This window comes from Trichosurus vulpecula, chromosome 2 (genome assembly GCF_011100635.1).
Source record: "Trichosurus vulpecula isolate mTriVul1 chromosome 2, mTriVul1.pri, whole genome shotgun sequence".
Lineage (NCBI taxonomy): Eukaryota > Metazoa > Chordata > Mammalia > Diprotodontia > Phalangeridae > Trichosurus > Trichosurus vulpecula.
The window spans coordinates 87,247,364-87,319,452 of record NC_050574.1 but is presented as its reverse complement, the minus strand read 5'-3'; the positions used below and the strand labels follow the sequence as shown (position 1 = coordinate 87,319,452).

General features: G+C 38.9%; 3 protein-coding genes across 3 annotated transcripts in view; 2 read left to right on the top strand and 1 right to left on the bottom strand.

Moving 5' to 3' along the window:
* LOC118836633 (olfactory receptor 52I2-like) overlaps positions 1 to 111 on the top strand; it is a 978-nt gene extending 867 nt beyond the window's left edge. The window contains exon 1 of the mRNA XM_036743872.1: positions 1 to 111. This exon is cut by the window's left edge and continues 867 nt beyond it. Within this exon, the coding sequence (XP_036599767.1) occupies positions 1 to 111 (111 nt within the window).
* Positions 112 to 15,271: 15,160 nt separating this feature from the next.
* Positions 15,272 to 16,321, top strand: LOC118836632 (olfactory receptor 52I1-like). The gene has a single exon (XM_036743871.1). It carries the CDS (start codon positions 15,272 to 15,274, stop codon positions 16,319 to 16,321), a length of 1,050 nt encoding a protein of 349 aa, XP_036599766.1.
* An 8,747-nt stretch (positions 16,322 to 25,068) lies between these two features.
* Positions 25,069 to 56,326, bottom strand: LOC118839440 (NACHT, LRR and PYD domains-containing protein 3-like). Its single transcript, XM_036746909.1, has 11 exons — positions 56,047 to 56,326; positions 54,472 to 54,609; positions 47,920 to 49,561; positions 43,838 to 44,032; positions 42,507 to 42,677; positions 40,420 to 40,590; positions 33,348 to 33,515; positions 31,145 to 31,315; positions 30,292 to 30,462; positions 28,373 to 28,543; positions 25,069 to 25,223 (listed from the first exon to the last, which is right to left on the bottom strand). Exons 1-11 carry the CDS (start codon positions 56,324 to 56,326, stop codon positions 25,124 to 25,126), a joined length of 3,378 nt encoding a protein of 1,125 aa, XP_036602804.1. The 3' UTR covers positions 25,069 to 25,123.
* Between the last annotated feature and the right edge of the window lie 15,763 nt (positions 56,327 to 72,089).

Sequence of the window (72,089 nt, the reverse complement as noted above, 5' to 3'; positions counted from 1 at the left end):
TACCTAGTCATCCCTCCTATGCTGAACCCTCTTATCTATGGTCTGAAGACAAAGCGTATCAGGGAGCGAGTGTGGATTGCATTGACTACTAGCCTCCCTGGCCATGTCTGACAACACTTAACAAAAGAGAAAAGAGCTGCTAAAGTGCATATAATGGACCACAGTAAACCCAGATGGGAGGCATAGGCTCAAGAGTAAATGGGGATATTGAAATGTTGTCTTTATGTCTATCATTCATTCCTGCCAGGGCAGGTCTCACATTGGGGATTTTGTAGAAATCCTACCACTTGTCTTGGGTCTTGAATCAAAAAGTATTCATTGATTTTGATGATCACTCAGCAAGTCAACAAGTAATTATTGAAATTTCTATGTGCCAGGATGGTTGGTTGGTTGTTGTCCTGCATTCTCAAAGAGGAACAAAATGATATCATTATGTTAGAGTCAAGTTACAGTGCATCTGACTGTGGCTGATTAGACCAGTATAAGCTCAGAAAGCTCTACCAGAAGGTTGGGCACAAATAGTCCATGTGAACATTTGGGGTGAATTCTCTAAATTTGTACTCCCATTTCTTTCTGGCTACATCAATTCTCCTTTACTCACAGAGCACAGCACCTTCCTGTGTCACCATCTCTCATGTCACACAATCCATTTCAAATTTCTTAAGAGAGATCTTGAGAGTGTCCATGTAATGCTTCTCCTGACCACCATGTGAGTGGTGTGAATTCTCCATAAAATTGTCTTGTTGGTAAGCATCTGTTTTTCACTCAAACAATGTGACCAACCCATCAGAGTTGCACTGTCTGAAGCAGAATTTGAATGCTTGGCAGTTTAGTTTGAGAAAGGACCTCAGTGTTTGGTACCTTACCCTGCCAGGTTGTCTTCAGAATCTACCTTAGACAACTCAAGTGGAAGTGATTCAATTTTCTATCATAGCACTGATATATACTGTCCAGGTTTCCGAGGCATAAAGCAACGAGGTCAGCACAGCAGATCTTCAGTTTGGTAGTTGGTCTAATAGCTCTCTCTCCCAAACTTTCCTTTGGAGCCTTCCAAACACCCAGCTACCTCTGGCAGTGTATATATCAACCTCGTTATCAATCTGCATTCCCAGAAAGTATACTGGCAAGGCAAGTGAACTTATCTACAGTGTGGAAAACTTCTCCATTTGCTGTAACTAATGGTTTCATATACGGATGATGTGGTGCTGGCTGATGGAGCACCTGTGTTTTCTTGGTGTTAATTGTTGGGCCAAAATTAGCACAAGCAACAGAGACTCAATCTAGGCTTTTTTTTGAATCTGAGCTTCAGAGGCTACAATGAATGCACAATCATCTGTAAACAAAAAAATAATGCACCAACAATCCCACCACTTTAGTCTTGGCTTGTAGTCTTTTCAAGTTGAAGAAGTTACCATCAATGTGATCAGTGTCCTTGACACCATGTTTGCCCTCATTGAAGGTGTTTGACAACATGGCTGAAAACATCATGCTAAAAAGCATGGGAGTGGGGCAGCTGGGTGGTTCAGTGAGTAGAGCACCGGCCCTGGAGTCAGGAGGACCTGAGTTCAAATCTGGCCTCAGACACTTGATGCATGTACTAGCTAGTAGCATGTACTAGCTGTGTGACCTTGGGCAAGTCACTTAACCCCAATTGCCCTGCCAAAAAAAAGCAAAAAAAAAAAAGCATGGGAGCAAGCCCACTGCCTTGTTTCACTCCATTGGTGCCTGGGAACGCACAAGAACATTGTCCACTATGCAGAAGCTGGGCAAGCATGCTCTCATGAAATTGACCAACAATACTGATGAATGTCTCCAGGCAACCAAATTTTGACAGAATGTTCCATAAGCCCTCATGACTGACAGTATCCAAGGCCTTGATCAGATCTACAAATGTTCTGCTCTTGTAATTTTTCATGGAGCTGTCTGGCAGCAAACACCATATTTATTGTTCCTAGGCACTTTCTAGAGCCACACTAGCTCTCATATACATGGCCATCTTCTAGAAGAAGGATCAGCCGATTAAGGAATATCCTGGCAAGAATCTTGACAGCAATAAATGACTAAGAGTGAGAGACCTCCTCCCCCATGATCATCACAGAACAATCTATTTCCTTTACCTTTATAGAGATGGACAATGGTGGCATCCTTGAAATCCTGGGGGATAACCTCCTCTTGCCATATAACCCAGAAAATTCCAGTCATTTTTTCATATGGAACACTTACATTGTTAGTGGAGTTATGAACTGATTCACCCATCCTGGAGAGCAACTTGGAACTATGCCCAAAGGGTATAAAAATGTACATACCCATTGACCCAGCAATACCCCTTCTAGGGCTGTATCTCTAAGAGATCACACAAGTGGAAAAGGGACCCTGTATGTACAAAAGCATTTATAGCAGCTCTTTTTGTGGTAGCAAAGAATTGGAAATCAAGGGGATGCCCATCAATTGGGGAATGGCTGAACAAGTTGTGGTATGTGAATGTAATGGAATACTATTGTGCTGTAAGAAATGGGGAAGATATGGACTTCATGGTGGCCTGGGAAGACCTACATGATCTGATGCTAAGTGAGAGGAGCAGAACCAGGAGAACATTATACACAATCACAGACATATTGATTCTGTGATGACTAACTTTGATAGACTTGGCTCTCCTCAGCAATTCAGGGCTCACAGACAGCTCCAAAGGACTCATGATGGAAAAAAGCTAGCTACATCCAAAGACAGAACTGTGGAATCTGAATGCAGATTGAGGAAAACTATTTGCTCTCGCTCTCTTTTTTTTGGTTTTGTTTCTTCTCTTTCATGATTCATTCCATTGGTCATAAATCTTCTTTGCAACTTGACTATCGTGTAAACAAGTTTAATGCGAAGGTTTATGTAGAATCTATATCGGACTGCGTGCCGAGTTGGGGGGTTGGAGGGAGGGGAGGCAAGGGAAGAAAATTTGAAACTCAAGAACATATAAAACTAAGTGTTGTAAACTAAAAACAAAATCTAATTTTAAAAAAGAAATGTGTATGTATATGTATATACGTACATATACATATGTATGTATATTTAAAATCATTCTATACATACTTCTATTCACCAGTTCTTTCACCTTCCTTCATATATCCTTTGCAGTTAATTTGAGTGTTTATAATAGAATAACCTATTCACTCAAAGTTGTTCTTAAAACAATATTGTTGTTACTGTATACAATGTTCCCTTGGTTCTACTCATTTTACTCTTCATTATTTTGTGCAAGTCAATACATGTTTATCTAAGATCATCATTTCTTATAGTACAGTAGTATTTCATCATAATCATATACCACAATTTGTTCAGCCATTTGCCAATTGATGGGCACCCTTGCAATTTTAGTTCTTTGCCACCACAAAGAGAGCTGCTACAAGTATTTTGGAACATATATGTTCTTTCACTTTTCCCCTACTCATCTTTGGAAATAGACCTTATAGTGATATTGTTAGGTCAAAAGAGTGTAGAAAGTTTAATAACTCTTTGGGCACAACTCTAGATTGCTATCCAAAATGGTCAGATCGGTTTGCGATTCCACCAACAATCAATTAGTGTCTCAATTTTTCCACATCCTCTGTAACAGTTTTCAATTTCTCTTTCTACAAAGACAGCAAGGGTTTTTTAATCTCCCCCCAACTCCAATCTGTTGTTTGTTGATGAAAGTTTGTGAAGTAAAAGTTCACAAGATGAAAGTTCCTGACCCTGTGAGGTGAAAGTTTGTGAAGCAAATTTTCTTGAAGCAGTGAGTTTGTGAGATGGAGTTTCTGGAGACTGTAGCTCCAGAAGTAGCAGCCCCCAGGGTCTGCTGTTTGTTGATTCAGTGAAGGCCTAGAGGTGTTTACCCTCCACTCAGGTCAAACCTCAGCTTGTGGACATCACGACTTTTCTGAGCTCCTCTCAAGTTGTCTTGGGAGGACAGCTGCTTTACCCGTTCATTTTGGCCGTGGAAGAAATATGGAAAGCTTGGAAATTTCTGTCCTACTTAGCCATCTTCTCAGAATGTAAGTTCCTTCTAATTTCCATTTTTTCTTTCTGGTTCTAAGGGATCTAGGCAGTTCCTTTTATTTTTTTAAATACGATGCCTAGATTCAGTTTTAAATAAATCATGGCTTTTAGATAATTAAGTTGACTGGGAGAGATATAAGCAACCTCAGATATGCAGATGATACCACTTTGATGGCAGAAAGTGAAGAGGAACTAAGAAGTTTCTTGATGAGGATGGAGGAAGAGAGTGTAAAAGCAGGCTTGAAGATTAAAAGTAAGATCTTGGCAACTGTCTCCATTGCTCACTGGAAAATAGAGGGAGAAGAAATAGAAGCAATGTCAAATTTTGTCTTCAGGCTCGGAGATCACTGCAGATAGTGCAGCCATGAAATCAAAATATTTGCTCCTTGGAAGGAAAGTTATGGCAAATCTGGACAGCTAACTAAAAATCAGAGACATCACCTTGCCAGCAAAAGTCCATATAGTCCAAACTATGTTTTCTTTCTAGTAGCAATGTTTGCAATGAGAATTGGACTATGAGGAAATCTGAGTGCTGCAGAATTGGCCTTTTTAAATTTTGGTGCTGAGGAAGATTTGAGAGTCTTTTGGACAGCAAGGAGACCAAAACATTCAATACTTAAAGAAATTAATTCAAGCTATTTACTGGAAGGTCAAATACTGAAGCTGAAACTTGAGTACTTTGGCCACATAATGAGAAAACAGAACTCATTGGAAAAGACTCTGATGTTGGGAAAGATTGAAGACAAAAAGAAAAGAGTATGGCAGAGGATGTGATGGATAGATTGCATCATAGAAACAACAAACATAAACTTGGACAGACTTAGAAAGATAATGGAGAATAAAAGAGCCTGGCATGCTACATGGGGTCATAAAGAGTTGGACCTGACTAAATGACTGAACAACACAACAAAATGACTCTTTTTTTTCTATTCAATTTATTTCCAGGTCAAATATTTTTGCTCTGAGTTACCTTATATTTTCTTTTTTTCGGTCTTTTATCTTTAAAAAAAAGTCTTGTTGTTTTATGAAATCATTGACTTCTATTTGATGCATTCTGATTTTTAGAGTTTAGTGCTTGGGCAAGACTTTCTTGCTTTAAACTCTTAATTTCCTTTCAAATTCTTATATGACACTCATTTCTTTTCCATTTTTTCCTCTAGTACTTTCATTACATTATAAAATTATTTGTAACTTTTAAAAAAAAATCTTGCTTCTTCTCTTCCAGAAATACTAGTTGAATTTCTGTAACACAGCTCCAGCTGTATTTTTCTTTGAGGCTTTTGTAGATATTTCGGACTCATTTCACTGTTTGAAGTTGCGGTATTTTCTTTTTGAACATCTCTGTGACCATGATGCCTTTCTATTGTGGGATTCTTTCATTCTTTTGTTTGTTTGCTCATTTTCCCAGGCTACTTTTATGACTTCACATTTTATGTTAGGGCCGGACTCTGTGTATTTCTTGAGGGAAGGTCAAAGTAGGCCTTATTGCTACTTTCTTAGGGCACTGAGTATTTTATTATTGCAGGCTCTCCAGAACAGTTCACACCATGGATCTGTAAGCTTTCAGTGCTCCCAGAGTGACCTGATTCAGGGCAAAGTCTGATTACTGTCCCTCTGGTCTTGCTTGAGAAACTCCTAACTTGTATTTGGGTCTGAACCACAGTACAATGCTATTTGACTCAGCCCCATTTTGCAAGATAGGAAGCTCTTCCCTTTGTTGAGGATTCCTGGTCTGATTATTCACCATACACCTTTCAGTTTGGGCTAGAAACTAGAATTAAAGCCCTGTTCAGCTCCTCGGGGTCTGATCTACATTGGTTCTATTTGCTTCCTAACTTCTCATTTTTAGGTAGGCTAGAGGTCATAACCCCTACCCCTAGGTACATGTCTCTTCCTCATTGTTTCCTGGATATGCTACCTGAAACTGACTAAAAAGTCAGAAAACTGAGAGTTGACATCTGTTCCTATACCTTGTATGAGGTCAAGATTTTTTTGAATCTATTGATTTAACCATGTGGTTTTAAATCATTTTAATATGACTATATTAATTGTTTTCCTACTTGGGGGATATATTGCAATATGTTTTGTCAATAATTTTATTTAAATTTTTGGGATATTCATTAATGGTATTAGTCTATATTTCAAATTCTTTGCTTTAGTCTTCTCAGATTTAAGTATTAAGACTATCCATCCATCTATAATTTCATTTTAAACTTGTTCCTTGTAAAAAGCCATATTTGAAATTTGGGTTTTAATAAGTCAACTAATACTGAAATACTTGAGCATTTGTCATTTCTGTAAATGGAATTCATTTTTGGTCAGCTTCTTAAGGATTTTTTATATTGATAAACCAACAAAGTTATCATCATTTTAATATATCTCATGCCATGCTATTTTGCTAACAGCACTATCATCTGTAAGAAGATGCATGTCATCTTCTTATAGAGTACTATCTTTCAAGTCAGGAAGCTGTAAGTTCAAGTCACCTCTCTGACATATTTTAGCTGAGTAACCATGAGTAAATCACTTAACTTTTCTGAGCTTCAGGTAGATGATCTTCTAATAATTTATGGATGGCTTTTGATTTTCTTTAAAGGAATTTCCCACATTATTTTATCCGCCAAAATTGTATTTAGCTGCCTAGTTGTAGCATAGGGGGATGGCCCTGAATTCTCAAAGGCTATTTCACTGGAGCTCAAATGCTGGCTAGTTGTCCCCAGATGGGAAGGTTTCTGCCCAACATCAAAGGACCAGCCTAGCTACATTCAGAGAGAGTCATCAATCTCACAGTAGATTGTGGGATTATGATTTTTTTTTACCCATAGCAACAATTCCCACTAATTCAAAAGTGACGGTGCAACCTGAATTGGTGGAGGGAGAATTCACACCTATAAAATTATAGATCCTTAAAGTATTGAACTAATAACATCTCAATTAATTTTTTGTTTAGTCTATAGGATTTTCTTTAAACAATTATTAAATAGGGCTTTTTAGATCTTTTTGCCTGTTACAAAACTCACAACTACAATTTTAAAGTCATTAAAATCGAACAAAACTATTTCTGATTGTCAAGGCTAACAAGTAAGAAATGACATTTTTCAGTTGTGTCATTTTATATCTAGCAAGAAGAAATTCACAGCCTCTATGTCTTTCTTTTCTGAGTGTCCTGAGAGAAACAATGGGAAGGATTTAGAAAGCTTAAATGAAGGTACCACCTCCTGTTATTCATGGCCATGGCCACAAGGATCCATTAGTCTACTCAGCTACAGTGGAGCACTCAAATTCCAGTGAGACCATGAGAATAGAAAAGGTGATGACACCTAACATCAGAATCACTTCATTGGCCACTAGGGAGAGTATGGGGGCCAAAGAGATAAAACTTCATAAGTGCTGATATTCCATATTTTCCACTGTAGCCTTCCTAGCACCCCTTTACTCTCCTTGAAATGCTCAGGGCTCCCTTTTTTCTGCTTAATCAGTCCCAAGGAGTTTGGCTATAGTTCAGAATATCATAGTAACTTGGAAGAGGAAAGGACCTTAGAGAGAACCTAGTCCAAGGCCTGTTGTTTACAGATGATGAAACTAGTCCCAGGGAGGTGAAGATACTTACAAAATATCATTCACTGAGTAATTAAAAGAGCTGGAATAAGAAATCAGGTGAGGTTTTCCCCTCCTTCACATTGCCATTCTTCATGTTTGTTTTTTTTTTGTCATTAAGGAGAAAAGGGTAACCAGACCTCCAAGGGACTATTGTATTTGGAAGTGAGGGCGATATTGGGGCTTAATTGGGGATGGGTTGGTGTTCTGGATACCTCAGAGGGAGAAGGAGGATGGAATACAAAGTGGATCCAATCTTGAAGCGGCTTTTTCCATAGAAAGGTCCAGTTCCATCTCTCATCCATTTACTGCTCCTTCTGTCACCACACATTTTACCTCTAAGGCACTTCATTGAAGTTCTCATTCCCTTGGATCAGAGTAAGCATGGACTGGTAGTGAGGGCCACTTCTGAGGAAACTGGCAAAGGTCAGCCAAGGAGGGAGGTGGGTCACTGAGTTGGTAGACGGGCTAAAGGAGACATGGGGTTGGAGTCTCCTCAGAGGGGAGCATTGGGTTTCACATTAATTCCTCCAGAGCAAGGCTAAGGGTCAAGGTGAAGAAAGAGCCAATGGGTATATTGTGGAAAGAAAGAGTTTGCATCTGGAATAAAGGGACCTGACTTCAAGTCCCATTTTTGCTTATTGACCCATTACCTGTGTGACCATGTGCAAGTCCCTTTACCTGTCTAGAGCTCAGGTTAGAAGCCCTCCAAGGGTCTTTCCAGGTGTAACTTCACTTCAGTGGCACCACGCCATGATGGAGGGAGAGAAGGGGCAAAAGGGATTTTGAACATTAAATCATAGAATCTCTGAGAACATTTTCAGAAGTGATCTCATCCAACTGTTACAATGTAAAGAAGAGATGGGTAAAGCATGACATATTCACAGTAGTAAAGAATTACAGGATTTTAGCTTTGGAAGAGACTTTTGTGGTTTTGTGGAGAAGACTGACATCCTGATTAAGAGAATGATGACATTAACTCACATTTATGTAGTATTTTAAGGTGCCCAAAATTATATACATTTATTCTGTCATTTGATCCTCACAACTTCCCTGTGAGGTAGGATCTATTATCTCTTTTACAAATGAAGAAACTGAGACTAAGAGAAGTTAAATGACTTTCCAGGGCTACAGACTAATAATAATGTAATAGGTAGAAATGTGAGACTGGCAAACCTTAAGACTGGTGAAGTACTTCATATATTTCATCTCATTTGAGCCTCACAACAACTTTGTAAAGTAGGTGCCATTATGACTCCCATTTTACAGATGAGAAAACTTAGGCTTAGAGAAGTTAAGTGATTTTCCCAGAATCACAGAATTGTTAAGTTTTGGAGGCAGGAGTTTAACTTTTCTCATTCCCAGTCTGCTGCTCCAGACTAGGTGACACCTGACAGGTATTCTGAATTCATCAAATATTACCAGGGATTGGGAGCTCACTCTTGCAAATATTATTCAGTTTTATTGTTGCAAAATGCAACCATTTTAAAATTATTTCTATTATTGAATTTGAATTGGCTTTCAAATAAGTTCAAACCATTGATGATCTACTCCTTGTCTCTGGAGCTACATGGAGCAGGGGGCAAAACAGCTGGTTATCTTATCAGCTAATCTCTTCCCCATGATGCCATAGCATGGAGAGATTAGATTGACACCCCTGGATCTGTTAATGACCACTATGTTAGTATATAGGTTTTGGATATAAAACTTTATAGACCTTGGAACATGTTATATAGATTGAGGAGTTGTCTTTGAGGGGATAATTACTGTCCTTATAAACCTGAATTTCCTTTAAGAAGGAGGGACTCAGTTCATATTCCATTCCTTCATGCCTCAGGTCTGCCTTCACAGCTCTAACATAATGATGCCATTATAATGGCAGCTAGATTGTGCAATGAATAGAGCACCAGGCCTGAAGTCAGGAAGACCCAGGTTCCAATGCAGCCTCAGAAACTTACTAGCTTGTCACCCCGATCAAATTATTTAACCTCTGTTTACCTCAGTTTGCTCAATTGTAAAGTGGGTATAATAATAACACCGATTTCATAGTGCTATTGTGAGGATTAATGAGGTAATAGTTATAAAGCACTTACTGTATAGTGCCTGGTACACAGTAGGTGCTTAATAAATGTTTCTTCCTTCCTTCTTTCTTCTTTCCCTGTCTTCCTTCCTCTCTTCTTTCCCTTTCTCCTTTCCCCCTTCCCAGCCTCTCTCCCTCTCTTCCTTCCTTCTTTCTATACATTAGCTACTGTACTCACCTAAATGGACTTTTTTTTCAAATTAATACTTCCAAGAAGAGAGAAGATAAGTTTGGGATGGAGTGAGTGAAATTTATTGAAACAACTGCTACTGAACTCATCCATGGTGCAATAAGGGCTCAGACAAGTGACTGAGGTGAAAATTGTATCATAAAATGTTGGACTGAGTGATATCAAAAAGTTACTCCAGCTCTAATTTCTTCATGCTGCATATGAAGAAACAGAAAACCTAGACAAGTGAAGTGGCTTGCCCAGAGGCACTCAGTTTCTCTGTAAATAGCAGAGCTAAGATTAAAAGCTTGCTGCCTCCTGCTCTTCTGGCCTCGTGCTTTACCCACTAGCCCATGCTCTGTGCTACCCTCTCCTTCTACCATCCATCCACTCTTTAAGTTTAGCAAGCCCTCCCACAGAAGCATTCTGTCCTGCTATGAGGCTCAGCTATGCGCTGTCTGTCTGCAGCTTGCTAAGCCGGGCACACTTATGGCAGACAGGGGCCTAAGGGGGAGCATTAGGACATAGTTAAGTCAGAAAACCCATCAACTGAAATGTCCCTTCCACCATATACTCTTCTTTAGGGCAGGGGCTTATCTTGTTTGTGTTTTTGTATCCCTACTACCTCACACTTCGCCTGCCTGCCTGCCTGCCTCAGTTAAGATGAATCATTTGCACTTAATTTAATGTTTGGGTATAATAATAACACCGATTTCATAGTGCTATTGTGAGGATTAATGAGGTAATAGTTATAAAGCACTTACTGTATAGTGCCTGGTACACAGTAGGTGCTTAATAAATGTTTCTTCCTTCCTTCTTTCTTCTTTCCCTGTCTTCCTTCCTCTCTTCTTTCCCTTTCTTCTTTCCCCCTTCCCTATATATATACCCTATTTTGGGAGTCAGTACCTTCTCTTAAGACTAGATACTTATGTCTCCAACAGGTTCATGTTTCCATCTGCCCAGATTCTGGTCTTGTGGGTCCTAATAAGATTCTTGTTTCAAGATTCTGTGATGAAATTTAAATTCTTTAGCATGTAATAACTAAAATGATTTACAAAATCATAATAAAAACTCACAATTAAATAGTGTGAGGTTTACAAAGCACTTTTACAAGATAATAGATTTCAAGCTAAAACTAACCTAAAAAGTTACTGAATCCAACCTCCTCATTTTACAGATGAGCAAACTAAGGCACCAGCAGATGAAATGATTTGCCCAAGGTAATTACAAAGGTAATAAATGACAGAACTAGCAATTGAGCCCTAGTCTTCTACGACGCCAAATCTATTGAATTTCTTCTATACCACAATACCTCTATTACATTACTTCTGTATCGCAATACCACAGACCTTTCAGCTGTTATAAAATTAAAACTCTAAAGGACTTCAGAGTTGATCTGTCCAAGTCCATAAGTGAACATTATATTCTCTACAAGATTCTTTGCATGGATCATTCGGCCTGTGCATAAGAGCCTTAAGTTACAGGAAACTGACTCCATCCTGAAGTAGCCTATGTCTTTTTTTGGAGAGGAAAAGGCAGGGCAATTGGCCTTCAGTGTCTTGCCCAAGGTCACACAGCTAGTAAGTGTGTCAAGTGTCTGAGGCTGGATTTGAACTCAGGTCGTCCTGACTCCAGGGCTGGTGCTCTATGCACTACACCATCTAGCTGCCCCTAAAGTATCTTATTTAAATTATATACAGTTTTCATTGTTAGGAATCCTCTCCTCTTCCCAATATTGAAATAAACCTGTCCCATTATAACTTCATTTATTTATCCTAGTTCTTCCCTACAGGCAATTCTGAAAAAAAATGTGTAGAGGAATATTATGGACAAGATGGCCATTGCGTCATTTCTGTGTCTTCCCTCCTTCAGGTTTAAAATCCCTAGTGACTTCTATCTATCATACTATGACACGGTTTCAGTTTCCCTCATTGCCCTGGTCACTCTCCTTCAATAAGCTTTAGCACATTCAGTGTTCCTTCCAAAATTCAATATTGGGCACAGTCTTCAAGTTGTGATATTAAACGTTCAGAGTACAGCAGAAACATTGCCTCCATTCTATTTAGGGCATTATTTAGTGAAGTCAGAGCTAACATCAATCCAAATCTGTGAAACAGTGGTCACTTATTCTAAGAGTAAAAAAGTTTTGTTTTTGTCCAAATGATTATTATTAGCTATGGGATCATGGAATAACAGAGCTGGAAAGAATCATAGAGTCCATTTAGTCCAAAACACTGTGACTAAAATCATATCTATAACTTCCCAATAAATGGTCATCCAGCCTTCACTGGAAGAGCTTAAGGGGGGATGGACATTTCACTTTTAGATAGTTCACATTATTAAGGAGTTTTAAAAAACATCAAAGTTGAATCTTTTTGCTGCTTCCACTGATGGCTCCTAGTCGTCTGGGGTCAATTAGAGGAAGTAGAATCCATTTTCTAATAAATATCTTTTCAAAGATGATGCCTATCATGCCCCATCTTTAATCTTATCTTCTCTAACAGATTCATACTTTCTGGACTCAAGTCCTTTCATCATTTCAGGTGCACTTGAACGTTTTTAGCAACACAGTAGCAATGTTAAAATGTTATCTTATGATTTTCTGTCCAAATTTACAAAATTATGATCAATGAGCTGTAACATGGTCACATATAAGAAAATAGAAAATGTATATAAAGTATGTATATGATAAATAAAAACACTATTTTCAGTGATGGTGTGGGAAGACTAGCAATTAAGGGAGGGAGAATCAGGTGAGAACTCTTGTAGGAGGTGGCAGTGGAGGTAAGCCTTGAAGAAAATTTAAGGATTTTGAAAGATAGAGGTGGAAGTGTAGTATGTATTCTAGCTTTGGTGACAAACTGTGCTCAGTATTGCTGAATCAACACCTGGCACCTTACATTAACTGAGTCATTCAGTAGAACCTGATTTCTATAAATGGACATTAGGAGGTAAGACTGGCCTTAGAGAGGCAGTGGACTAGAAGAGAAACAGTGGTCAAGAGCCTCAAGACCTGGGTTCCAGTGCCAGCTAACTCTTTATTTAACCTTGGACAAATCATATCTTTATTTCACAGACAATGCAAGCATGCATGACCACCTGTTCCACCTACTGACCTCTTGAGGGGAAACGAATAGCTAGTTCAGAATATTCAAATTTATCGATCACACTTTAAGAAGAAGTAATCCTGGGTTCTTAGCCAAGGATGAAGCACATATAAGAAATGGTGGAAAGAAGATATTTACCCGAAGACTTGCAGGTCTGATAAAGAAGTTTTTTCAATTGAAAATGAGGAAGGGGGAGGGGCAAAACTGTCCACATATGTAGAAAGGTCTTTGTACCAGGGGCAGAGATTTGGGTGGCATCTTATCTTGTTCCTTAGGTCACTTTACTTTCAAACATCCTCCTCCTTCCCCTAACCACCAGAACCTCAAAATTCAGACATGTTGCATGAGATAGAGTGGTCTTACACTTTTATATCACATCTTGTTCTATTTCTCTATGGTGTGTGTGTGTGTGTGTGTGTGTGTGTGTGTGTGTGTGTGTAGATGTGTGCATGTAGTTGGGAGGAATACCAGGAACTAGGCAACAATCCTAATCCCACATAGTCTCTTTCTTGCTCTCTTTCTTGACCAATCCCAGTAGCCAGTAGTCTCAAATTTGGTGCTCACCCTGAATCATTCACTTTCCCACATATAATAAGCATTGAAACCATTCTCCTATGAAGAGTCTCCAATTTCACTTTCCAACAGTCTCTCTCCAATATTATCATGACCAGCAAGCTTTCACTCACAGCCTTTGCTATTTTCCTTCTATAATCTTTTTCCTTCTATAGTCTTTTCATCCTTGTTCTTGGATAAATCCCTTAATCCCTTCATCCACCAAACCCCTCAGACTATTTTATGCTTCTTCTAGACAATTCCAAAGAACTGAGATAAGCACAATCCTTGTGAAGCATATGGGTATTTACTGTGGAATCACAAAGACTTGAGTTCAAATCTTGCTTCAGACACAATAGTTGTGTAACCATAGACAAGTCACTCAACCTCTATGAAACTCACTTGTTAGGTCGTTTTGTTGGGTTTTTTTGTAAAATGGTATCTACCTTATGAGGATGTTATTAATCTTGTATACATCATGTAAAAGGACTTTGTAAATGATGCACTTATGTAAGGGTTAGTTACTGTTTATTCCTATTACTATTAATAGCTAGCATTTATATAGCACCTAAAAATGTCAGTCTTTTACATAGATTTGATCTTCCCAATAACGCTGAGACAGGTGCTATTATCCCCATTTTACAGAGGTGGAAGGTGAGGTTAAAAAAGATTAAGTGACTACCCCCAGTCCCAAAGGAAATAAGTGTCTGAGAGAGAATTTGACTTCAGGTCTTCCTGTCCTCAGGTCCAGAACTCTATCCATTATGTGCACTGGAATCTGCCTGTTAGTATTATTTCCACTAACAAGGAATTCCAGTTCTGGCTAATTATTTGTAAGGTATATGTCTTTGGATAAATTCTTTAACCCTATTTTAGATGAAAATCTGTAGAAAGTCACCTTTTGTTCTCATTACCCTCTTGGAAAAAGTGAATAGCTTGTTAAAATGATGGTGTCAGGTAATGGAATTTGACTGGAAGAGGGGAATGCAGTAAATGGAGAAAGATTAGAGGATAAATTACTAAAGACATTGTCCTCTATCCTCACTCCCTCTTCACACACCCCCTGTCCCAAATTCAATCACACACTTAGCACTTTTTCTGAGGGGTTGACTCTGATCATGAAGCATGACCCCGTTGGAGAGAATGATGGAGGCATGCAGGTCAGGGAAAGGAGGAATGGTAGCCAGGAACCATAATCATTCTTGAAAATTGTTTTAATGCCAATATTGCTAATTGTGGGGAGAGAGAGGAAGAAGAAATAGAGAAAAGAAGGAATGGGGGAGAGAGATGGATAAATAGAAACAGAGAGAGACATAGAAACAGAAAAATACATAGACATGCAGAGAAAAAGAAATAGAGACAGAGAGGCAGGGAGACACAGAGAAAGAAAGAGACAGAAAGATGGAGAGACACAGAGAAACAGAGACAGACAGAGACACAAAGACAGTGACAGAGAACACAACTAAACAAACCCTGATCAAATACATAGGTCCAATTTATACTGCTCAGGCCCTCCATGTAGGGGATGATGTTTCTATATTGCCTCTATGAGTTAATGGTCATCTATTTGCCCTACTTGAAGATGAGAGACCAGGAAAACAAAAGAAATATGTCACTGTCACCTGAATACATAGGAAAGACATGTTTGGTTACCTATAAAAATAAAAAATCTAGGCCCTCTGGACTCTCATCTCTGATCACTTTTTTGGCTTTGTCTACAGGGAAGAAGTCTCCCCTGTGATGTTGGGCTCTCCTTCCAACCGCACATTACTGAACACAGCTACTTTCATCCTTCTGGGTGTCCCAGGGCTGGAGGCAGCTCACCTTTGGCTGGCAGCCCCACTGAGTGCCATGTACTCTGTAGCTCTATTAGGAAATATTATTATCGTGACTGTGATATGGAGAGACAGTGCCCTGCATGAACCCATGTATCATTTCCTATGTGTCCTGGCTGCTGTGGACATTGTCATGTCAACCTCTGTGACCCCCAAGATGTTGAACATCTTCTGGTCAGGCAATGGTGTCATTGGCTTTGCTGCCTGTTTCACCCAGATGTACATTGTCCATGCCACCACAGCGATAGAAACAGGGTTACTCCTGGCCATGGCCTTTGACCGCTATATAGCCATCTGTAAACCTCTGCACTATCAAACCATCCTCACACCACGGACCATGGTAGGGATGGGCCTGGCCATCATAGCAAGAGCTATCACAGCTATGACTCCAATGACCTGGATGGTTGTCCATCTGCCATACTGTGCCTCCCATGTGGTCCCCCATTCCTACTGTGAACACATGGCTGTGGCCAAATTGGCATGTGCTGATCACATGCCCAGCAGTCTTTATAGCTTGATTGTTTCCTTCATCATTGTGGGGATTGATGTAACCTTCATTGCTACCTCCTACAGTCTGATCCTCCAGGCTGTGTTCAGGCTCCCCTCTCTAGATGCACGGGTTAAAGCACTTAGCACATGTGGTTCCCATGTGAGTGTCATGGTCCTCTACTACTTGCCAGCCATGGTGTCCATCTATATGGCATGGTTGGGGCAGGAGATGGTTCCCTTGCATGCCCAGGTGTTGCTTGCTGATTTCTACTTAGTCATCCCTCCTATGTTGAACCCTCTTATTTATGGCCTGAAGACAAAGCTTATCCGGGAGCGAGTGTGGAATGCAGTGACCACCAGCCTTCCTGACCATGTCTGCCAAAACTCAGCAAAAGAGAAAAAACTTGCTCAAATGTTTGTAATGGAACACAGTGAATCCAGATGGAGGTCCCAGACTCAGAAGTAAGTGGGCAGATCGAAATGTTGTCTTTACGACTCTCATTCATTCTTCACAAGGTTGATCTTATGTGCTGGGGAGTTTGTAGCACTTCTCAAATACTACTAGTGGTTATCTTAGTCAAATGGCTTCCATATTAATGATGACATCTCAGATGCCATGCTATTTATGTTTCTTCTCTTGAGACTTTAATAATCAAAAATATTTATTATATCTGGTGATGAGTGAGTCAAGAAACATTATTGCAATTCTCATATGCCAGGCACTGTGCTATGCCTTTAAGGATACAAAAAAGACAAAAACTTGAACCTTTGACCTTAGGAAGCTTACGTTCCAATAGCTGAGCCAATATGTAAATATATAGGCACAAAATATTATATAGAGTAGATCAGAACCAGTCTCATAGAGGAAGATACTAGTAACTCAGGGTATTTGAAGAAGCCTCCTGCAGATGGCAGAATTTGAGCTTAGATTTAAAGGAAGTCAGATCTTGAAGGCTTTTTATTCTTCCCATATCCACTGACATAAAACATTAAAATACCAGTCCCCCTGGGAGGGAGTTTCATTTAGCTAATCATTGTCCACTTTCTCAATTGTATTGGGCTTTACATCCTATATCTGTTACACCGCAGATACTTGGGGTCCCTCAAAAGGAGATCATAGGTGAAAATGGAAGTGAAGCATTTTGCAGTTTGCCAAGGAACAAAACTGTTCTCCAGGATTAAGACATTTTCCTCAGAGTCATGCATTAAGTTTTATTGAGTACTGATGATACAGTACCTCCATTTGAATACCTTCTTCCACTAACATGTGGGATAGACCTATTACAGAACATTTAGAATACTTTTAAAAATCAGATCTAGATACCCTCAGAATAACAGAATCATCAAAATACACAATATTTGAGCTAGGAGGAACCTTAGTAATTACCAATCCCAATTTATTCCCAACCAATTATAGCTTCTGCAACAAGAATTTTAGGGGTGTGTGTCTGTGTGTGTGTGTGTGTGTGTGTGTATGCACACTGGGAGTGTTTGTGATGGGCCTATTTGGCAGTCTCGTGTAGCCTATAGACCCCCTCAATATTTTTTAAACTCTTTATTGAAGGAATTGCCAAATTTTACTTAGAAGTAAGTAAAATAAAGGTGGAATTTTTCCCCCATCTAAATTTATGGAACCTAGGTTGAAAACCCCTAATCTATGCCATCACCTGTATGTAGTCATCCGACCTTTCATTGAAAACCTCTGGTGAGGGTAGAGGAGCCCTCCAACTCCCAGGACTGACTATTTTAGTTTGAAGCCAACTTTAATTGTTAGGAAGTTTCTTCTTACATCAATGCTAGTGTGTATGTGTGTGTGTGTGCATATCTATATCTATATCTGTATATAAATATATATGCATACATATATATGTATGTGTGTGTATATATATACATACATCATCCTATCATCACTCCTAGTTTGATCCTTTCTTTTTCCACATGGCAGTCCCTTTAGATGACTAAAGATAAATGTGGTCCCTACCTTCTCAACTTCCTTTCTCTTTGATAAACATCATTTGATTTGTGAAACGTTCCTGATTTGGTAAGCTTAAGGCCTTCCAGAAAAGTTGCCCAGAATGGTGAAGGGAGAGTAGGACATAATTTCTTTCCAGGAACTATGGGTAGTTGAAAACAAGTCTCTTGATGGGGTCTGATCAGGGCAGAATACCAAGACTATCACTTCCTTTTAGACACTCTGTCTCTCAGTGTGGCCTTAGGTTGTTTGATTTAATTTTAGCTGCTGTTATGCTGTTGACTCATGTCGAGATATCCCCCCCACCCATATCTATTAAAATTCCTGCCATAGCCTATACTAGTGAAGTTGAGTTTTAGTCTATCCCACCCAATTATATTAATGAATCACATGGCTATAAACAGTGAAGTATTCTGTAAATGAGGAAGGTCATAACCAAGAAGAGAATAATCCTAGTATTGGGGTTGAGACTCAAAGAGAAGATATGAGCAGACTTTGTATTTTTGTTAATTGAAAGTATATTCCAGATCATAAATCTAACTCTCCATTGCACCTAGGTGCCGAATTATTTTCTTCCCAGGCTTAGAAAAGAGCATTTACATGGAAAAGGGGAGTAGGCTCTTCCTTGGTGGTTGTTACACCATCTATAATTGGCTGGCTAATTTGTAACTTCAGAAAGCCTGGGAATGAACCAGGTTTCAGTGGATAAAGCTGTGGCAGTGCCATTATTATATGCACCTCACTATCAAATATAGTTATTTCAAAGACTGTATAAATTAATGTTAATGAAATATTAACAAATTACTCTGTTCTTGAGAAAAATAATGCTTTTCAGATTTGTGTTTGGGGAATGTTATGTGGCCACTGGGTGGATTATGAATTGGAGAGCAGGGAGACTAGAAGTGGCAAAAGCAGCCGGGATTCCACTATGACAGAGCAGATGAGAGGTGATGAAGGCCTAAGGTGCTTACATTGTGCACCATTAAATGTGGGTAGCTTCTAAAGTGCTCTTCTTGGTTCTCTTCTCTCTATATACATTTCCCCTTCATTATCCCATCTAGTTCCATGGCTTCAGTTATCACTTTCATACAGATGGGTCCCATAACCACCCCTTTAATCACAAACACCTCCCTAAGACTCCATTCTCTATTTATAGTAGCATGATACAAAACATAGACAAAACACAAACTTCTGGATTTTTCCAAACTCAAGATATTCTTAACAGGAGCCCTCAATTTCCCCTCAAAATTGCTCCTCCCTCTTACTTCCTCATTCTTTTGAATGCACTAGAATACTTCTATTAACCAATACTCACGAGCTCTTGGACTGTTCTCTGTCAGACTGTTCTCTGTTTCTCATCTAAGACTTCCTCTAAAAGTTTCCTTTTAGAAACATAGATAAGTCGAAATGTATTTTTTGCCATCTTAAAAAGTGCTATTCATACTCAATGGAAAGGGATTAGAGAAAGCTTCATGGAGCAGGTGGTATCTGAGTTAAGATTTGAAGGATGTGCAGGAAATGAAGATGAGAGAATGACATTCTAGGAATAGACAACAGTATGAACAAAGGACATGGATGTAGGACAATGCTGAGCATCCTCTTTGAAATTTTATTGATAAATTTTAACAACTGATGGAACCTAAACACACACATCAGTATCCTTACGCAAACATTTAAGCAAAATGTTAAAAATGTCATTGGGGTTAATTATGGTATATGCAAACATACGCTCTTGTACCTTATTGGCTATTGAAAGGAAGCTGTATGCTTTAACTTTGACAAGGTAATATCGATGATGGTTCTTTTATGTAAATTCAGTTTTATTGCTATTTAATTGTATAATTTGTATATATCTTCTCTGAATCTCTTTGCTTTATTCTGTATTGTTCACGTGTCTTTTTGGTTTTCAATTCCTCCTTTTGGGTCATCTTTACGACACAATGATAACCATTTACATATATATATATATATATATATATATATATATATATATATATATATATATATATATATTTGTATAAAGACAGCTAGGGAGCTAAGAGTGCTGGGCTTTGAACCAGAAAGATCTGAGTTCAAATCCAGCCTTAGGCACTTACTAGTTGTGTAATCCTGGGCAAGTCACTTAACCTCTATTTGTCTCAGTTTCCTTAAGTTAAAATGGAGATAATAATACTACCTACCTCACAGGGTTATTATGAAGGTCAAATAAGATAATATTTGTAAAGCACTTAGCATAGTGCTCAACACAGAGTAGGTGCTTAAATGTTCCCTTGTTCTTCGTACATACTAGCACAAAGCCATACAGCTGGTAGGTGTTTAATATTTGTTGGTGCATAGATCTGCCACAACTTCTTCAGCCATTTCACTGCCATTTGGTTTGCTTCTAACTTTTTCTATTACAAATAATGATACTATAATTTTATTTGTGTACACAGTCTTTCTCCTTCTCCTCAATCAAATGACACCTTTGATGTAGGATTGCTGAGTATGAATAATTTCGTAACATGTATAATTCTACTTTGCTTTTTAGAATGATCAGACAAATTTACAGCCCCAATAATGAATTATCATTCCTTTTCCTTCACAGTCCCATCAATACTGAATTTTTCTATTGGGATAATGAACTCGTCCTTTGTATCAGAAAGCCCTGAATTCAAGTCCTGCTCCTGATCCTTTGCAAATCACTTATCATCTCAGTGCCCAAGGCAACTGTAGAATATGTGAGGAAAAGTTGTTAATGTGCATGGCAATATTCATTGATCCCTTACTGAGAGTTTCTTTCACCATTAAAATCATGGGTCTCAATCTTAGCTTGAAAAAGTGATCACTTAGAGTTATTTTAATATGTGTTTATACTACATATAGTGATCTTGAACATTGTTTCAGAGGGTTGTTGACAATTCACACTTTTTCTAGAAAACTGCCTGTTCATTTATTTTGACAATTTATCTTTAAAAAAAATGTCTCTTAGCATGACAGATGTGTGAATACTCACGCATTTTATATTTATAGCATGAGTCTATTTTTCTAGCTGTACTGTATGTATATAAACACGTTTTTTAAAAAGATATATATATATATATCTGTATGTATGTATGTATGTATGTGTACCAAAATTTTAACCATCTGTAGAGAGAATAGCAATTTCTTTGCAATCAGGAAAGCAAGATAAATATGACAAGCTTCTTCCAATTCCTTTAGTCTTACTGAATTCCTAAAGACGATTTTCATGGCCCCAAGGTATCAACCATATGTATGATGGGAGCTGAATGGAATTTGGTCATCCTAACTCAAACAGTAGGTTGTGTTCAAGGAGTAACAGCTGTCATAGAAGCAAAATGCTTCAATGGATGGACCTAATCAGTATTGCAGTGGATATTTTGCTGGTCTGGAGTCAGGAAGACTCTTCTTCCTGAATTCAAATCTGGCCTCGAACAGTTGCTAGCTGTGTGACCTGGGCAAGTCATGTAACCCTGTTGCCTCAGTTTCCTCATCTGTAAAATGAGCTGGAGAAGGAAATGGAAAAGCATTTAAGAATCCTTGCCAAGAAAACCCAAAATGGGGCCACAAAAAGTCAGACATGACTAAAATATGGCTGAACAGAGAACCTTAAGACTCTTTTCCCTGACTGGATGGCTAACTGGTCAAGTTTGTTTGCGGTTTACCTGAGTGGAGCTGAGATAGCTCCTGAGACTATGTGCTTTTTTTAAAAAAAAAATTTATCCCTTTATGGAAAAATGTTTAACAACTCTCATCCAGCAGATGGCAGTAGTAGGGCAATGGTAGAGACCCAGTAAAGGAGGCTCAGTGGAGATTGGAGCACTTGGCAACACAGCAGAGATAACGTACCTAAGGACATCAGCAGCTTATAATGCAGTAGAGAAGGTAACATATGCTCATTAGACTTCATTAGACTAGCAGACGTATGATTGTTTCTATGCCTGTGATTTTGGGCATGTTGTTCTCTTAGTGAAAAGCCATCCTTCTTTTGCACTTATTCAGAACTCACCAATACTTTAAGATCTATGTCTAGTTCCAGCTCCTTCATAAAGATCTGGTGAACTCCTCTATGTCTCTATCTGTTGAAATGCGTTCTTTGTTTCAAGATTCAGCCCTGAAATGGGAAGGAATGCTAAAATATTAGATCACAAAATCAGGATCCAAATAGATCTCAACAGGCTAGAAGAGGGAACTCTAACTACTAAGGCTATATTTATCTATATGAAATTTCAGGTCGTGTACTTGGGTTAAAAAAATCAGTAAACACATAAGTTAGGAGAAGTATGATTAGATAAGCATTTGTGGGAAAAAAAAGATGTTGAGGTTCTAATGGATTTTTCCTCCATATTAGTGTGATATGGTAGACAAAAGAGTTAACATCATCTTACCCAAAAGTAATAAAAGCATAATGTCAAGAACAAAGGTTGTGATAAATATGACCATCTTTGTTTGACAAGGATAGAGTACAATGGGTATGTGTCTGGTTCTATGTGCTAAAGTTTTAGAATGGGACTTGACAGTCAGTAGCAGGGGAAGACAACTAGGATGGCAAAGAGAGGTTATAAGATGGCACAGGAGGGTCAAGTGAAGAAGCTAAGAATGTTTAGCCTGGACAAGGAAAAAAAATCCTTGGTGGGAGTGGTGGGATGCAGCGGTGTGCCAGGAAATGTTTAATAACAGCTCTTTGAAAATAAGAAGTATATGTAATACAGTTCAGTTCAATCTACATTACTATTATTTTCTCCTTCACTCTCTTAAGTCTACACCATCAACAGAGCAATAAATCAAGCCCAGATTTTTAGTCTGCCAATTTCTGAGCTGCTAAGTGCTCACAATTAAATTTAACACCCAGCCTTCACAAGATCAGAACTGGCTCCAGCAAACCCTTGGAGAAGGAGGAATAACTACTATCTTTAAATATTCTATGTTTATTATGTACATGAGGCATTTGTCTCTTTAGTTTTGGCCCCAGAGGACAAAATGGGAACTAATGTGAAGCAATTTTAAGACAGGAACTATTTCCTAATATAGAGCTTGCATCTAAAAACTAGATCAATCCAAAAAATAGAATAGCTTGATTGGAGGTTGTCCAATAGTATAATTGATTGAGAGCTGGAAGGGACCCACAAACACACAGAATTCATTTAAAGACTATGCTCAAACTTAGAATACAATAGGAGTAAAGAATACATATAGCATACACCGTGCAAAATGCAGTGACTGCAACCCTTTTTCTCTTTAAAGAGTCTTCACGTTGGTTTCCCTGGAGCTTCTCTTCCCCAATTTCTTGAAGAAAAAAGAAGAAAGGAAAATATCTTTTCAAATCTAACTGGGTGATAGATGAGAATAATACGTGGAGGGAAATGAAGCAAATTATAATTATAGCTGGAGTCATAAAGTGACTTGCAAAATCTATGCAATCATGATGGTAATGTGTAGCAAATTAATTCAGCAAATCTCAATTAAGTGTTCAAGTAAACAAGCATTTATTTCTCACTCAGTGTGTGCCAGGCACTGTGCTAAACTCTGTGGGTACAAAGGCAGAAACTATCCTTGCTCTCAAGGACCTGAATTTAAAGGGGAACATAACATGCAAACAACTATGTACATACAAGATACAGAAAAGATAAATTAGAGACAATTTCAGAGGAAAGGTACTAGCATTAAGGGGGAAGACGCTTCTTGCAAAAGATGGGATTTTAGCTGATATTAAATAGGCCAGCAAAACCAGAAGGTAGAGACAAAAATGAGAATTCCAAGCCTGGGGCTTGTGTTGTTGTGTTTGTCCTTGGTTTCAAAGAGGGCAATGACATGAGGGAAATGATGGCATGACTTGAAGCCGACTTTGATTTGAGTGAGGGAGGGCTGTGCAACCTCACCTTCTCCTCCAGAGCCATCTGGGTGTGTTGGTAAGCAAAATGGGCTCCTTAGCACTTAGTTCAACAAGTGCCCTTGAAGAGTTTGGCTTTTGTTTGCTTTGAGTAATTCAGTGTATTTTATTGAGTCTTACTAAGTGCTAAGCTCCAGGCTCTAACCCCTATTAGGTGTTAACCTAACCCATGTGGGTGTGGATTGGTAACTAAGGTGGGGCCCAAGGTGGGGCTAACTCAGGGGAGGGCCTAGTTTTACACATGAGTTTGAGTGATAGGTTTGGGACATCAGAGGCTCTTAGACCACGTGGGTTTAAGTCGCCTCTTTGTGACGATTCTAGGTCACATGGGTGAGTCGCATGTGTGACTCACCCCTGACACTGAAAAAAATAATACACCATACACCAGGGGGGAAAGGGATAAAAGGTATATTAATGAGAGATACTATGAAAGTAAAATTTCCAGGACTTGATAACAGATTCATATAAAAGGTTGAGAGTGAGGAGTTAAGGATTACACTTATGTTTAGGCCTGGATGACTGGAAGGATGGTGGTACCCTCCATAGTAATAGGGAAATTAATAAGTAGAAAAGATTTTTGGAGAGAGATAATGAGTTCAATTTTGTTGAGTTTAATATGTCTGTGGGATATCCAGTTCAAGGTATCCAATAAGCAGCTGGAGATGCAAAACTGGAGGTTAGGAGAAATCTTATGCTGGATAAAACAATCTGAGAATCATCTACATACAGATGATAATTGACTTCATGGGAAATGATGAGATCACTGAGGGAAATAGAAAATGGAAGAGGTCCTAGGACAAGGCCTTTGGAGACAACCATGGTTAGTAGGTGTGACATGAATGAAGATCCAACAAAGCCAACTAAGAAGGAGTGCTCAGACAAAAGGAAGAACCAAGAGAGAGCAGTGTCACAGAAACAGAGAGAAGAGATTTTCAGGGAGAAGAGGATGATTGACAGTGTTAAAGGCTGGTTGTAATTCTATGGGCACTGATCAACAGAATGAGACCACATCGACCAAGATTCCTATCAAATATCAACAGTAGGAAGTATGAGCCTCCTTTCTGGAGGCAGGACTACATCTAGCTTTTGTAGTTTTTGAATCCAGAAGGAAGCTGGATTTCTTGTCCTCAGGGCTCACACAGTCTGATGCCATCCACGGTTTTGCAGATCTACCTTTTGCTCAATTCTTTGAAATCACTTTTAAAAGTGGACCTGGGGCAGAGCCATATGAAGAACTTGTTTCAAACATTGTATTCGTCATACAGGACTTTTAATTATCCAAACTATCTCCAGACTATCATAAAAGAAAATTTTTCAGCTAACAATTCAACAAAATCATTTCTGTGCCACCTTTTTTTTTTACCTCACCATTACTTTAAATCTCCACCAAGTCCCAAAGGAGACAGTTAACATAGACTTGAGTTTTCAATGATTAGATGAGGTTTGCTCTGCCTCAGCTCATCCTGGATTCTCTGAGTGTCTGCACTTAATTTCCACTTATCCAGCCTGTGGAAACACAATATGTATTTATTATTCTTATTTCCATCCCCAATGCTCTACTACTCCTTCTGACCCAGTAGAAAGCAGATTTATATAAACACCCAAAGGGAGGGTTTGGAACTGAGAGTCCTTTTTCCCTTTTGGATCAAGGATCAAATCAGCAACAAGTAGGAAGGAAAAAGGAAATTAAGACATTACAGAAACATCTCAGATTTCTTTCATTTCCTCTATAGTTTGCTTGCAAAAGTGTATATATGTATGTGTTAATACATAAGTGTGTGTGTGTGTGTGTGTGTGTGTGTGTATCTGGTGCAAAGAGGAAGAATAATGATGTCATACTGAACCCTCTGACACTGCTCTCTTGGTTCTCTTCACACATATCTACTTCTCAGTATAGCTTTCTGGATAGTGCCTCTCTTACCATGGATACACCCCAAGCCTCTATACTGCACCTTTTCTCTTATCTCTTTGTCTGCTCTCTCAATGACTCCATCATCTCTCTACAGATGACTCCCAGATTCATATAGCCAGCACTTGTCTCTCTGCTGAGTTACAATCCCACATCCTCTAATGTTTCTTGGATATTTCAAATGAGATAGCCAATAGACATCTTGAACTCAACATTTTCAAAATAGAGCTTATCATGGTTTCCCCTAAACCTTCCCCTCTTCCCAACTTTCCTACATCTTTTGAGAGTACTAGTCATACAGATTTATAGCCTTGCTGTAATATTCAGTGATTACTCACTCTCTCTTGCCCCACAGATCCAAATAAATGACAAATTTTGTGGATTTTATATCCACAAAAATAAATAATAGCTAACATTCATATAGCACTTTAATGTTTGCAAAGCACTTTACATATGTCATCTCATTTGACCCTTGGGGGTAGGCACTATTATCATCCCAGTTTTACAAATGAGGAAACTGAGGCTGAGGAAAGTTAAATGACTTATCCTGGATCACATGGCTAATAAGTGTCTGAGGCCATATTTGAATTCAGCTCTTCTTGATTCCAGGTTCAGGACTCCAGTACCACCTTTCCTCTGCTTCATTATCTCTCACATCCGTCCCCTTCTATCTACTGAAATGGTCACCATACTGGTTCAGGTCCTTGATTTCCTCTCTTCTTATGATATTATTACCTAATGATATAATAGTTTCATAACTATTTGTAGCAAATATTATGTTATAATAATTTATGATTATTTTATAATTATAGTATAATGGTTATTTTATAACTACTATATTAATATAATATAGACCAGGGCTTTCCAAAATGCTGCCCGCAGGCTGCATGCACCCACAGTGCAATTTATGAGGCCTGCCTACAAGCATAGAAATTTACATAAATGCTTTAGTAAATGAAGCTGAGCTACCACAGAGCTCTCACTAAAATGGCAAATCAAAATATATTGTCTATTGTTTCAATAAAAAACTAAGGTTGGACAGCCCTTATGTAGACTATTACAACAGCCTCCTTGGTCTTGCTCGTCATCTCTCCCCTCTCCAATTCATCCTACAAACAGCTGCCAAAGCAACTTTTTTAAAGTATAGGTTTGACCATATCACTGCTTACTAATCAAGCTTTAATGGATTCCTAATACATCAAGGACCAAATGCATATTCCTCTGTTGGACATTTAAAGTCCTTCATAATCTAGCTGTGACCTACCTTTCTAGCCTTATTACACACTATTACCCTTCACGTGCTCTTCATTTAAGTCCACCTGACCTTCTGGGTGTTTTGCACAGGACTCTCCATCTCTTGCCTCTATTTTTGTGAAGAATGTCCATCATGCCTAGAATACTTTCTTTACTTGTGGTATAGTTGAACGAGCAGCTGAGTCAGATGTCAGAGGAACTGGGTTCAAATCCTTTCATTTTGAGGTGACCATGGACAAATCACCTCATCTGTCTAGCTAAGCCTCAGTTTCTTCATCTGGAAAATGAGGGAGTTAGACTAGATGAATTCTGAGATCTCTTAATCTCTTAAACTATGTCTACTGTTTTCCACCTCTCAGAAACCCTAGTTTCCTTCAAAGTTCAACCATAGTGCCTCCAAGTTTTTCTAATTGGCCCAGCTTCTAACATGCCCTCATCACCCTGTGTTTCCTTTGTGTGTATTTTCATACACTTTTACATGTGTCTGTTTTTCCCTCTGATAGAATGTAAGCTTCTTGAGGGCAGGAACATTTTTGATTCTTGTGTTTGTATCTGTAGCACCTAGAAAAGTGCCTGACAAGTGCTTTGTACATGCTTATTGACTGGTTAATTAGTTAATATTTTGTAAACGCTTATTGACTTATTAATTATAATCACCATGTTTGTCCCTGGAAAAGGACTGAAAATAAAGCATTCTTCATCCTCTTTTTGTTTCAGCTCTGGGAATACTATGGGTCTGGAATATTACATGTGTTGTATACGTGTTGGTTGGTTTTAATGATTTTTTTTCCCTTTGTCAGTATCTCTCTTTGTGTCAACAGCATAGATAGGTAACAATATTCAGCAAATTTGACCTTGAAGAAGGGAACTAAGAATATTTCCTCCCTTACATGTAGATAGTGATTAGAGGTTTGCAAAGAGTTTTACAGATATTAGCTCATAAGCTTCTTGAAGTCAAAGACTACTATTTTTTCTATGCTTTGTAATTGTCTTCCCATTTCCTTAAGTATTGAAAATGTCTGTTGCATTAGATCAGATAGGTGCAATGGCATATCTACATAGATTTCTAGACACAACAGAGAGACACAATATGCATTTATTTACATTTCCCATAGTAAGAAGCTGAAAATTGTTCTAGAAGAAGAAAAATCAAATTCTTGGAACATGCATGTTTTGTCATCACAATTATTCAAAAGGAAAAAAAAAAGTAATCCTTAGTCATCTTGCTACACTTCGTAAACAGCAACACTTTCCACCTAGTGGGGACATGCTATACAAGTAATATCATCGAGAGAGGAGTAAGAGTTTCACAGGAAAATGTACTGGCTAGAATCTCCAATCATTTTCCCTTCCTCATCAGGATTCAAACTAATCTCTAATCCTGGTTCAGATGCTTTGTATCAAGTCAACTTTCCCCTATTCATCCTTTTCACCTGGACTCCTCTGTCCTCTCAAACCCACAAACTTTCCATAAATAATGCTTGGGACTCACGTTAGTTTTTGCAGTTTACAATCCTGGCTTCGCAAGGCCTCCAGCAGAAGCTTCACTCCATCATCACCCAGGCCATTGCCTGTAAGTTTTAGGTCTATCAGACTTTGATTGCTCTTGAGTGCAGAGGAGAGATATCGACATCCTGCTACGGAGAGAAGGCACTTACACAACCTATGGAAGAGACAGCACAGATGGCAAAGGACAACTTAATTCCCAAGAATTTATTCATTTCCTTCTCCCTGGGAAGATATACATTTTACAGTACCTTTGAATATACAGTGTCAGTATAATAATTCTTTGATTTTAATTTTCCTTCTTCCCTACCAACCCAAGAGCCAAGGCTATCATTAGCCTTATCCTGTCCTAGCCAATGGCAGAGCCCTTGACTGTGTCCCAGTCTCAATATTTGTCTCTTTTATTGAGCTCTAGAAGTGCTATTACCACGTAAATGTCCCATCAAATTCTTCTACCTATGCCGGTACTGATGTCAAAAGCTATTTTAGCTGCAGATGGAGACTATCTCCATGAAAAAATAATGTTAGAGTAGGGCAGAATTGCTGAGAAAACAACATAGGAGGGGTGCTATACTTCATGTTACTTAATGACTGATATGGATGTCTTTGCTCATTTTACCTCCATTTTTCCTCTCTTCTAGACCTCATGATACTCCCAAACCAAGAATCCTTTTCTTCTTTATCCAAGGTACTATTTCACCTAATGGCTAGATTAGGAGGGTGAGTAGTTTATTATTCAATGAGAACAGTCATAGAATGTGTCATTACATAGGTCTATCAGAGGCATGAAAAACTTTCTGTAAGCCGTGCTAACTTTTTCTAGAACCTAGTGATCTAGCCTACTCTTGCTTTTCCATCCTCCTTTACCTTACTCCTGCTGTGCACATACTCTTTGATCCAGTGGCATTGGCCTTCCGGGTATTCCACAAACATAACATTGCCTCAATTGCCTCTAGGCATTTTCTCTGGTCTCCTATGCCTGGAAAACTCTCACTCCTCAGCTCTACCTACTCACCTTCTTGGCTTCCTTTAAGTCCTAACTAAAATTCCATCATTTATTGGAAGCTTTTTCAAATTCCTCTTAATTTTAGTGCTTCCTATTTATCTTGTATATAGCTTGCTTTGTATGCCTTTGTTTGCATGTTGTGTCTCTCACTAAACTGTAAGCTCTTTGAGGACAGGAACTTTCTTCCCTCTCTTCTTGTATCCTCAGAACTTGACACAGTGCCTAGTACATAATAGGTGCTTCATAAATGTTTACTGAATGACTGAAATAAATTACCTATAACCTTCCCTGAAAGTATAAGTCAGACAAGGAACATAACCAGAGATATCCCCAGAATGGGCATGCTAATCTTCAGGTTATGGTAGGAGGAGAAATTCCCCAAGTAGTCTAGAAAGAGTACACCCTCTAGGCATCTGCATAGTCACACCAAGCTCTTTCTAAGACTCCCAGGTATTTGCTTCAGGGCAGCTCATTTAAGTTAGGGGTCATGGTTGTTCCCTCAGTCTGGGAGTGACATACATGATTTTTCCCACTAATCTTTGAATTGTGGAAGATGGGAAAATGCTCTGGTTTGAAGGTGTTGGTCTCAACTTCACTGTGAAAGGCTCGGAAAGGCTGCCTTAGTCTAGAGATCTGATTTTATTTTCAAGGATCCACTGGGTTCCCCAGGACCTTGGATTATTGTCTCTGTCTCTTACTCCCTTGCGTATCTCCAGTTAAGCCGTATTACCTTCTTTTTGGAGTCTTCTCTGAATAAAAGGGTTTACTAACTTCAGCATTGACTTTCTTGCCCATTCTTCTGCAAAACGCTCTTGATCCCAGTCTCAGACCCTGACATCTTCATCTCTCACCCCCAGGAATATGGGAATCTTAAATGAAAAAAGCTTAAGAGAACTTACTTCAGTTCTTGTAATTTACAATTCTGGTTTCCCAGAGCCTCACATAGCACTTTCACCCCATTATTTCGCAGGGGGTTAGCACCCAAATTCAGATGGGTCAGACTTTGGTTTTTCTTGAGAACAGAGGAGAGAGCATAACAACAAGCAGCAGAGATCTGGCAGTTCCACAACCTGTAGGGAACATTCATGGGTAAGAGGGAGATAGAGGGTGGGGTACAAAATGATTTCTTCAGTCTTTGAGGTTTATTATTATCCTATTTCTCCTCCAGCATAGGCTTGTAATGATGGACCTTCAACCCAGTGTACAGCCTTACTTTGGCATTATCCATAGGTACTCCTGGCCCAACAGTCCCTTCTTTCATAGCCCCCTGTCCAGTCTCCCTAGAGCAAGCGTTTTTGACCTTTCTGTGTTCCATGGACTCATTTGTCAGTCTAATGAAGCCCATAGGTCTCTGACTAGAGGCAGCTAGGTATGGCACTGGGTCTGAATTCAGCAAGACCTAAATTTAAACCCAGCCTCAGATAATTTCTAGCCATGCCATCCCAGGCAAGCCACTTAACCTCTATTTGCCTCAGTTTCCTCAATTTTAAAATAGAGGTAATAATAGCATCTACATCCCAGGGCTGTTATGAAGATCAAATGAGATATTTATAAAGAGCTTAGCACAGTGTCTGTCACAAGTAAGAACTATTACTATGACCTGCTACAGAGATGTGTGAGACCCTGACCCTTTGCCCCAACAGAGACTCAATTCTCAGCCTCACTTCTCCAATACGTGGTATTATTTCATCTTCCAACCTCCTACCTACCAAACAAACAGGACACTCTGTTAAACAGAAATGTATTACTTACTCTAGGGTCTGTAAGTTACAATCCTGATTTTCTAAGGCTTCACACAATAGCTTCACCCCATGGTTGTACAGGCTGTTACATCCCAGGTCCAAATGAATAAGACTCCTATTGCTCTTAAGAACAGAGGAAATATCCTGACAACAGGAATCTGTGAGATGGCACAGGGATAACCTGCAAGAGAATGAATTTCATGAGAGAAATGATCATTTCCCTATCTTCATCTTGGAAGGATCTGGCATTCCCCATGTCATTAGCCCTACATACAATATGCCCCTGCCCCTGTCCTTGCATCCTCCTAAGACATAATGATTCCTTTTAGCTCTTTTCCCCTCCTTTATCACTTTAAGATCTCCAATTTTAGCTCAAATATAAATTTCTTTCCTAGCCTCAGGATTAGATGCTGCCTTTGAATTGGTCTTCTGGTTTTCTAGGCAATTGACAAACATTTGTTAAGTGTTTACTATGTGCCAGGCCTTTTGAAAAGCCCTAGTGATACAAAGAAAGGCAAAAACACTGACCCTGCCCTCAAGGACCTCTCAGTCTATTAAGGGAGACAGAATTAAAACAATTATCTACATATAAGGTGTGAACAGTGTAAAGGAAAAGTAATCACAAAAAGAAAGCATTAGTAGTGGGGAAACAAGAAGGCCTCTGGCAAGAAGTGGGAGTTTCCTGTGTCTTGAAGGAAACCAGGAAGCTAGGAGTTAGATGAGGAAGGAAGACATTCTAGTACGTTCTAGATAGCAGCCATTATAAAAGCAGAGAGGTGGGCATATCCAGCTTTATCTGAACAGAGCTGACCACAGAGAGGAGGACACAAGTAGAGCAGCAAGTGTGGCAAGTTACACCAGTGATTTTCAAGTGATTCTATCCACAGATCTAGTTAAAATCAGATGTGCACTGGTGGGTAGGTCCCTGACAGGCATCAGGTTATAGATCTATTAAATAAGAAAACTGAAGATGGTTCCTGAAGGCTTAAGAGACTTGGACCCACTTTATCCCACCTTCATTTTTTATGTTTCCTTCAAGACTCAGCTTAAGTCCTATCTGTTACAAGAGGCCTTTGCTAGTCCCTGCAAATATCAGTGCCTTTCTTTCTTATATACTCTGTATATGTTATGCATTATCCATTTATTTATATATCGCTCCCCTCTCTGCTGGTAAAATGTGCAGTATTTGAAATCAAGGGCATTTAACATAGAACTGGGAATATGGTAAGTACTTAATAAAGGCACTTCGGCTGAGTTCTGGGTTCAAGATTATTTAATTGCAAATAGGGACTTCCTTGAACCTGTTGCCTATAAGGTAACAATGATCCTTGGTAGTGATTTCCCCCTAAGCCTTAGCTCCAGGACCAAAGGCTGTCTTGTCTTCAGTGCCATTTATTGATGACATGTAGAATAACTACCCATAATTCTTTCACTGCCTTCGTCCTGGCCTCACTGACCTTGAAAAAACAGAAACTGCCTTCAGTAGGTAGATGGTGGGAGAGGCAGTGATTTCTCATTCCACTGAAATGACTCTAGGTAAGATCAAGAAAGACATCTCCCACCTAATCACCAAAGTTTTATTAATAGTACAAAATTTAAAAAATGGGATAGGACCATTAACCAGTCAGTCAATCATTAAAAATGAATTTAGTAATCCTGCTATGTACTGGGCACAGTGCTAGGAGCCAGGATGAGTAAAACAAAAAATAAAACAAAACAATCCCTGTCCTCAAGGATTTAACACTGTATCATCTAAAGAGGTGGAAACATGTAGACTTATGAATGGATATAAGATATACCCAAAGTAAACATGAGATAATTTGAGGTGCAGCCTGGCTCTAGCACATGAGGAATTCAGGAAAGATCTCATGTAGGTGCTTAGATTGAGCCTTAAAGATTGCTAGGATTTTAAGAGATGCAAGTCAGAAGGGAATTGATTCAGGCAGGTGGGACTGATTGACTGATTCAGGCAGCCTGCCTCAAAGGTACAGACACAGAAGGTGGGATGCTATAAGTGAGGATCAGCCTCATCTTCAACTTCTCTTGCAGAGATAGGGAGGACCTTAAACTCTGGGCAAAGGCACACAGTATGTGACCTTAATTCCCATCCCTGATTTTTTAAAATTATAATTCATGCTAACTTCTTAAACACTCTCTTCCTGATCCCAGACTTGCAGAGAATAGCACAAAAAGGAAACTTGAGGAAATCTTACATCAATTTCTGTAGATTACAGGCAGGGTGTCTTAAAGCTTCACACAGCAGCTTCATGCCACAATCACGAAGAAAATTGCCACTCACATCCAGATGTGTCAGGCTTTGGTTCTTGATGCAAGTAGAGAGATCTTGACAACAGCCAGCAGTAAGATGGCACTGAGACAGCCTTCAGGGAAGAGAATCCCAGAAGAGAAATAGTTTATTTAATAATCTTTAGATTGCTAAATTTCCTCATGAAGTAGTTCACTGCCCTGGTCCCTTTGGCCCAGTGTGAAGCAACAGTCAAATGGCTCTCTCCCCATCCAGCCCAGTCCATGAACTGTGGAAGTGGGACATATCACCATAATAGGAGACTGAATGTGGGAGGAATGTGGGAGCACTCCACCAAACCAGAGGAAAAGAACTCAGAATCAGGCTGGGGCAGTTCGTACTACCAAAAAGCTGTAAGGTAAACCATGGATCACCCAGTGTGAGGAGAGATTGAGATGTTTTGATTTTCATCCCCTAAGGAAGCCAAAATCATAGAGGAGGTAGTCAAGAAGGGAGAAATAAGGGAAAATGAGAGAGAAAAAACATGAAAGTGTAGATTTCAGGAGGAAGAAAACTCAGAGACCTTGAATATAAATAGAAAATTCAACAGAAAAGCAGTAACAACAGAAACAAATATTATCTCTGTGTATGGTAAATGAATTTGTGCGTTGACAAATAAGTACTGCAAAATGAGGTGAAATGATCCAATGCTTTTTTTTTCCACTTCTTGAGTATACACTTTCTTTTTTTAAGATTTTTTTATTTTTAGTTTACACCACTCAGTTTTGCATGTTTTGGAGTTCCAGATTTTCTTCCCCTCCCTCCCCTCCTGCCTCCCCCTCAAGACAGCATGGAATCCAATATATCTTCTACACATACCTTCGCATTAAACTTATTTACACAATAGTCAAGTTGCAAAAAAGAATTATGACCAATGGAAGGAATAATGAGGAAAAAGAAACAAAACCAAAAAAAAGAGAAAAAAAGAGAGAGCAAATAGTTTGCCTTAATCTGCATTCAGACTCCATAGTTCTTTCTCGGGATGTAGATAGTTCTTTCCATCATAAGTCCTTTGGAGTTGTCGTTGAACCTTGTATTGCTGAGAAGAGCCAACTCCATCAAAGTTAGTCATCACAGAATCAATATATCTGTGGTTGTGTATAATATTGTCCTGGTTCTGCTCTGCTCACTCAGCATCATATGATGTAGGCCTTTCCAGGTTATTATGAAGTCCGTATCTTCCCCATTTCTCATAGCACAACAGTATTCCGTTACATTCACATAGCACAACTTGTTCAGCCATTCCCCAATTGATGGGCATCCCCTTGATTTCCAATTCTTTGCTACCACAAAAAGAGCTGCTATAAATATTTTTGTACATACGGGGTCCCTTTTCCATTTGTGTGATCTCTTTGAGATACAGCCCTAGACGTGGTATTGCTAGGTCAAAGGGTATGCCCTATACCCTCTGGGCATAGTTCCAAATTGCTCTCCAGGATGGCTGAATTAGTTCACAACTCCACTAACAATGTAATAGTGTTCCAATGTTGCCACAGCTTCTCCAGCATTATCATTTTCCTGTTTTGTCATGTTAGCCAATCTGACAGGAGAGATGTGGTAGCTAAGAGGTGTTTTGATTTGCATTTCTCTAGATCAATAGTGATTTAGAGCATTTTTTTTTCATATGCCTATAGACGTCTTTAATTTCTTCCTCTGAAAACTGCCTGTTTATATCCTTTGACCATTTCTCAATTGGGGAATGACTTGTATCCCTATAAATTTGGCTCAGTTCCTTGTATATTTTAGAGATGAGGCCTTCATCAGAGGTACTTGTTAAAAAGATGTTCTCCCAATTTTCTGTTTCCCTCCTAATCTTTATTGCCCTGGCTTTTTTTTATACAAAAACTTTTCAATTTAATATAATCAAAATTGTCCAATTACATTTCGTAATGCTCTCTATCTCTTGTTGGGTCATGAATTCTTTCCTTTCCCATAAATCTGATAGGTAAACTATTCCTTGCTCTCCCAAAGTGCTTATAGTATCAGCCTTTTTTCCTAAATCATGAACCCATTTTTGACTATATTTTGGTATATGGTGTAAGATATTGGTCTATGCCCAGTTTCTGCCCTACCATTTTCCAATTTTCCCAGGAGATTTTGTGAATTAGTGAATTGTTAGCCCAGAAGCTGGATTCTTTGTGTTTATCAAAGAGTAGATTGCTATAGTCATTGTCTAGTGCAACTTGTGTACCTAAACCTATTCCACTGATCCACTACTCTATTTCTTAGCCACTACCAAGTAGTTTTGATGACTGCTGCCATGTAAAACACTTTAAAATCTGGTATGGCTAGGCCACCTTCTTAGCAATTCTTTTCATTAATTCCCTTGATATTCTGGACCTTTTGTTCTTTCAGATGAGTTTTGTTATTATTTTATCCAGCTCTGCAAAATATTTTTTCATGGTTCAATTTGTAGGGCACTGAATAAGTAAATTAATTTAGGTAAAATTGTCATTTTTATTCTGTTACCTTGGTCTAACCACAAGCAACTGATCTTTATCCATTAATTTAGATCTGACTTTATTTGTGTGAAAAGTGTTTTGTAATTATGTTCATATATGCCCTGGGTTCATCTTGGCAGGTAGGCCCCCCAAATATTTTATAGTGTCTACAGTAACTTTTAATGAAAATTATATTTTTATCTCTTGCTGTTGGGGTTTGTTAGTAATGTAGGAATGCCAAAGATTTATGTGGGTTTATTTTATATCCTGCAACTTTGCTAAAGTTGTTTATTTTTTCAAGTAGTTTTTTACATGATTCTCTAGGATTCTCCAAGTAATTCATCATATCATCTGCAAAAAGTGATATTTTGGTTTCTTCTTTGCCTGTTCTAATTCCTTCTATTTCTTTTTCTTCTCTTATTGCTACAGCTAACATTTCTAGTACCAAAGTGAATAATGGACATCCTTGTTTCACCCCTGATCTTATTGGGAACGCATCTAGCTTATCCTCATTAAACATAATTCTTGCTGATGGTTTTAGGTAGAAGCTATTTATAATGTTAAGGAAGGCTCCATTTATTCCTATGCCTTCTAGTGTTTTGAAAAGGAATGGGTGCTGTATTTTGTCAAAGGCTTTTTTCTGCATCTTTTGAGATGATCATATGGTTTCTGCTAGTTTTGCTGCAGATATAATGAATTATGCTGATAGGTTTCCTAATATTGAACCATCATTGCATTCCTGGAATAAAACCTGCCTAGTCATAGTGTATTATTCTCATGATAAGTTGCATCGATCTTTTTTGACAATATTTTATTTGAAATTTTTGCATCAATATTCGTTAGGGAAATTGGTCTATAATTTTCTTTCTCTGTATTGACTCTTCCTGGTTTGGGTATTAGTTCCATATTTGTGTCATAAAAAATAAGTTGGTAGGACTCCTTCTCCACCTATAGTAATTAATTCTTCTTTAAATGTTTGATAGAATTCACATGCAAAACCATCTGGCCCTGGAGATGTTTTCCTAAGGAGTTCATTGATGGCCTGCTCAATTTCTTTTTCTGAGATGTGGTTATTTAGTTATTTTACTTCCCCTTCTGTTAACCTTGGCAATTTATATTTTTGTAAATATTCATCCCTAAGGTTGTCAAATTTATGGGCATACAATTGGGCAAAATAATCCCTAATTATTGTTTTAATTTCCTCTTTATTGGAGGTGAATTCATCCTTTTCGTTTTTGATACTTTTGATTTGGTTTTCTTCTTACTTCTTTTTAATAAAATTGACCAAAGGTTTATCAATTTTATTGGTTTTTTCATAAAAGCAGTTTTCTTGATTTTAATTTTATTAATCTCTCCTTCAATTTTCAGTATCTTTCCATGTAGGAATGCAAATATAACAGTTCAATTTTAGTAAGTCTCTTATGATTTCTTTCTTGTTTTCATTTCATGCTTCCCTTGATTCTTGTGTTTGAAAGTCAAATTTTCTATTCAGCTCTGGTCTTTTCACTGAGAAAGCTTGAAAGTCCTCTATTTTATTGAAAGTAAATATTTTGCCTTGGCGCATTATACTCAGTTTTGCCAGACAGGTGATTCTTGGTTTTAATCCTAGCTCCTTTGACCTCCAGAATACCATATTCCAAGCCCTTCGATCCCTTAATGTAGAAGCTGCTAGATCTTCTGCTATCTCGATTGTGTTTCCACAGTACTCAAATTGCTTCCTTCAGGCTGCTTGCAATAGGACCTAAGAACTCTGGAATTTGGTGACAATATTCCTAGGAGTTTCTTTTGGGGATCTTTTTCAAGAGGCAATCAGTGGATTCTTTCAATTTCTATTTTACCCTCTGGCTCTAGAATATCAGGAAAGTTTTCCTTGATAATTTCTTGAAAGAAGATGTCTGGGCTCTTTTTTTAGATCATGGCTTTTCAGGTAGTCCAATTATTTTTAAATTATCTTTCCTGGATCTGTTCTCCAGGTCAGTGGTTTTTCCAATGAGATATTTCACATTGTTTTCCATTATTTCGTTCCTTTGGCTCTGTTTTTTTTTTTAATTTATTGATTTCTCATAAAGTCACTAGCTTCCACTTACTCCAATCTAATTTCTCAGGTGGTATTTTCTTCAGTATATTTTTGGGTCTCCTTTAGCAAGTCATTGACTCATTTTTCATGATTTTCTTGTATCACTCTCATTTCTCTTCCCAATTTTTCCTCTACTTCTCTTACTTGCTTTTCCAAATCCTTTTTGAGCTCTTCCATGGCCTGAAACAAATTCATATTTTTCTTGGAGGCTTTTGATGTAGGCTCTTTGACTTTGTTGACTTCTTCTGGCTGCATGTTTTGATCTTTGTCACCAAAAAATGATTCTATAGTCTGAGTCTGAGTCTGAGTCCATTTTTGCTGCCTGGTCATGTTCCCAGCCAACTACGTGACCCTTGAGCTTTATGTCAGGGTATGACTGCTTGTAGAGTAGACAGTATTTTGTCCCAAGCTTTAGGGGCCTTGCACTGCTGTTTTCAGAGCTAGTTCTGCTCCACTGTCACCGAAGCTCTGTCACAGCAGCGCTCCTCCTCCCTCAAGAACCGCCAACGAGGACCAAGACCTAGATCCATACAGGGCAAAGAAAGAGAAGCCTGTGCCTGTATCAGCAAAGTGCTCCTGCACTCCTGCTTTGATCCCCAGCTTCCTTCCTCCCACCATGTGGTCCAGGGATACTGGAAGCAGCAGATGCTGGAGGTCTGGAAGCTTTTCTGCTGCTGCCACTGTTGTGCTAATTCCACTGCCCCCAGTGCTGGGGCTGGACCACACAGGTCTCACCTAGATCCAGAAGTTTTCCCACTGACCTGCTAGGTGGTCTTTGCAGTTTTGGGGTTGTGAATTCTGGTAACTGCTACAGCTCAGTGATTCATGACCCTGACGCCTGCTCCGCCTGACTTCCAGTCTGGTTGGTCCTGGCACAGCCCATTCTGGGCTATGCTCTGCTATCAGCGCCACGTGATTGACCATTCCCAGTGGCCATCCAAGATGTACTAGGCTGAAGACCTGCTTCCCTCTGCTGTTTTGTGGGTTCCACAGCTCTAGAATTTGTTCAGAGCCATTTTTACAGGTGTTTGGAGGGATTTGAGGGAGAGCTTAAGTGAGTCCCTGCTTTCCAGCCACCATCTTGGCTCTGCCCCTCTCAGGTAAATTATCTCGCATAAAAGAGGCATGAGAAAGCATGAAAAAGAAAGGGAAAGATGGAAAAAGTTGGGGGGGGTGGGTGGAGGAGCTCTTGAAACTCACTCTCATCAGAACTGGCTCAAAGAGGCAATAACACACATAAAGAGTTTGGCATAGAAATGTAACTAACCTTACAGGAAAGTATGAGGGGAAAGGGATAAGAAAAATGGAAGTGGGCTGTAAGAAGGGAAGGCAGATGAGGGGAAGAGGCAGTCAGAAGCAAAATACTTTTGAGGATGGACAGGGTGAAAGTAGAGAGAGGACAGGATAAATGGGGAAAATAGGATGGAGGGAAATATACAGTAATCATAACTTTGAAAAATATTTTAAAGCAAGTTTCTCTGATAAAGGCCTCGTATCTGAAGTATATAGAGAACTGAGTCAAATTTACACAAACAAGAAACATTCTCCAAATGAAAAAATGATCAAATGATATGAACAGGTAATTTTCAAAGCTATCTATAGTCACATGAAAACTTGCTCTCAAGCACTATTGATTAGAGATATTCAAATTAAAACAACCACCCCACACCTATCAAATTGACTAATATAACAGAAAAGGAAAAGGATAAATGTTAAAAAGAATGTGGGAAAACTGAGACACTAATGGAGGACATATCTCTTAAGCTGGTGGAGTTGTGAACTGATTCAACCATACAGGAGAGCAATTTGGAACTATCCCCAAAGGCTATAAAGCTAAGCATGCCCTTTGACCCCCATTAAAAATACTGCTACTAGGTTTGCATCCCAATGAGATAAAAAAGTGGGAAATATTTTACAAAAGCAAATATTTATAGCAGATCTTTTTTATGGTGGCAAAGAGTTGGAATGGCTGAACAAGTTGTAGTATACGATTGTGATGGAATATTATCGTACTATAAGAAATGATGAACAGGATGCTCCCCCCCAAAATCTGGAAATACTTACATGAACTGATGCAGTGTGAAATGAGCTAAACCAGGAGTACTTGGTATATACTAACAAAAATATCATATGATAATCATGATTAAAAAGTACTTATGATGAAAAATGGTATCCATTTCCAGAGAAAAATCTAATAGAATCTAAATGCAAATCTATGCATATTTTTTTAAAATTTATTTTTCTTGTTTTTTGTCTGTTTTCTTTTATACAACATGACTAATATGGAAACATATTTTTCATGACTACACATTTATAATATATGTCAAATTGCTTGTAAAAAACTACAAATCCTGAATTGATCGATAAATTCCTTGTGAATTGACTTTATTCTCTTTAGGCATCTCCCCTTCTTCTCTACTCATTGGAAAATCTAAAGTAGTTTTATTTGCTGAAAGACTTACTTCAATTCCTGGAGGTTACAATCTGGATCTCCCAAGGCTTCACAAAGTAGGTTCATTCCAGTATCCTGAAGGTTATTTTCACTCAGATCTATATATTTCATTCTTCCATGGGCCTTGAGAGCAGAGGAAAGAATCTTACAGCAGGCATTAGAAAAGTGGCACCTGGACAACCTGCAGAAGTGATATCCCCTGTGAGAAATAATTCCATCAGCCCACCAGGTCCATTCTATTTAAGAAGGGGGATTGTGCCCATGATTTCTTTAGAAAGACACAGAGCATTAATGTCATTGATCTTGCTCTGGCCACCAGTCAAGTAGTCAAATAGTCTATGAGCATTTATGAAGCATTTACTGTGTTCTGAACACTATGTTAAGTGCTGGAGATACAAAGAATGGGAAAAAACAAAACAAACCACTGTTCCCTGCTCTCAAGGAGCTCACAGACTAATGGGAAAGATAACTTGTAATCATGTAGATACAAAATATATCCAGAGCAGATGGAAGACAAACTTAGAGAGAAAGAACTGGGGGAAGAGGGGAGTGAGGGAAAGGAAGGAGGTTTCAGAGGGATCAGTAAAGATTTCCTTTAGAAGGTGGCATTTAGGCTGAGTCTTAACAGAGCACCTAAGGCAATAGTTAAGAGGTGGAACAGATGAGGGAGAGCGAAAAGCAGTGGAAAGGCACATATTAGGGATATAGAGTGTCATGCACCAGAAATGCTAAGTAGACCAGTGTCTCCATGTTGTAGGATACATGGAGAAGAATACAATATAATAAAAATGAAAATGTAGGAAGGGGCCAGATTGTCAATGGCTTTAATTGCAAAACGGAAGACTTTGTATTTAATTTTTGGAGATACTAAGGAGCCACGGGAGTTTATTATGTAGTGGGATGACATGGTCAGACATTTGCTTCAGGAAAATAAATTCAGTAGATAAGCGCAGAATAGGCTGGAATGGTGAAAGACATGAGGCAGGAACACCAGTTAGAAGAATATTGCAATATAGTAAAGGTAAGAAGAAATGAAGGCCTGTAGTACAGTGGTGGTTCTGTATATGGAGAGAACAGGAAACAGCTCAAGGTTATGTGACAGTAAAAAGGACAAGATTCTACAATAGATTAAATAAATAAGGTGGGTGAGAGTGAGTGAGGAAGTGAGGCATTATCAATGCAAAAGCTTGCTCTCCAAAATCCTACCAACCCTCGCTTCACTTTGAAGCCCCATCATATCCAATGCTTGTATATTTATTCTGAATCAGTATTTTCCTTTTGCTTGTGAAAACAAAACAAAACAAAAAATACTGCAAAATAGAAAACATTCTATTGTCATTTGAAGTATGTGGAAAAGGGAAGGAATACGCAAAGAGGTAGGTAAGTGTGAGGAATGGGTACCCAAAGGCTGGCCGTGACCAACAAAATGGGGAGAGTTGTTATTTGGAGAAAGTATGGCATGTCACTGAACCTAAGAATCCAGGATAACTTAGGAGTCCAGTGAAGTCAGAAGATGTAATGCCTCTAGTAAGTGTTTGACCATGAAGTTTCAGTAAAGAATGAAATATGAAATATGAAGGAGTCCCTTGGATAAGTTCCTAGAACGGTGCCATTGTTCCAGGACAGTGAGTGATGGTCAGAACCAAAGCTGATTAGAATCACTGTTTACAGAGGCTTATTGACCTCTACCCCAGAAATTTCAATCTTCTCTGTCATAACAATCATTTCATATATTGGGGAGGTTGGAGGGAGAAATCTCTCAATCAATGAGGACAATCCTAGGAGGGTCAATACCTACAGAACCTGACAGCAACAGAAGGACATTAACAATTAAAAGAATCCAAAATTACCTTAGCTATTGCTGGGTTTTCCCTTGCTTGAGGTATTCAGGCCAAAGCCATATGATCCCTTGCTAGGGATAATGTAGAGTAAATTCCTGGTGGTGCTGAGGTTCAACCTCAACATAATCTCTGAGGTCCCTTCTAATTCTTAGATGAGTGTGGAGACACTGATCTTCTACCATCCCTCGTTCTACTCTCTCAGCCTGCTCCCAAATGTACAAAGAACTCTCCCCAAAGAGAATATATGTGGACTGACCTCAGATCCTGTATATTACAGTTCTTATTTCTTAAGACTTCACATAGTACTTTCATTCCTTCATCCCCAAGGAAATTCATGCTCAGGTCCAGATATATTAGACTTCTGTTGTTCTTAAGGAGCGATGACAGAAGCTGACAACAAGAGGCAGTGATCTGGCATTTGGACAAACTACAAGAAAGACAAAGTTCAGAGTGGAAATAAAATTCTTTCCCCAGAGTTCAACCCCCCACCCTCACCCCCACCACCAGTTCTTCCAAAGAAGATACCTACCATTATGATTCATGTGACTCAAACATAGCTTAATCAGTCAATCAGCAAGTACTTATTAATGCTTGGTATGTGTGAGGCTTTATGCCAAGGACAAGAGATATAAAAGACAAAAAAAAGTCACTGCTTTCAGGGAGCCCATTCTAATGGTAGAGACAATATGTAAATAATTATGTTCATATGCAATATATAAAGTATATATGAAAGGTAATAAGAGGGGAAAAGCACGAATAGCTCAGGGGACTGGGAAAGGCCTCCTAAAACAGGTTGAATTTGATCTGAATCTTGAAGGATAACTAGGAAGCCTGAATGTGGAGATGAAGAGGGAGAACATTCCAGACTTGGAAGACAGCCAATAAAAGGCAGCATTTGGGAGATAAGAGTGTTGTGAAAGAAAAAATAACAAAGCCAGTTGAGCAGAATCATAGAGCATACAGAGGAAAATAAAGCATAGGAAGACTAGAAAGACAGGAAGTGGTTAACTTATGAACAGCTTTATGACCAGAGATCACAGAATTTTGGCATTGGATTCATCTACCTCAGAGGTCACCTAGTCCTCAAAGCAACAGGAATCTCCTTTACAAAATCCCTGATAAGCAACAATCAGGTATCTACACAATGATATCCAATAACAGGGAACTCATTTTGGGACATGTCAGTTGTCCAAAAAGTATTTTTTTCTTAAGGGTCACTGTCTCTTCCCCTCTGTCTTCTCAGAGGGCCTTGGACCAAGTCCCATATGTATCACTTGCTACCTGTGTAACCTTGAGCAATCACATAATATTCAGGTCTCAGCTTCCTTATCTATAAAATGAGGGAGTTAGACTAGATAACCCTTAATGTCCTTTCCAACTCTAAATCAAATGACTCATTTTCCTTGACATTCATTTTCTCCATTTTTCCCTTTAAAATGTTTCATTTTTGCTTCCCACTTATCTTCTGTACCTCCTCTCCTCCTTTTCTCTCTCTTCTCCTACCCCATTTCTGTCCCTGTCCATCTCCTACCCCTTCCCTACCCCCACATTTATGGTATCCCCTTCAGGGAATTATCTCAAACTCACCTCAATTTCTGTAGTTTAAAGCTAGATTGACTTAGTTCCGAACAAAGGACATTCATAGCTGAATTGGCAAGTTCAGTGCCACTCAGGTCCAGGTCTCTTAGGTTTTGTTTCTTGGCAAGCACTGAAAATAGATGCTGCCAGTCAACCTCAGTAAGTTGGGGAACCATGAATTGAAGTGACTTCGACTGGAACCTACTAGAGAGAGAGACAGAAAGACCAAAAATTCTTCATCCAATTCTTTCAAAAGCATCTATTATGAGTTTTCTTGGCAAAGATACTGGAGTGGTTTGCCATTTCCTGCTCACATTTATTTTTTACAGACAAGGAAACCAAGGCAAACAGGATTAAATAACTTGCCCAGGGTCCCACTGCCAATAAATGTCTTAGGCTAAATTGGAATATAAGAAGATGAATCTTCCTGATTCCAGTCCCAGGGCTCTATCCACTGTGCCATCTAGCTGCCCATGTGAGTTTCTACTCTCCAGGCAACTCCACACCTTTGACCTCTTTAGTCCCTTCAGCCACCTGCTAGGTCCCGAATTCTATCTCCTGCCTGTCCAACATTCAGGCTCTAAGGCAATCCTAATTCTGGGGACAATCAGAGGCCCATGGAGTCAAGTCACACCAAAGGATTCAGGGGACAGAGGTGACTTTCAGACAGCTTGCTCTTTTTCAAACTTTTCTCTAGTAACAATTCCATGTTTTATTTTTACAAAATATTCTTAGACCCTTCACACATTCTTTTCATAAGATAATTTACATAAGTCATGCTCTTATGTTATGATTTGTTCAAATAAAAGGAAGAATTCATTATGATTTTCTAATATAGAGATCTAAAAATGCAATAAAAAGAATATAACACGCTCAGATATTTAATGAGGAAATTCAATATTTTTCATAGTATAACACAAAAATAAAATCATAATAATAACATTAACTATAATATAATAAAATTATATAATATACAATGCAAAGTTATTACTATAATAATGTTATTCATAGGGGGAATAGCTTTGTTTTTTTTAATTCAAAGTGTTTCAAACCATGATGTTACTAATGACATGGCTATTAATAATTCCTTTTCAAGGTCTCATTGAGATGTATATATTTTTATATGTTGGATAACCATAAAATTTAATTTGCAGACAAGCCAAAACTTATTAAATTGTACACACACCCTTTGAGCTACCTAGGCCTATAACCCAAAGGGATCAAAAAAAAGAGGACAAGGACTAATGTGTACAAAATATATTTATTGTAGCTCTCTTTGAGGTTACCTAAAATTGGAAATTAAGGGGCTGTCCTCTCATTGGAGAATGACTAAATATATCATGATCTATGAATGTAATGGAATATGGTTGTGACATAAGAGATGATGGGCAAATGGTGGGCAGCTAGATGGTACAGTGGATAGAGCACTGGGCTTGAAACCAGGAAGACTCATTTTCCTGAGTTCAAATCTTGCCTCAGACACTTACTAGCTATGTATTACTCTGGGTAGGTCATTTAATTCTATTTGCCTCAGTTTCCTCATCTGTAAAATGAGCTGAAGAAGGAAATGGCAGACCATTCTAGTGTCTTTGCCAAGGAAACTTCAAAATGGGTGACAGAAAGTCAGACGAGACTGAAATAATTGAACAAAGATAGATCGAAAGAGAGTATGCTAAAATTAAAAGGGAGGATGAGTACTAGGATTTCTCAAGGATTAAATATTTCAAGATAGAGGAAATTTAACTGATGTCCAATGAAATACAGAACCATGTGGATTCCAAAGAGATGGCAGTACCACAACAGAGTGATCCAGAATGGTTCAAAAAAGAAATTAGAACTTAAGAGACAAAGGTAGAAAGGAACAATTATCACAAATTTTGACCAACGTAATAGAAATATTTAGCAGAATAAAAAACTGAAATTCATAGTGGCAAGTTTCCTTGAAGAAGCAGATTTTAATTCATCCAAGCCTTCTTATTGTATGTGATTCTTGTATGTTTTCTCCATATATCCTTCATAGAAGAGCTTCCCAACTTCTTGTAGTCCTTTCTCTTAATCTTTTTCACATTTGATACATTACTTAAGAAGTCTCCCACCATCCCTCCACTTCACTTCATATTCATTACATAATTGTCAAACTTTCTTTGCCGAGTATTCATTTTCTCCATGATGCTCCATTCACCAATTTTTTCCTATAAAATACGGGTAATAATTCCTAACTGTTATTCTAGAATACTGTGCTCAGTTCTGGGCCCAACAGCTTAATAAGGACATTGATGAGGACATTGAAAGGAGAAAAACCATGATCACGTAAGACAATTGGAATGTTTAACTTGGATAAGAGAAAATTCAGGAGACCTGATAACTATCTTCAAGTATTTCAAGGAATGTCATGTAAAAGAGTGAACAGACTTGCTTCTGAGGGCAGAAACTGGAATAACAGGGAGAAAATGTGAAGAGGCAAATTTAAGCTAAATGTCAGAACAACATTTCCAACAATTCAACCTCCCTAAATCAGAATGTGGTATTTTGAGCAGTTGTGTGTTTCGCCTCCTTAGAAGTCTTCTAACAGAAATAGTATGATCACTTACTTAATGTGTTATAGGACAGTTCTTTTAGGGTATAATTTGAAGTAGATGGCCACTGAAATGCTTTCCAACTCATTTTTTTAGTAAAATTATGTTATCTGCCATTTCTGCCTTAAATAATTGTTTTGGAGATCAAATATAAAGTATTTCAAAAACTTTGAAGCTAAATGCAAATGTAAGGTGTGATGATAATAGCCATAGTAGTAATAGGAAGTTCTCATTTCTGTGGCACTCTAAGGTTTGCAGAACAGGAAACTGATGCTAATAAAAAGTCAGGTAATTTGCGCACAGTCTTAGTGTTAGAATATGATATCTAACCTTATGATACTCCAACAATAATACTAGCTAAGAATGAGCTAACATTTATACAGCAAATCTCTTTATATATAACATCTTTATATATAACATCTCACTTGTTCCTGCATGATAACACCAAGAATACAGGAATTAAAGGTAAACCCATTTAGAAAATACAAATTAAAATGGTATAGAATTGAGTTTACCAATATCATCGTCAGAATTCATTTTTAATTTTGCCAAGGGCTTCTAACTTACCTATCTTATGAAGGAAGATACTCAGAGTAATGGCTTCACATTACTTCACATCCCTCACCCAACAATTGACTTCCTGAAACCCATCTAGACTACTTGGGTCATAGAATTCTAGAGCTAGAAAAACCTCAGAGGCCATCTAGTTCAATATCTTCATTTTAGAGATGAGGAAACTAGGGTCTAGAATGGTCAAGTGAATTGCCCAAGTTTAGATAGTTGGTGACATCTGGGATTAGAAGCCACATTTTTCCACTCCTAGTTTAATATTCTTTCTACTACTAGGTGGCACAATGGATAGAGTTCTCAACCTGGAGTGAGGAAGACCTGAGTTCAATTCCAAGTTCATATATTTACTGGTTGCATGACCCTGGACAAGCACCTGCCTCCCAAAGTTATTGTGAGGATCAAAAGAGATAATATTTATAAAGTGCTTAGCACAGTTCCTGACACATACTAGTCACTTAATAAATGCTTATTTCCTTCATTTCTTCTTATACCATACAGATCCTGGGATGAAACAGGATTCTAAGAACAAAGGGCTTATAATAAGGTAGAAAAAGGAAACCAGATGAGCAGTCATTTCAATTGGCATTAGCGAGTCTCCAGAAGACAATTATACCCAAGATATTTGTGAGCTTTTTTGGACATGGGAGCTTACTCTCAGGGACTTGTCTCTTTCTAGAAAAATATTTGAAGACCAGGGGGCATCACCAAAGTACAGCTGGATAATCTAATATAGTCAGAAGCCTGTAGTTCACTAGACCTTCTGCCCAGAGTCAAAGAAAGGGCAGGATGGAATATACCAAGGATGTATATTTTTCTATGACTTAGGGTTGAATGTTAGCACCATCTCCCCAATGTGGGACTGATGCTCAAATCTTCCTGGGTCCAAATGAAAAACAGAAGCCCAAGGGACTGGGTGAGGCATAGAAGAATCATGGGGATACTTACGCTATGTTGAGGTGAATTCTCTCCAAATTATGACAGAATTTGATGCAGAAGACAGAAACCAAGTAATGTAATTTGGAATAAATGTTCAAACTGATTTCTGGGAAGTGAGCTATTGCAGATGTCACAAAGTCCTCATTTTGAGTTTCATATAAATGAGAAAATATTTCCAGCAGATGATTCCTCAAATAAGAATCTTTATGTTGCTGTTCAATCCCTGCTTGTATCCATTGCAATAAATCCAACTTTATTTCTTGTGATATTTTACAGCTGAATATCTCTTCTAGCCTCTTTCTGTTGTCTGCATTCAGGAAACCAAACAAAAAATACACTGTTAAAGACACAAAGCTAGTGGCAGAGTCTCTGCACTTTGCTAGAAGGTCTTTGATCCCAGGGATGAGAGGGGTTGAGCTGTCACTAATTTCCTTCTCTTCCCCAAGGGCATAGAACATGGCAGCAAAAAATTCTTGGAAACTCAAGTGAATGAAGCTGTAGCAATTTTCAGAGTCACTATCTCTCTGAAAAATGTGCATATCCAGGAAAGCAGAGACATCAGATGCCTCTAAACCATGCCTCCTCAGGTCATCGCCATCAAACAAAATTTTCCCCTCCCAAATTCCCTCAGCAGCCATGCGGCAGAGGCCCCTGTGGTGCTGAACTGAAAAGCTCCTGTTACCAGGGGTGACTAAACTAGAAAGATAACACATGTATAAGGTTGTGGTGGTTTTGGAGGCTTGTTTAAGATCTTTTTTTCTCCTCATTTGCTGTTTCAGACAAGTACAGATTATCCAACACATCAGTGGGACAAAGCACATAGTGAACAAAGTTTCATTGTTAGCTATCAAACTAAAGGCTTGCTGGGCTTGATCTTCATCTCCAAAAAAGTTGCAGAAATACTTCCATCTGTCCTCTTCAGAGAACCCTAGGATCTCTACATGACGTGGGTTTTCAAATAAAAAATCACATTTCCCCAGGGCAGTGAGTCTTGTAGTGATCAAGAGAGAAGACTCAGGCAGCATGGTTTTCCTCAATAAACTGCTCAGGAGGATGGGCACTGGCTGCTGTTGATTCCAATCTTTACACAGATCAAAGCTGTGCTCATCACATGGAAATTTCAGTTCATCCAAGCCATCAATGACAAACAGGAGTTTTTCTGGCTGGGAAAGGACTTTTGTCATGGGATCCTCCAGAGAAGGCCAATTATTACTAATTAAATCAGCAAACCTTGTTTTTTTCTCCCTCAGATGGTTCATTTCTCTGCAATTGACATAGAAAACATAGTGGAACTTGTGCTGGTAGAGATTTCCCTCTGCCCAGTCCAACATCACCTTTCTGGCCAGTGTTGTTTTTCCAATCCCAGCAGCCCCCTGAAGTACAACAATCTGTGGACAGGCTCCTCTCTTCTCATCAGAATCAAATAAAGCTGCCACTTCTATAAGCTGGCCTTGATTTTCCATGATCTCAGCATGTTCCCTTCCACTGGCCAGGAGCTCATGTTCTTTTTGCTCTCTGTAACGATATTCTTGTAGAAGCAATAGCTGTGTGAATCGGTGGTGTAAGTTTTCATATTCCCCAGGACAAGAGTTCCTATCCCTCATGACCTGGAATTTCTCTATAATTTGGTTTCTGTATGTTCTTCTGTTACCTATGTCAGTGAGATGAAAGATAAAAAAATACAGAGAGATGTTGAGAACAAACTTTAGAGAGTGAATTCTCTACAACCAGGTCATGAGATCATGGTGAGTTCTTTAGGAAGTTCCCAGATCAACTTTTTCTGTGGTAAGTCCCTCAGAGAGTCAATTAGAGAGAAGAAACAGAATGTAAGAATATTGAGTTTTAATAAATCTTAGGAGTCATATTATCCAATATCCACCTAAAGTCACAATTCTCATGTATACAACATCCCTGACAAACTCTCATCTAGGATCTATGTGATACCTCCATTGATGGGGATGTTGCTATCAAATGAGGAAGTCTATTCCATTTTAGATAACTCTAATTGTTACAAAGTTTGACCCCCCTTTTAAACCTGAAAACTGTTCTCAATCAGCCCTCCACTGGTTGTACCAAAACGTGAACTTTTCTTCCAACTTTGTGAGGATTGAGGAGGTGGAACTCAAATTCACACCCCCTCCCGTGTTCCCAGGGAAAACACACAGCACTGGCACTCCTCCCTATTGCTGGATACATGCCCTCCAGGCGTATAGGCAAAGGCCCAGAATAAGTCCCAGAATAAATGTTAACAGTTAGTTTTTATCTTCTTTAGAAAAGTTTCCTCAAGATGTTCTGTCCTGCTAATAAGCATATGGTTAATTTAAGAGGAAATGCTACTCTCTTAAAGTTATGGCCTGAGTGCTAGAAATTAATTCACACAGAATATTCCCACTAGACCTCACTTATAGTGGTTACACAACCGACTCCAATTTAGGCATTGACTAGCTCTGAGCGAATAGTTACAGCTTAGTGATTATTCCTTCCTACTACAATATTTACTACATTACCCAGCTGGTTATGATAGGGAGCTGGACCAAATGACCTCTGAGGTCCTTTCCAGTCTGGGATACCATGATACTATCATCTTAAGACTGCCCCAATTTACTCCCCACAGTAACAAGTGCTAAGTAAAATAAGCATTTCATCTAAAAGTCAAAAAACATTAAATACCTACTATGTTCCAGGCACTGTGCTAAGCACTGGAGATACAAAGGCAAAAGACAGTCCTTGGTCTCAAGGAGCTCACAGTATCTAATGAGGGAGACAGCATGCCAACAACTTTGTACAAACAAGATCTATACAGGATAAATTGGAGACAGTTAACAAAGCGAAGATGCTAGCATTAAGGGGGATGAGGAAAAGCTTCTTGGAGAAGATAAGATTTTTTCTGAGACTTGAAAGAAGCCAGGGAAGCTCAGAGTCAGAGATGAGGAGGGAGAACATTTTAGGCACAAGGGACAGCCAGTGAAAGTGCTCAAATTCTGGAGGTAGTGCATCTTGTTTGAGGAATAGCAAGGAGGCCACTGCCACTGAATTGAAGAGTACGTGGGGGTCAGGATGGGAGTAGAGTATAACACGACTGGAAAGGTAAGGGGCATGTTATAAAGGACTTTGAAATTCAATCTGAGGATTGTATATTTGATCCTATACGTAATAGGGAACTGCTAGAGTTTATTGACCAAGGGGTGATAGGGTCAGACCTGTGCTTTATGAGACAGGAATTCTAAACCTGAGTTCTCTGAAATAAAAAAAAGTCACTTTATTTCAGGATAATTGGTTTCCTTTGTAATTCTACGTATTCTATTTTAGTCCTTTATGACCACTGTTCTAAAAGGGGGTCCATAGGATTCTCTTGTCTTTCTTTTACCCCCAGTACTTAGCACAGTACCTGGCACATGCTTGATGCTTAATAAATGATTATTGACTGGATGACCACCCTGATAAAGAATCCAGGACACAAAAAATGACCATAATACCATACAGAGAAATCAAGAAGGGTAGCATAGGGTAGTAGAAAGTGTTCTGGATTGGAATTCATAACACGTCTTTTAAAATTCTAGATCTGAAACTTATTTGTTATGTGACTTTCAGTAATTCACTCAAACTCTCTGAGCACCAATTTCCTCATCTGTGAAATATGACTGCTAACAATATTTGTACCCTCCACCTGTCCATAGGATTTAGGCCTAGAAAGGACTTGAGATAACATCTAAGTATCCTTTTCATTTTGCAAAGGGGAAAACTGAGGCCCAGGGAAGTTAAAGATTTGCTTAAAGTAGCAAGTAGCAAATCTGTGACCCAAATTCATGTCCTTTAACCCCCACCCCACCCCCAATTCAATGTTCCTTGGACTACCCCATGCCACTCAAAGCACAGTAAAGATAAGTCTTTGTTAACCTTAAAGGATTATAGAAATATAACCTCCATTTTTATGAACCATTATTATATTTAGATAACAAAATTAAAAATAACATCTGCAATGTTAATCTATAGGTATAGCATGAAAATCATACCCAAGTGACCCTTCAAGGACTTTTCATCTTGTTAATCTCCTTGGTGCCCACTACCTTCATCAAGCATATTTCTTTAAAAAAAAAAGCCTTGTTATTCTCATTCACTTCCTTATATCAAGCACTCAACCTGATCCTGACCACTGGTGTTGCTTCATCCACTCCATCCACTAGGCTTCCACTTCTCTTTTCACTGAGTTTCCCCTCCCCCATTCCAACTAAACCACCACTAAAACTTTCCTTTTCTAAAAAAATGCTAGAATCTCATTCACAAACCAGAATACATTGGGCTAAGCTGATGAAATTAAATTGTTCTACCCAGGCAAGTGAGATACATGAATTTGAAAGGAGAATTTTCACTGTATAGTCAGTTTAGTAATCTGCCAGGAAAGGTAACAGAAGGCAGAACAGAAACTGTGCTTCTCAGAAACCCTCAAGTCTAGGAGGTCATTGGAAAAGGTGCTTGCTTTGATATTTGATTCTAACTCTGACCAATGTGTCAATTTTTATGACTCTTGGGAATCAGCCTCCTAGACAAGGATAGAGGGAAGGAAATGGAATGTCGATAAGAAGAATAAGAGAGGCAGAGTAGGACTCCTCCTAAAACTGAAATGGGGGAATCAACATCCAGCTCATGTGATCAACATGATGCAAACTTGACATTTTCTCGGATACCCTTGGCCAGGGGTGGGGAGCCTGTAGCCTCGAGGCCACATGTGGCCCTCAAGATCCTCAAGTGCAGCCCTTTGACTGAATCCAAGCTTCACAGAACAAATCCCCTTAATAAAATGATTTTTTTCTGTAAAACTTGGACTTAGTCAAAAGGCAATACACAATGACCTAGAAGGTCACATTTGGCGTGGAGGTCAGAGGTTCCCCACTCCTGTCTCATACTTTTTTAAACAGAAATTATATGCCAAGATAAAGCCATTTCAACTGTTTACATGGTCTAGGACACCCAGAAACCAAAGTAAAGTTTAAAAAAACAGGAACTGACACTCACTGACCCTGAGTTCACACAACACACACCGTTGCACTAGCAGATCCAACATAGACTTGCATCAAAATCTAGCCTTGCACCCTGTTTCCCTGTCCCTCTTGTAAGGGCAAGCAAAGTTTGACTTTTTACTTTTTCTTTTTCTTTTTCTTTTGAGTGCTTCTCAGCACCAAGTAGATCAAGTGCCTTTGAATGAGTCTTGCCTTTGCTTGCAGGAAGGCCTACACCCTTTTGCTAAGGAGGTCAGGAGAGGTGTGAAACTCTGCATAGGTGTGAAGCTCTCTGACCCTGAAGAAGTGTATATCTAATCTGAGGTTAGCATTTTGTTTGGGACTCACTCACTGGAAGAGTGTCTGTGATTTGACCAGTTGAGACTCTGGGTTGAAGAGCTCCCCCTCCCCCATTCCCCCACCTCTGGCTTTGAAAAACCCATATGTTGGTGCTTCTCTCTCAGGTAACTATGTAATGTCTTGGACAGACAGCTAGAAGCCTGTCTGCTGTTTTGTGTTATTTGCTCTGTTTATGTAATTTCTGCTTGTAATTTCTGTTTGTTTTCTCTGAAGTTCAGGGTGCTAACTTTTCCCCCTGAAATAAGTGAATGCATGTTTAATTAAAGCGAGATTGTAACCCCCTTAAAGTTCTTTCCTTAGAAAAGCAAATCAAAGAACCTGTTCTAGTAGCCCTCCCCTGTGCTCCTGTTACTGGTCTTACACAGCCACAGTAGTGGCAAGTAGTATTGTTATTACATCTCTTTCCAGTGCTATGGAGACCCTGGCTCTAGGCTTCAGAAGTTTGCTCATCCCTCAATAACCATCTTAGCTATAACCTTTTAGGAACAAAAGTCTGCCAGAGACAGAAACCTGAAAGTAGCAGTTTTGCAAAGTCTTGCCATATGAGCCAGGCTCAGTAAGTGTGGACTGCAAGAATTTTGACTGCCCTTTTATGGTTGTGAGGAGGGTAATGAAGAGAACACAGATCTCCTCATGTTCCACACTGTTAATGTTGTACTATAATCTTATAACAATAACAATCATAACAGCAACAATGGTTAATGATAATATAATGCTTTAAGGTTCATAAAGAGCTTTAAATATATTACTCACTTTATGGTTCCTTGAAAGCAGATATGCTATATTTTTAATATTATGATGAAATGATATTATATGTTTATATCATATAATATTCTTTCAATTCCTAGAGCCTAGCAACTAGTATCACACCCTGAACAAAGGACTACCTAATATTTTAAAAATTAAGTTGGATGCTCTTTATCCAGATTAGTCTATTTAACATTTCCCTGATATGACTCATGTGACTCCTACCTTCTACCCCTGGGCTAATGCCTTAAAGCTAATCATTAAGGTATATTTCAAGTTCTTGCTGCTGGGAATTTTGTCTGCTTTTTAAAAATTCTTCCCGCCTCACTGACTTTCAGCTTCTCTTTCCTGACCTTCATTGCCTATATTTGCTATTTCCTGAATGCTGTCACTTACTGATCCATACTTGTAGCTAGTAAAGCTGCCCACATATATTTCTTCAATTCCTCCCCCATACCTTCATTCCATTGATCCACATGGTCCATGCCTGACCACATTTTCTTTAGTCTGGCAACATGTCCCCAAAATCTTGACTTTCTTCTCTCTGATTCTCTGTTCTTCCCTGTTAGGGTCCTGCTGTTCCTACTAAGTTTACCTGAAAACATGAAGAGAAAGAGATTATTCCAAAGGGATCATGGAAATTATTCTCATAAGAGCACTGGATGCCAGGAAATATCTCCCATACTGGTTTCAGAGAAGTTGTCTCCCCATCCATTTTTAGCATCTGCCTTAGACTTACATTATGTCATTAACTCATAGATATTAACACAAAAATATTCTCTTTCCCTTCTAAACACAGTCACTGTGATAGGGATACTTTGTCTCTTTGGAAAGGTATAAGAAACTTGCTCTTTTTTCTCAAGAATGGGCATGGTTATTTCCAAATCAGACCAGAAGACCAAATGTCAGATGGGATATGAATTCATATGCATAAAATTGTCACTTTTGCGCTGAGATTTTAAATGACACACCTTCTCATCCACTGTCACTGGTTTCATTAGAATGTCATTCCTCTTACTACTGTCACTGACTCCATCTCCTAATTCAATGACACACAGCAGAAATACCAAGCCCAATTCATCTGAAGTCCTTACCACAATACCTGATTAGCCCCGAGGATATTTACTGTTGTGGGTGTAAGGAAGCATGATATTTCAAGCACAACAGATATCAGACATGGAACCTGAAAAGTTTACCCAAGACCATTCATTGTTCTGGCTACTCTACTTCTGAGAATACTTTCCTAAGCCCAAGTCTCTTCATCGCTCACAGGTGGGGCTCAACTCATCCTATCCCCCGATTTTCACTCTATTTCCCTACTGCTTTCCTCTCTCCCAGTCCCTGTAAGACTCTGACTTATTTCCTCCATGGCTCAGCCTTTACTTTCTATCTTTGGACACAACTGGTACTTAAGCTTCAACCAAGCCTGGGGAAAGGGGCTTCTCCTTATCTCTGTTGATAACCAGTCAGTTAGTCAATAAACATTTATTAAGTGCCTACTTGTGCCAGTCATTCTGCTAAGCACTGTGGATACAAAAAGAGACAAAAAAAACATTCTTTGTCCTCAAGAGGCTTATTGTCTAATGGGAGAGACAACACAAAGTAAGGTATGATTATTTCCTAGAGTAAGAGGTCATTGACAGGCCAATGCACTCAATAGCAAAAACAATCCCAATGTTTCTGCCCAGTAACCCATTCTCAAAGCCCAGTATTGTTTCTAATGAGTTTTCCAGGCATAGAAGCAGGAGTGGAAAAGGCAGGGGAGTGGAGAAATGGAGGGAATTAGTAAGAGATATCAGAGAGGGAATGAGATGGGAGGAAAGAGAGGGAGGGAGAAAGGTAAGGGAAATGTGAAGGGAGAAGACAGGGAGGTGAAGATTAGCAAAAGCTAGTTAGAAGAAATAAGAGAAAAGTTGGGTTATAGAAGACATATGGAAAAAGGAAGAAAATAAGAGAGCATGGTGAGGTGGTACCGTAGGAAAGAAAGGTTGGAAGATAATGTATCCAGTTGGCAAAGACTCTCCACACTTACCTATTTGTGGTGGCTCTCTCTTTGCTTGCTCCCAAAGCTCTCTTAAGCCCATCTTCTCCCATATCATGAGGGCCACTTCCCATGCCTCCCATTCCCCATAATGATGAACCATGAGTTCAGCCATGTCAGTGTTATCAGCCTTTTTCATCTTACCCCTAGGGATCCTGAGAAATCTCTCTCTAGGGGAAGAATCCTCTAGAAACAACTTGAATTTCTTGAGCTCCTCCTCGGTCAACTCTTCTAAGTAATGCACCAGTCTGCAGCGGAGACTCTCAGTCATATTTGCCCAGGGCCAGGCTCAATAACATAAGATAGAAAAAATTCTTATCACGTAAGGAAATTGGGGTCAACAGTCCAAGACCACCTTACTGTCTCTTTATTCACTACTTGATTGCTTCTTGATTGGCTGGGTAATCTTTACCCAATATCTTCTGCTCTAGGTCAGTATGGAGACCTTACTAAGAAAAGAGCCTAGGAAAGCCCAAAATTTTAGTATTCCTTCAGTGAAATCATACCCAGTACCCTCCCTAATCTCCCACTCTGATAACCCCTTTTCCTATTCTAATCCTTACTCATTTCTGTCAATTTACTCATCATTCATTCTGAAATTTCCTAAGCCACTCAATCTGAAACACTTCTACAATCCTGCAGGTTTCAGTGCAGGAGAGAAATATAAAGGGGTAGGGGTATGCTAAAGATCAAGAGATCTGTCCTAATAAGCAACAGTACAGGCTCTGATTCTAGTTTCTTCCTCTCTCTTACCCAATCAAGATTGGTAATGACAGGCAGTGTTTCTTAATACACACTTTCACATCCCCATAATTAATTCTTAAAGGGCCCATCCTACCACTCAGTGACAGATTAACAAACTGGGGCCATATGGGACTACTATATGGTAAAAGAAGGCCTGAGTCTTGAAGAAAAATTTGAGAGTAATGCAGAAATCCTACTCCCAGAAATTACCAGGTGTGTGACCTTGGGCAATGACTTCATAATTCTGGACTTCAACTTCCTCAAATATAATATAAAACTGGTTAATACATATAGTGCACTGAGGTTGACAAAGTCCTTTAAATACATTCTTTATCTGATTCTCACAGCAATCTAGTGCACAGCATATAGAGTGCATTGAGGTTTATGAAGGCTTTTACATATATTTTTTTTCATTTGATCTTGACAATAAATCTACCAACTTAGGTACTACTTCCTTGATGAAAGTGAGTCTCAGAGAGGTTTATCAAATGGCCCACAGCTACATAGCTAGTATGTATCAGAAGAATTCAAATCCAAGTCCCATCCAACTCTAAATCCAGTTTTCAAGTAATTCATGGTGTACTAGATGAGTTTTCTAGCACCATATTCACTTCTAATGAATGAGAGAAAATCTCTAGGTTTGTCTAACCATATAACTCTATTATTTGCAGAAACTATGTTCAATCTTCACACATAATAGGTAAAGATTGTAGGGGCCCTGGTTAGAAAAGGGATTTATGAGCCCAGTACATTTACAAGTTTGATCTACATATACATTCACACCCATACAGTCCCAAATCTTTCCATCCACTGTTCACATGTTGCTTCAATATACTTAACTTGAAATTTCCATATTCTTGGTAGTTTAAGCTTCATTTTCCCTTTTCCACAAGCTTAGCAGTGGTCTTAACCTCCTCATGCTGGAACCCAAATCCAATTCACTCAGTTTTAATAATTTACGTGAAAATAGAAAACTATATTCCCTATGCTGAAATCTTGCTCCCTTTTGATGATCCTTATGAAGGAAGAAAGGAAGGGAAGGGAAGGAGGAAGGGAGGAGGGAAGGGAGAAAAGCAAGGAGGGAGGGGAGGGAGAAGGAGAGGAGGAAGGAATGAAGAGAGGAAAAAAGACATGATAGGGAGGAAGAAGAAAGGAAGGAAAGAAGAAAAATAAAAAAAAAATAAAGTAAAGCATAGAAAAATAAGATACATAATGACCTCAACTTTATCAATGGAAAGAATAATAAAAAATCAAAACTGAATGTTCTAAAACTATAATGGCCAAAGTTAGGCCTCAAAGGAGAGTTATGGAAAGGCACCTCTTGCTCCGCAGTTCCTCTTTTGCAGTAGAACTGCAGATGTAGAACAGTGCAAACAATGGCCAACTTTTTCAATATTTTTAAGTTTTGCTGAGGTTTTCCTCCTCTTATTTATTCTCTTTTCATGGGGGTTGGCTCTTTGGAAGGGACATGGGGATCACATTGAGAAATGTGAGCTATATAAAGACAAAAGATATCAATAATTTTTTTTCTTTGAAAAGTTGCCCTGGGTCTAATCAGGTATACTAACTCATTGTCTAGTACTCAGTTTTCTCCCTTATTAAAGAGGGATGACAGTATTTCCATCATTTACCAATATGCAAGTGAAATTGCGTTACAATGTACAAACATATCTTTACCTTTAGTCCCATTGATCATACCATGTCCCCGAGGAGCATGTGTCTTGCATCCTCTGAGTAACTCCGAGGACCCCGTCCAAGGACCTGCACTAAAGGAATTCTGGGAAACAGGGATTATATATTGACTAAATACAACAGGAGTAGTGAAGGAATTCAGCCTCCAGGGATGCATTACAGCTATGGGTAAGATTTTGGGTAACCTTAATTCAATTCTATTTAATGAAATTCAACAAACATTTCTTAAGTAACCACTAATTAGTAGCCCTATACTAAGCACTGAGGATAAGTGAAATAGTCCCTGCCCTCAAGGTGCTTATATTCTGCAGGAGGGGATGAAACAGAGCACAAAGTAGTAAAGACAAAGTGATTTCAGCAGGGAGGATCTAAGAATTTGGGACATCGGGAAAGGAGGTGGTACCAGAGAAGAGAATTCCCCCCCCCCCATTCCCATGATATAGGGAACAAAGTAACAGTTAACTCATCAGATCAGTCCTTTGGCACTACAAAGTTAGAGGAGGTGCAATACTCCATCTCATTGAAACCCCACTGGTCTGCCAAGGGCTATTTACCTCAGCAAACAGGTGTGATATAATCTTCCTTAGTGTCTCAAGAGAATTTTGCTCAGATTATAAAGAGGATTCATGCGTTGAGCTTTTTAGACCCTTCCCATGATCACAGTAGTGCAACTAAATTGTCAGGATGAAGGGTGTTTTATCCTGGAAGGCAGAGACCCTGTCCATGAGTGTCTGGTGTTCAGTATGTGTTGTTTGATAAAGTAGGGGTCTGAACCTCAACAATCTTGAAAAGCCTCTCCTTGCCCTCCACACAGGGCTCTTCCCAGCTTTATAAAGTGCTTTTGATAGGGGATCTGGACCCTGGAACTTTCCCATACATTTCAGTAGCCCAGAAACCTGGCATTTGCCTGAGGCATCCAGACTATCCCACTAATCCTTTTAGTTATCCTTTCATTGTGGCCCTCAGACCCATTCTAGACCAGTTAACCCCTTTCATTATCTGCACCTGGCCCACCCCAGGCTACTTGCCACTCCTTAACCCCATCCAGATCTTCTCTCACTAATCATTTTCCCCTTTTTCTGTGTAAAACTATCAATTTTACTCCCATTAAATTGTACATGTTTGTCAGGAATCTAACTAGTGTTATAATAAAACCTCACTACTCTGACCAAAAGAAGGCTTGAGTGGTTGAATTATTTCAAGGTAAATCTGCCCTATACCCTTGCCTTTTGGGGTTCCGAGCAACCCTAGACCCAATCACTTTGTAAACCACAAAAGCCTATGAATTATTATGATCAATATTATTCATATGAGAGAGGTAGTTGGATATAACGGATAAAGGGGAAGTCTCACAGTCAGGAAGACTTGGGTTCCAGTCCTGCCAGTGACATGTATGGCTGAGTGAAGCTGGGCAGATCCAACTTCTTTATCCCAGGAAGCTTTCTAAGACTATAAGGAGCAGGACAGTTCCTCATTTTCATTGATAGAGAGGTTTTGCTTATTATTAAATATCTGCATTCCTGAAATCATAGGTCTCAAACCCACAAAATTAAAAATAAAATAAATTAATGACATAACAAAAGCCTGAGTTATAGCGAAGTTATATTATAAGGTACACATAATTCAGACCAGACCCATTGGGAGTCAGTAGCCTCTTTCTCAGTGTGATGTGAGGGATATCAGAAAGTCCCACTGGCCTCACATATCTCCTTCATTTCCCTGTCAGAGCCCAAGGACCAACATACCCTGACATTCTCTCAGGATAATCTCTAATGGCACAGGGGGAAAAGGTAACTACTCAGTTCCCCAAAGGTTGCTAAATCATAGGAAGTGTGTGTAGGTAGGGTTCCTCATCCCCATAGTACTTTAGACATTCCTTCTAAATTTAGAGATTTGAATTTTGGGGTTGAATCCTGAGGTCATGAAGTACTTACTATGTTTTAGGCACTATGCTAATCACCAAGAGTACAGAGGCAAAAATGAAGCCTTTTTTTTCTTCCTCCAGTTTAATCTTGGCTTCTAGCCATTTCAACTTAAATAATTTACCATCAGTGAAGTAGCTGACCTTGATGCTTTGGGATGTACAGGGTATTCAGGGAAGATTAAGACCTCTGGTGTGAGGGCTGTTTTCTACTTTGGTTGTCTAACTGCTATCCAACTCTCATCCATGGGTCTAAGAAGCTGAAGCATGTGCAGAAGCCACACCCCAGTAATCCATTTTGGCAGACAGGTGTAACAAGAATGGCCTTTGTTTTCTTTGAATGACTCAGCTTACCTCATTGAGCCTTGCTGGATGCCAGCGACCATGCCAGGAATCAGAGAACTTCCTGTGTGATGAGTCATGAGGCTGGCTGAGGGGAGGTGTTAACTCCAGAGCCACGCCCTATTGGGTGTTAACCTGGTCTACGCTAGGGGGAGGGGCCAGCTCAAGAACCAATCAGCTCCATTCAGGCAGCCCTTGATGATGTCAAAAACTCTATAAGAGGGGAGAGGACAGCTTGAAGATCCCCCTTTCCTTTTCCAGTTGGCGCAGCAGTGGTGGGGAGTGTGACTCGGGGCCAGCCCTTGCTCTCGGGCCGAGCCCAGATGTTGGCAACTATGAATTGTATTGGGTCTGTCCGTTGATATTTGTAATTTGTTTGTATTTTGGTTTTGAGGTTCAGGGTGCTGGTTTGTTTTCCCCCAAACTAAATGAATGTTTTGAACCTCAGGGTGCTGGCTTTTTCCCCTGAAGTACGTGAATGAATCTGTATTTGGTATATCTCTTGATGCTTGTCTCTTTGCTCCCCTGAACTAACTGAATGCTGGCGTTTTTTTTTTTTTTCCCCTGAACTAAATGAATGCTGTCTGTACGCTAACTGAATGCTGGATTAAAGTAAGCTGGTCAACCCCTTCACCGTGCTTTCCTTGTTTAAGCAGATAAAAAGAACCTGTGCTTTCCCGGTGTCCCGGCAGCCTCCTGGGTGCTGGCTGTGGGGGGGATCTTATGCCCCCACAGGAGCTGCTAGCTGGGTTATTAAAACAACAGGCTAAACCAGGTTGATGGTAATTGATAGGCCTCAAACCCATAAGTCAGAGGGGTGTCTGCCACAAGCATGCAAAGACTTTTCCCATAGAATGGGTGGATGTGAACAATTTGTTGCAATGGGCCAGGAAGGTGGCTGAAGTAGGCATTGTGGAGTGCTTAGACTTTGCTTAGGCATGGAAGATGCCAAGGCCATCTCTGCATCCTGAGCCATTGAGAGCTGTCTTTTTTTCTTGCCACTGGACTTCAATGACTCTTAAAGAGAGAATGAGGCCAACAACTTCATGTAACTCTGCTTCATTTAAACCCAATTTATGTGTGAGTCAAAAGACCCCATATAATTTTACCATTTTACATTTTACTAGTACATTATTTTACTATTTTACTCTTATTAAAGTCCTGTGGTGTAACAACAATGCTGCTTGCAGCTACTGTGGAGATGGAAGGCCAATAATACCAGCACGCAGGAGGGCTGCTAGCACAGGTTCTTTGATCTGCTTTTCTAAGGAAAGCAACTTTAAGAGGTTTACAATCTCGCTTTAACTAAACATACATATATCATTCACTTAGTTCAGGGGAAAAAGTCAGGACCCTAAACTTCAGAGAAAACACGAGTGAGCCCCCTGCCCCAAGCAAAATGCTAACCTCAGAGTATATATAAACTTCTTCAGGGTCAGAGGGCATCACAATCATGTGACTCAAACTCATGTGACTTAGGCTTTCTTCTGACTTAAGCAGGTCATCAAAGACTCTTGATTCAATCAAAGACTCTTGGTTGAAACAAAGGCAATACTCAGTCAAAGGCACTTCATTGCCTTTAGTGCTGAGAAGTATTCCAAAAGAAAAAAAAAACAGTGAAAAGTTCCACTTTGCTTGCCATTACACTTCCACACCTCCAGGATCCTTAGCCTTACGGTCTAAATGGCCATGGATCCTGGAACAAATACATGCACTATACTTTATGATGCCATCACATAATAACTTATTAGTAAGGTGGCCACATGGTCTTAAAAAAAACATGTCATTCAGTATATTTTATAGCATTTCTCAGAATACCCACACAGCATATATCATTGTTCAATACACTAAATCATAACATTCATAGCAACATCCTTAAGCAAAATATCGTTCAGTAGCATTTCTCAAAATACTTGTTTACACGCAGGGGGTCTCATGTCAGGGTCTTCTCAAGGACAACATATCATATTTAAGGGGTGCCAGAAAATCGAAACACATCCACCCCCAGGTCACAGCAAGTTACAATCTCCTCAGTAAATTCAGAGTGTCCAAGTAAAGTCCTATTTTATGTTGACTCAAGGCTGACTTCCAGACCCCATGATTCCTTCTCAGAGGGCTGACCACTCCCAGCTCTCCCCTAAGTTCACAAGCAGGTAGCTCTCCATTCCTGCTCTCACCTCATCAAAGTTGGTAGGCAGGCAGTTCTCTGCTCCTCTGAGCTCTCAGAGATCTCCTCTATACTCTTGGAGGTGACCTCTGCATTCTTGGAAGGTCTCCTCTGTGCTGTTGGAGGGCTCTTCCCACTCCTGCTCCATGACTCCACAGAATCGTAGCTACCACAGCTGGGAAACAAACAATTACCCCAGCCCCTATACTTTCCTTTTAGTTCGCAGATCCTGCCAACTATGCCATTTTGTAACAACAATGCTGCTTACAGATGCTGTAGAGGTGCAAGGCCAATAACACAAGCACACAGGAGGGCTGCTAGCACAGATTCTTTGATTTGCTTTTCTAAGGAAAGCAAATTTAAGGGTTTTACAATCTCACTTTAATTAAATATATACATATATGTATATATATACACACATATATATATATACATACATATACACACACATATAAACATATATATATATACATACACACACACATACACACACACACACACACATTTCACTTAGTTCAGAGGAAAAAGTCAGTACCCTGAACTTCAGAGAAAATACAAACAGAAATTACAAGCAGAAATTATATAAACAGAGCAAATAAGACAGACAAATCAGCAGAAAAGGCTTCTAACTGTCTGTCCACAGCAAAATAAACATATTTACCAGAGAGAGAAACACCAACATCCAGGGTTTCAAAGCTGGAGGGCTCCTTAAAGGCTACCCAGAGTCTTGTCTGGCCAAATCACACGAACACTCCTCCCCCAACTAGCGCAATGCTAACTTCAGAGTATTTTTGCACCAGAGTATCATACACTTCTTTAGGGTCAGAGTGTATCACAACCATGTGACTCAAACCCACGTGACACAGGCTTTCTCGTGACTTACGCAGGTCATCAAAAACTCTTGATTCAATCAAAGACTCTTGATTGAAACAAAGTCAAGACTCAATCAAAGGCACTTGATTACCTTAATACTAAGAAGCATTCCAAAAGAAAAAAAAACAGCAAAAAGTCCCACTTTCCTTGCCATTACATGTGGCAATTGGCAAGTGATGAAGCAGCTGGGGTAGATATGCTGGAAGCCATAGTAACAACCCTGCACACAGGTGGCTCAGGCCAAAGTGTCATCTTCTCTCTAGACTACAAATTAAAACAACTATGAGGTATGTACCACCTCAAACATATCAGGTTGGCTACAATTGATGAAAAAAATAAAAATGACAAATGTTGGAGGGGATGTGGAAAAAATCGACACTAATACAATGTTGGTGAAACTGTGATCCAGCCATTTTGGGGAGCAGTCTGGAATTAAGGCCAAAGAGTTATAAAACTGTGTATACCCTTTGATCCATCAATACCACTATTAGACCTGCTTCCCAAGATAATCAAGGAAAAAGGAAAAGAACATAAATGTTCTAAAATATTTATAGAAGCTCTCTTTCTGGTGGCAAAGAACTAGAAATTGAGAGGATACCCATTATTTGGGATAGTCTAAACAAGTTGTGGTATATGATTGTGATGGAATACTACTGTGGCATATAAAATGATGAGCTGGTTGATTTTAGAAAAAAACGTGGAAAGACTTGCAAGAAATAATGAAAAATGGAATGAGCAGAACCAAGGGAACATTGTATACAGTAACAGTAATATTGTTTTAAGAATAATTGTGAAAAACTAAGTCATTCTGAGCATTATGAATATGCAAATCAACTACAAAGAATTTGTGTGTATTTATATATGTATGTATCTATATATCTATGTATGTGTATGTATGTGAATATGTACATACACCTACACACCTACACACACACACACACACACATACACATACACACATAAATATCTGTGTTAAATGGTGGCCTCTAGCGTGGGATGGAAAGGGAATGAGACAGTTCACAGCTTGTTACAAAAAATAAATACAATTAATTAAAAATTTATGATACTTTTGTGTTACTTGCTTCTGAATACTGTATACCTAATCTTTTCCACTGATTCCCATATCTTTTTAAAATCTAGTACTAAATGAATTACTAATGATTACTGTTTTGGAGTACAGATTGAGATCTAGTACTGATAAACTCCTTTCCTTCTTATGTTTTCGTAATTACCCTTGTGATTTCTGACCTTTCATTCATCCATATAAATTTAATTTATATATTAAATATGCTTTAGAGAGTTTCATTGATAGAACACTGAATAAATTAAAGATGAAATATCATTTTTATTAATATTGGGTCAATCAACCCATGAACAATTAATATCTGTCCAATTATTTAGCTCTGTCTATATTTCTGCAAGGAGACTTTTATAGGCTGATTCATATAGTCCTTGGTTGAATCTTAGAAGATACATGCCTAAGTATTTTGTAGCTTCTGTATTTATTGTAAATATAATTTCTATTTTTTTATTCTTCTTTCTAGGTTTATTGTTTGTACAGGAATGCTGATAATTTATATGATAATTTATATGGCTCTATCTTATACTTGCAACTTTACTGATATTATTAATTAATTTTTATTTCAATTTTCAGAGTCTTCTAAGTATATTTTCTTGTCATCTACAGGAAATAATAAATTTGCTTTCTCTTTGCTTCTAATTGCATCCTTCAATTTCTTTTTCTGTTATGACTATAGGTAGTATTTCTAACTCAATGTAAAATAATAGTGGTGATACTATATATCCTTTTTCAACCTTTGATCATAATGCAAAGGCTTCTAATTTTTCTTCATTACATATATTTTATACAATAGGATTTGTATAAATACTGTTGCAATTGAAATTCAGGTAAACTGAGGCAAAATGTCTCAACATGTCCAATTTATTGATAAGGCCAGCAGTTACCAATAAAAAGGACCTTAGCACCTCAGCAAGGCAAAGAATACTGATTGGGGGCTGACAGATCATTTTTATTTTCAAAAGGAGCCTCCAAAAACTAGAAGGCAGCATCATAGGTTAGGATGGTTACAAAATCAGAAACAACATAGATATGAGGGATGATATGATTGGCTGGAAATTGGCAACGTGGGGTTAACAACCCCTCCTCTCACTTTGTCACTAGGAAATTCTGATTGACTTAGTCCACCTGCAAGAATAATAAATGGTATAGGGATAATAGATTTCCTCTACTTGGTCACCAACAGCTAGTGGTATAGAGAAAATGGGTTTCTTTTAATTAATAGTTATTTAAATGGAAAATGAATGTTTAAACTTAACTCACAGGAAGATTGAAGTTCTGAACTTAACTGAAAGACAAAGAAACTTAGCTTATGCAGTTATACAAAATGTCAGTGAGATACAGAATGAAATTAATCATAAAACAGAATTAATAGAATTTGTTTTTCTCAATTTCCTCTTCAATCAATGGGAGACAGGTCTCCCACTGATCACTTATCTATGTGCTAGTTCTGTACGATTTTTAATATGCTCATGATCAGTAGTGGCCCTAATATAAGTTTTTCTGCTGCAAGTTTGGAACAGACTTTAACACAGCAACGAATTCAAAGTCTAAGATGGATTATAAGGCACAGAGAAATAAGCACCCACTTGTGAAGGGTGGCTAACAGGCCATTTCCCTGAATCCAAGAGAACCAAGAAGAGGGATTCCACCACAGGTTTCCTGGAATGGGTAGTTGTGTTTCTGCAATAACTTGTTGAATGAAGTGAAGTGAAGTTAGTAAAACACATGTTTCTTTTTGGAAACCTAAGCTGAATAGAGAGTTTGGCAGGGTTCTGCCTGGAGACACTGCATATGATAGCATAACCACATATCAATGACTCATCTGCTGCTAGATTGTTCACAAATATATTATTTGAATATTGACCATTCATGTCCCCAACATGAATTGAACCATGCAAACTGTGGCAAACCACACAGCAAGTATAATTCACCCAAGCCCAGAAAAAATGCTGCCTATGGACAATTGTATAATTGAGTTAATTAAATTTTTATTATTTTTGTTAATGGGTGATAATGGTAGAAATCATGGTTGGTTGAGTAAAAGGCTATTTTGGATAAATGAAAAAAGGTATTGGGACGTAAAATTATTCTAGTTCATTCTTCTTAATGGGACATGCAGGGTCTTTGCTGGGGAAATCAAAAGTTATATTAGTGTTCATGCAGCTATTTATGGCATAGTTAGGGAGCCAGATTTCATACCTAATCATGTGAAACTGTAGAATTAGAGAAACTACGATAGCAAAATGGGGACACTGTCAAAGTCCCCTGAGACAGTGGCATTCAAGATGTCTATGTCTTCTAATGTTTTGTTGTTTCCTGAAACAGGCATGACTTTCCATGTCTGTTGGGGTGTAACAACAATGCTACTTGCCACTACTGTGGCTGTGTAGGCCAATAACACCAGCACACCGGAGGGCTACTAGCACAGGTTCTTTGATCTGCTTTTCTAAAGGAAGCAACTTTAAGGGGTTAACCATCTTGCTTTAATTAAACATACATATATCATTCACTTAGTTCAGGGGAAGAGTCAGCACCCTGAACTTCAGAGAAAACACAAACAGAAATTATAGAAACAGAGGAAAATAACACAAATCAACAGACAGGCTTCTAGCCATCTGACCAAGACATTACATACATAGTTACCAGAGAGAGAAGCACCAACATCTGGGTTTTTCAAAGCCAGGGAGCTCCTTAATAGCTACCTAGAGTCTTGTCTGGTGAAATCATACCACACTCTTCCAGTGAGTGAGCCCCAAGCAAAATGCTAACCTCAGAGTATATATGCACTTCTTCAGGGTCAGAGGGCATCACAATCATGCCATTCAAATCCATGTGACCCAAGCCTTCCTGTGACTTAAGCAGGTAATCAGACTACGGATTCAATCAAAGACTCTTGATTGAAACAAAAGCAATACTCAAAGGCACTTCATTGCCTTAGTGGTGAGAAGCACCCCAAAACAAAAGACAACAAAAAGTCCCACTTTACTTGCCATTATGTGGGGTCAGGGAAACTTTGATGAATGTGTTGATAGATCCAATACCCATTAGGCCCAATGGCTCTAAGATGATACAGAGCTTCCCTCTGTCCCACTTCCCTGTGATGTTGCTACTGACATTATGCTTTTTCCAATCCTCCTGTGAGGAGTGGGCTAGAAAGGGTGGACCTAGGACAGAATATAATAAACTGGTAATGATTAACATGGCCAGGACACAGCCAGGGAACAAAGCAAGGTGCTGCAATATCATGATTAATACTCAGTCTTCAGTACAGGGTATGGGTTTTGCATGGGAAAAGTATATCCAGGATTCCTTTTCTCCAATCTTAATTTCTGTTGGAGTGATCAATAGCACCCAAAATAGTCCTTCCCAAGTGGGTTGAGTCCCATTGGTCTACTGGGATTTCTTGATATAGAGTCATTGTAGGAAAGAGATACTGTCGTCACCAGAAGAGAGGAGATTAAAAATATGTGCAGCACCTTCTAGGACAGCAGGTTTTACCTCAGCACCAGCGTGGTTGTTTACCCATGAAACAGGATCAGTTCTACCAGTGTAAGCAAAACAATGGGCAGTGGCTGGGGCAGCAAGAAGTCTCAGAGCAAACAAAAGGTATTTGATAATTTCCACATTAACAACAGCCTTACTGGCAGATGTCAAAAAGAACAACAACAAAAAAACCGTTCTCTGTAGCCAGAACATCCTAACAGCATGATAGATACCAAATGCACAGCACAAGTCAGTGCTTTTACCTTTGGCTACGTGACATGCCTGGGTAAGGGTCACATGCTTGGCAGTTTAGGCACTGAGACTAGAGGGCAGTAAAGCCTCCCTGTATTGGCAATCAAAATGGGTTCTTAGCACTTAATTCAACCAAGTGCCCTTGAAGAGTTTGGCCTTTGTCTCCTTTGATTAATTCAGTGTCTCTGATTGAGTCTTCCTAGGTGCTAAGCCCCAGGTCCAAACCCCTATCTATTAGGTGCTAAACTTATGTGGGTTTGAATTGGTAACTAAGATGGGGCTCCAGGTGGGGCCAATGAAGGGAGGTGTTAACACCAGAGCCAATAGTAGGAGCTTAAGTTTTGGTCACTCAGATGATGTTTAATGACAGCTAAAGAGTGCATAAAAAGTGAAGACAGAGCTATTTGCTTAGGGCTCTCACTCTTGGTGGGGCCGATGTGGAAACTCTGGGCAGCTGTAGTTAAGAGCCCTCTAGCTTGTAAACCTGGATGTTGGGACTTTGTTAAACTCTGGTAACTATGCATTGAGATTTGAATCAGACAAGGTCTGTCTCTTGATGTTTGTAATTTGTTTATGTTTGCTCTGAAGTTCAGGGTGCTGGCTTTTCCCCTGAACTGAGTGAATGATATTTGTATGCTGGATTAAAGCAAGATTGTTAAGCCCTTAACGTTGCTTTCCTTAGTAAAGCAGATCAAAAGAACCTCAGCTTGCAGCGTTCTGTGAGATGGTTGTTATTGGTTTTTCGCCCCCACAGCAGCTGCTAAGCAGATTGTTGAAACACTCCCAGACAGTGTCATGGTCAAAAAACCATGGCAGCACCAGTGTAGCAAGTACTATCTCTCATAAAATAGCACATGTGAGTATACAAAACATAATGAGTATTTTACAAAGGAGCATCAGCAAGGTCATCTCAGGGATTTTCTGCAGTGTCTCTTACTGAGGAACAGTCATGCACCAGCTTTCCAGAGACTGGCAGATCAGGGAGCAAGAGGGAGGACTGAGAATGGCAGAGCACTTGAGGGTGATATTTTTGTTACCAAGCAAAGTGACTTCAAGTCTCTTGCAAGTATCTCATCTCAAAAATCTTGAATTCTGTGATGAATAAGAAGATCTCAACTTCATGGAGACAAAGCACCATCAAGAGGGCAGCCAAAATCAAAACACAAGCCTTCTCTACCAAAAAGGTGGTGGTGGTCACAGCCCATAGGTATGGCAGTGAAGCAGCAGCCACAGCATGAAGCAGAGCTAGATAAGTTACTGGGCACATAGCAAGCCCTTTTCAGTCATATCTAAAAAGAAAGAAGGACTTTATGTAAATTGTGATTCCCAATACAGGGGCTGATATCAAGGCTTTTTTGAGGTTTGTGAGAGTGGAGAGGTGTTGATTGATGATCAAGCTACAAAAGTTTTGGAACAGAATCTTTAGTCAGAAAAGAAATGTTTGGTTATCTCGCCAAGGGACACATTCTACCGTCAATGATATCTGGCTACCCTGAGAACAGCACACAGCTGTCTCTTGGTCATGGGAACAGATAGACTCTGTAGAGCCTACAGATGGTTAGAGGAAACAAACCTAGTGCCAACAGACAAAATGGAGCCAAGGTACTAGGGCTGGGGAAAGACACCACTGGATTTTCAATTTGGACACTTTGTGGCCTCTATTCTGAAACTGCATCAGAAGATGATAACTATCCTTTTGGGAAATCTCAACATTTGTGGTTGCTAGCAGTAGGTCACCGCCATGCTGGATCAGAGATTAGAAAACATTTTTAATAATGAACTACTAATAATGGGGAGACATGGGATTTACCCATCTCTGAAACTAAGTTGGTATAAGTTGTCTTTAAGTATGATAAATAAATCCCAAAAGTACAACAAGAATAAAATAAACTCCTAATTACCACAAATTCCTAATTACCACCCTCTTCTAGTAAAAAAAAAAATTTTAAGTATTTGAAATGGGGAGGAGATTCAGTTTTTCTAAATGAAGGAATGCAAAAATTATGCCCAATTGAGTTAGCCTTATCACAACAAAAAAGTTTACTAGACCTTTAAAAATTTACTCAATGTCCTTTTAAAAATACCTATGTATATACCTGACAAATTTTTGACACTATGACAATAACTCCAAACAACACTCTTATAATTTTCATAAGAGATAGTCAAATAATTTTAGGTGAAACTTCCTGTTAAATGCAGGCAAACCAGGAAGTTTATAAGTTCTTAAATTCCAGCACTTCAGAATATTACAACACATGGTCATCAGGGCTGATAAAATAATCAACAGCTTTCAAACATTTTTTAACCTTCTTCCAAATAGCAAAATTCATCATTTAACATCATCTAGGTTATATGAGAAGTTACTTTTCTAATAACATATCTGATAAAACTATTCATGAAATTTCACAGTACAAGAAAATTTAGAAACACAATAATACCATATATGATATTAAGAATTTGAAACCTGAATTAAAATCCATTACCAGTCAGGTAGCCTCAATTTAGTTGAATACATTTCCAAATTATCTTACAAAAAAAATCATTCATTTCATCACCATTGACAGTGTATACTGATCACATCTAAAACTTCACATAAAATTATCAAGTATGAAGCAATTACATGTAATTAAAGAAATAATAAACAACAGTTAACATTAACATAAATTTCCAGGCCAAGATAACATAGGTAAGCAGGAAAAATCTCTTGTACCAGTGTGAGAAAAGAGTTTAGTCCTGTGCATGCCACACCAGCACAGCTTGGGCCCCAGCAGACCAGTAGCAGGCTTCAGGGTAACTGAATCAGTGGTACCAGTGTCACTTTCCAGAACTCTCAGCCCAAAGATACTAAGAGGATTGGACAATGGGTTAGAAAGAGATTTATAGGGGGTCCCTTTGCTGGCACCAGGGGTAGGACTCTGTTCCATTGCCTATATGTGGATCTGGGTTGTAGACCTGGTATTAGTCCCAATGTAAGGAGGAGCACTAGCACAACAGAGCTTGGAACCACAGGGGATCAGGGAACTTGATCAGAGTTCCAGGGCTGAAAAGAGTGCTTGTGGTCACTCACACACCAATGCACAGTACAGGAGAGTAGTAAAGACCCCATCCCTCTAGATCATACCGCCTTGAAAGAGCCAAAACCTTAAAAGTCCCCAAAATTACCTCAGAAAATTGCTGCACAAAAGAACTTGAAGATTGCAACACTCTTCACACAAATAAAGTCAGATCTAAATAAATGGAAAAACATCAGTTGCTCATGGTTAGGCCTAACTAATATAATAAAAATGACAATTTTATCTAAATTAATTTGTTTATTCAGTGCTATACTGATCAAACTACCAAAAATTATTTTACAGAGCTGGATAAAATAATAAAATTCATCTGGAAGAACAAAAGTTCCAGAATATCAAGGGAATTAATGAAAAGAAAGGCTAGGGAAGGTGGCCTAGCCATACCAGATATTAAACTGTACTATAAAT

Excerpts from the sequence above, each read along its gene's own strand:
- LOC118836632 (XM_036743871.1), top strand. The coding sequence starts at position 15,272 with ATGTTGGGCTCTCCTTCCAACCGCACATTACTGAACACAGCTACTTTC.
- LOC118839440 (XM_036746909.1), bottom strand. The coding sequence starts at position 56,326 with ATGACTGAGAGTCTCCGCTGCAGACTGGTGCATTACTTAGAAGAGTTG. Across the intron at positions 49,562-54,471 it reads TGTGGATCAATGGAATGAAG|GTAACAGAAGAACATACAGA; the intron begins GTATGGGGGAGG and ends TCACTGACATAG. Across the intron at positions 33,516-40,419 it reads TGTAACCTCCAGGAATTGAA|GCTGTCTCAGTGCCATCTTA; the intron begins GTAAGTCTTTCA and ends TCTTCCCTGAAG.